This window comes from Oreochromis niloticus, linkage group LG7 (genome assembly GCF_001858045.2).
Source record: "Oreochromis niloticus isolate F11D_XX linkage group LG7, O_niloticus_UMD_NMBU, whole genome shotgun sequence".
Classification (NCBI taxonomy): Eukaryota; Metazoa; Chordata; class Actinopteri; order Cichliformes; family Cichlidae; genus Oreochromis; species Oreochromis niloticus.
This window is the reverse complement of record NC_031972.2, coordinates 40,676,161-40,748,249: the sequence shown is the minus strand read 5'-3', so window position 1 is coordinate 40,748,249 and position 72,089 is coordinate 40,676,161. Positions and strand designations below refer to the sequence as shown.

The window sequence follows — 72,089 nt, the reverse complement described above, 5'->3', positions numbered from 1 at the left end:
TAGCGACCTTGTTAACCTGTGCCAAATTCTGGATGAGGTTGCTTTTCTCCACGCAATACCAAGCAGGTACAAGTGTGTTGGATAGATCATCCCTCGATGGGGGCTGATCCCTTGGATTAAGGGCAGTGGACATCTCCCTGAATTAAAAAAACCCCAAACCAAACCAAAACAAAAAACAAATTTATAAAAAGAAAGTGTTTTTGACTTGAAATTTAATTCTTTTTTTCAGATAAAATAAATAAAACATATAAACCAGTTCCCAAAATAAACAGAAAATACATTTGAATTTTCATTAATTTTTTTCTTCCAGATAAAAAATAAAAACATATAGTTCACCTTTTATTCAAATATAATTTACTTATAATATTTAGAGAAGACTTACAAAGCTAAGCAGCTATGAACATATTAACCTTTACAGTATTATACAGTCTATTTTTTTATGTAAGAGTAATACAACATTTTTCACCTGAATGATGGTGACTCCACCGTTGAAAATGGATGGAGATCTTTGACTATAAACTTTGTCACTGCCCTATGAATTTCGTCCACTTTTTCTTTCGTCATTTTAGCCTTTTTGGCCAGGGTGAAGGGAGTATCTGCCATCAAACAAGAAGACAGCCGCATGTAACTACGACGGTGTTTGCTAGTTCACCTTACATGCATTAATTTAATAACATGGTTAGCATACTCAACTTAAATTGCACACGAACAACATTAAGATACTCACCCAGAGAAGAACGGGTGCTGCTGCCATCATCATCATCAGTCATCATTTCTGCTACACTGGCAGGGCTAGGGGCCGGACTCTCCTCTTCGGGTTCTTGGATGTTGCTAACTCCGAGAACAGGCACCACACCCGCAGTAGATGTGCTCGGTGTGATGTCTTGCTGCAAGTTATCAAATGCGGTGCATTTCTCGGCTTTTAAAAGAACGCCATGCGACGCCATGTGTTTCATTAGATTTGAGGTGTTACCTCCTTTGCACAGTATTACCTTTAAGCATTTGTTGCAGGCTGCTGAGTTTATATCTTTTGCTGTGAAGTACAGCCACACTCTCGAGCGCTTCACCTTCGCCATTTTAGCTCTGCTCTAAAAAAACCCCGTACGTACCTGGGCCCGCCTACTATCCTTGGAAAGGTAGTGATTGGCTAGATTTCTCAGGGAAAAAAAGCACCGAAATGAAGCACCGAATTGTGCGCTGCTTTTCGGTCTGGTTACTACCGTTTATGTCAGAACCTGTTCCACAATGGCACCGGACACCGGTACCCATCCCTGTTCAGGTGTCACAGTAACTCACTGCTCTCTGAGTGTCTCCCTGCTTTTCTCCACCAAAAGATCTCTCAGATCTTCAGCAGTGACATTAGGTGGAATTACATCTTCCTGCTGAAGTCGGAGAAACTCCATCATAATCACAATCTAAAAATAAAAGGAGACATTTAATCACCACCACTCTCAGGTCCTCAGAAATTACCTGATATTTTCTGTCAGCTTTGGTTTGCATGAATCTGGGTCTTGCCTGAGTCCTGTAGCCCGGAAGATACCAGCAGATCTTTACAGCTGTTTCATAAATCGGTGTGTTGAACAACACCTGTCAAAGTCAAAGGAGTTTGCAAAGAAAAAAGCGTCTGGACTTCTTTAAGTTGCTTGAAGACGTTTCACCTCTCATCCGAGAAGCTTCTTCAGTTCTAAGGTCAAATGGCCGAGAGTCCCAGATTTAAACCCAGTGGGAGTATCCCCCCAAGGAGGGACAAAGGACATTTTGGGAGGAGCACCCTTCAACTGGTACGGGAGTATGAAAGGGAATCAAGGAAACTGGCAGATTATAGAAACCACCTCCGTTTCAACCTAAGATGCAGACAAAGCAGAGTTGTTCCTAAGAGCTTGCGCCTTGGATCCACTGTCAGGGGACACAGAGCAGACTTGATTCTACAGAGAGCCCAGAATCACCTTTTAAGTGAAAGGATAAGACAGGTCCATTTCACTATAGATGCCCTCCAGATCAAGATCAGCCAGACTCTGCAGGAATTGGAAACCCTTCTACCCTCTCCAATCTTAGAAGAGGTTCACAAGTTTGTGGACAAGGCTCAGCGGGCCCAACTCTCTCAAGGAAAAGAAAGACAACGCAGGAAATTTCACACCTTGCTTTCAAAAACCCACACTCTTCAGTCTGAAACCACACAACTCAGAAAAGAAAACACACCCGAAGACAGTCGGGAGAAATGGGTAAAGAACTTTTCAGACCGGAATCTCACTGAACCTGAAAAGAGGGTTTTAGCCAAAGGACTCAATTTCGCCATTTCTCCGCAACAGTTGCCCATAGTGGACCTCATCACAGCCACAGAAACCGCCATACGGATTAATAAATTATCACAGACAGAAGCAGAGCAAATCAGGATGAAAGTCTCAGCCACCCTCTCCAGTGCGAAAGTCCCTCCGTCTAACCTCACACTACAAGAAAAGAAGGCCGTCGCTTCCCTGAGCAAAGACCACAACATCACTATATTACCAGCAGATAAGGGAAGGTGCACCGTGGTCCTAAACACAACGGATTACCACACAAAGATCACTACTCTCCTCAGTGACAACAACACCTACGAAGTTTTAAAACGAGACCCCACAAGCAGTTACAAAAAGAAAGTCATAGCTTGCCTTCAAGACCTTGAAAAGGACAAAATCATTGACCGCCTCACATATCACCGCCTTTATCCAGGGGATGCCATACCCTGCATTTATGGACTTCCTAAGATCCACAAGGAAGGGGTCCCACTCAGACCCATAGTCAGTAGCATAAACTCAGCTACTTACAACATTGCGAAACACCTTGCTACCATCCTTGCACCTCTCGTGGGGAACACCCCACACCACATCAAGAACTCCACCGACTTCACCGACAAGGTCCAGAAACTTACCCTGGATCCAGATGAAACCATGGTGTCCTTTGATGTAGTCTCTCTCTTCACTTGCATACCCACCACGGAGGCAGTGGAGACTGTCAGAAAACGACTACAAGAAGACAGCTCCTTGGAAGACAGGACCAACTTCACACCCGATCAGATCTGCACACTGTTAGACCTCTGCCTTACCACAACATACTTCAAATACAACGAAGGCTTCTACAGACAAAAACATGGCTGTGCCATGGGCTCCCCTGTGTCACCTATTGTAGCCAATCTTTACATGGAGGAAGTGGAAAGAAAGGCTCTTGGCTCTTTCAAAGGAGGAGTACCCAGCCACTGGTACAGATATGTGGACGACACCTGGGTCAAAATCAAGACACAAGAAGTGGAATCCTTCACTGCGCACATTAACGCTGTGGATAAAAACATCAAGTTCACCAGGGAAGACACAAAGGATAACTGTTTGCCTTTCCTGGACTGCGCTGTGCACATTGAAGAGAATGGCAACCTCAACATTGAAGTTTACTGGAAGCCCACACACACGGACCAGTACCTCCTCTTTGACTCCCATCACCCTCTGGAACACAGACTTGGAGTAATTAGGACCCTACACCACCGGGCAGAACATGTTCCCTCTAAGCCTGAGGGAAAAAAGAAGGAACACACACATGTAAAGGAAGCACTGAAAACATGTGGTTATCCTAACTGGGCATTCATAAAGTCAGCAAAGAGCCACAGAAAAGAAGATCAGACACCAGCGAGGGAGGATAAGAAAGACAGAAGCAACAACATTGTCATCCCCTATGTAGCCGGTGTATCAGAGAAACTCAGGAGAGTTTTCTCCAAGCACAACATCCCAGTGTACTTCAGACCCAGCAACACACTCAGACAGAAACTGGTTCACCCGAAAGACAAAACTCCAAAACACAAACTGAACAACGTGGTGTATGCTGTACAGTGCAGCGAGGAATGCCCAGACCTCTACATTGGAGAGACCAAACAGCCACTTCACAAGCGCATGGCACAACATAGAAGAGCCACCTCCACAGGACAAGACTCAGCAGTCCACCTGCATCTTAAGGATAAAGGTCACTCTTTCGAGGATGCCAATGTTCACATATTGGACAGAGAGGACAGATGGTTTGAAAGAGGAGTGAAAGAGGCCATCTATGTCCACTGTGAGCGACCATCTTTGAACAGAGGCGGTGGTTTACGACACCAACTGTCTGCCATCTATAATCCAGTTTTGAGTTCCCTCCCCAGACGCCTTAACGCCCACTCACATCCTGGGCCATCTGACCTCAGGAATTCACATGACAAGGTGGGGCCAGGTTTCACAATGAGCTCACCCGAAACCCTGGCTGATTAGGTCCCACACCCGCTTTCACACCTTGGCGCATGTGATTAGAGGATCACCAGGGGGTCCTTTGTCCCTCCTTGGGGGGATACTCCCACTGGGTTTAAATCTGGGACTCTCGGCCATTTGACCTTAGAACTGAAGAAGCTTCTCGGATGAGAGGTGAAACGTCTTCAAGCAACTTAAAGAAGTCCAGACCCTTTTCTTTGCAAACTCCTTTGACTACGATGACCTGGATGACTGAGAATCTTCACAGACAACACCTGTCAAAGAAATAGCAATTTAGTCATTGTTACTTTAAATGATTCTCAGTTTGTCAACTTTTAAAACTACATCAAATTCTTCAAATTATTGAAATGCAGTAAAAACAAAAACTGTCACGTACCCTGATAGGTTTATAGATCCCTTGACTTGATTCCATTTAGACGTTGTCAAATCACAGTCGGGAAGAATAACTTTTAAGTGCTCTCCAACGATGGCGTGCGGTGGGCTCTTGACTTGAAAATGCTCTCAACTCGGTGGTCTTGTCGAACAGATGAGCTCTTTTGACAGTCTGTTTATTTATGAATGCAGAATTTCTTGAACAGTCACCATGGAAACCTGATGCAGCTTCATGTTATTAAATTAAAAGAAAACTATGTATTTTGCACTACATTACACTAAACTTCATTTATAAGTAAAAGTGTGGGTTAGGTCACTCCTGTGAAAAGAGCCACACAAACAACAAATTGGTGCATTTACAGTAGGCATGCAGACCTAGTCATGATGACCCTCCAAAGATTTAGGCTACAGGAAACAGTTTAATTCAAATACAATTTATTGTCAAAATGTTATAGTGGTGATCAGTGACTGCCTTTTTACAACTTACCCATTATAAAGTGACTGCAAATATTGTGGAACCGATTCATAGCGTTTAATTGCTTGTGTGCTGGAATGCATTAAACACAAAAACCAGGAGCTGCAGAAACCCAGTAATGCTGAAGATGCATGCAAGGAATTTATCTGTGCATTTATGTTTACATCTGTGTGTCAGAATGTGTGTGTATGTTTTTACATTTAATTTAGGACACACACACACACACACACACACACACACACACACACACATCAGCCACCTGTGCAGAGCATCAAATTGCTCAGTTGTTACATCAGAGCAATGAATAAATGCATACAAAGTCAAAGCAGACACCACACTTGGCCCTAATCTCTTTGGGATTATTATTGACACCAGGCTGATCAGACTCATCACCATGTTCTAAAAAAAAGTTTTAGTGTAATTACCTCATTGCTGATCATTTGGAACGACCAATTTGAAGAAGCCAGAGTGCTGCTGGGTTCGAAGTCTGAATGCCTGATTAACTCATTGTGTGAGTTTTTATCCTACTCCATGTTGGTGTGTGAATTTGAATATAGCACAAAAAATGCAAAATGTAAAAAGCAAACCTGATATTTACTACTAATGTTTATAATTTTTATAGAATACATGAAATGTGTAACAGAATACAAACCACGAAATTTGGAGGCAGATCCAGATTAAATATGGGGCTTATGAAATATGGCCTTGGGACCTCCAAGAAAGAGAACTTATTTCTAACAATGTGCCTTTAAACACAGGTACTACACTCTTTTAAGTCAGAATACAACCAGACGGACTGTTTAACGTGCTAGGACCTGGCGTCCACATATGGAGACGTCACATTTTGGGTTGTCTAGACAACAATACTAAATTTTGCTCTTACAAATGAGCCATACTGCTCAAAGGGGCACAATTGTTGTTTCTCATTTTGTTTTTGTACTCAGGAAAAATGCTGCTGTGTTCAGACACCAAATAAAGAGTTTTGCACATCATTACTCAATTGGTACTTTATTCTGTTCTATCAAACTCTGTAAAGCCCAAATAGCAAAGAGAAATTAAAAATGCATGCCATGAAAGAGTTTGGTCTCAGGAGGTTATAGAAACTCCTGTACATGCCTGGCAATTCGCTGATCCCACTGGCTCAATGTCAGCTTATGGCTCAGCTGATCCTTTTCTACATACTCAGTTGGCTGTCTAATGTGTTGGCGTGCTTCATCTGTGCAAACTACCTTGCGACTCATCTCCCCGCATGCAACACTATTTGAAAATTACCTGCTATAACCTTCACTAGTGTAACCTACACAGAAAAGTAACTGAGTCTGAACATGTTGGGTCTGAAACATATTGATCTGATATTAGAGGAAACCACAGCTGACAGAAGGGAAACACTGGGTCCTCATAAAAAATTGAGTGGTACGTTGGAGATTGTGCACAATGTTCAGAAGGTTGACTTTAGAATTCTGCAGATTACCAAGAAACAGCCTGAATTTATGCATTAGCCAGGAGCTGCTCTAGCATCAGTATGTGATAAATGATGAATGACAGTGTGGTTTATTAAACAGAAAACCTCATAGAGCGAAGGAGCAAATCATATGAGCCACAGCGAGTAGAATATTGACTGCAATGTTACTGCACAAACTCTTGCTATTTTCTTATTCTGGATCATTTTAAACAAAGTCAGACTTGTATAACAACTATTTAAAAAAAAAAAACCCTGAAAAGCTGTACAAAACAAGCACAAAGAGATATAAAAATGACTCAAAAGAGTAACAAGAACAAGATTCCACAAAGACGTGAAATATTGCCAAAGAAGCAATTAAAGGATAAATAAACTGTAGCACTTTCTAGTTACTAGGGGACCCAGCACCACACACACAGGGACTGACAGGTTTGTGATTAAGTGCAATTGTTTTATTTAGTGTTCTCTCAGACTGCAGTATCCACTGCGTCTACTTTCTGCCCAGCTTGCTCCATCACTTGCTCATCGCTGATTGACTGATTGACTGATTGACAGATGCTCCTTCTCCACCATATTGTAACACGTCTCGTGCACCAACAGTTTCCGGCTGACGTAAATGACATATCGTAACTTAAAAAATATTTAAATTAAGATATGACTTGGGGTTTATCTGAGCACAGTGGTAAAGAAATGGTCGTAGAGTTACTAAAATGTAAAGCAAGAAGGATACTATTAAAGACAATCCCTTCAGGTTACACGTGGATTTATCTTACAGGTGTAAAGACCTGCTAACTGTTCACATTTCAGGAGTGTAGTTTACATTTGATAAACATTGGGCAACAACAGAGCTGTTCATGTTCTTAATCCTGTTCTTAAAATTATTTGTTTTAAAGAACTTCACAGAAATCAGTCTTACCAGGTTCTGGAAAATAATGGATCAATCAGTAAGTAGAAGCTGACAGATATAAGAGCAGATGAAGAGAAGAAGCTGCAGAGATGAACCGCGATGCCTCGTATCATATAAAAGGAATAAAAGGATAAAAGGAAAAGAAAGCATAATAAAGACTTGGAGATTACATACAATGGGATTAATCTGATGAAGGGGGATTTTTCCAAGCTTCCATTTTTTTCTTTTTTTCTTTTTTTAACCAGAGTTCTTTTCCAGTTGTGCACAGGGAAGAACACAAGTGACACAGTGCATGTGCGTCTCACAAAAACATATGCCTCAAAATAATATCCTGATATATTCTGTCTGAATAATATTAGCAATTAAAAATATTAACTGTTACTGAGATGGAAAATCTAAACTGAAAAAATGATTTTAACAAGACAGTACAAACAAGAAACAGACAAATGTTGATCTTTTTTATTCTTGTCATATTTACTTTACTTCTGCTTGGTTTTACTTGTAGGTGAACACCACTGTGTGATTTCTAAGAGAAGAAATATCATATCGTTGTTCATACAGGGTCTAAATGTTAAGGGGGATCTACAAAATAAATCCACTGGTAACTGGCATATTGATTGGATTTCTACCTGCCCTTCTTGACAAATCTGGCTCCCAACTTTTCTTCAAGTCAAGTTTAAGGGTGGAAGGAAATCCAGCAGACAATCACTCATGTGCAAGTACAAGTGGTTAAAATAGTACTATGAAAGAACAAGAGCTCCCAAAGCTCTCTTATTATTAGATTATTAGTAGTAGATTTGTTTTAAATTTCCTGATACAGCTCATGTCATTCTCACAGCTCTTCTCATTATTTTCAGCATCTTCCTGCCAGTGTAGTGTTGCCGGGGAAACCGACCTTGCCAAAAGAACTTTACTATGAAGCACAAAAGAAGAGAAGAAGGAACTTCATCTGAGATACACATGTAATGATCAAATGTATACAGAGTGTTACTGACTAGGTTAATTGAAATATCCTTATAACAATCACCAGTAATATAACAGCTAAAATGTTTTGGTTAAAATATATTGTCTGTAACTGTAAAATGGGGGGACAGAGTGGAGAGACTCAAAATCTCAGTTTCAGGATAGCATTACATTTTTAGGGAGTACCAGGTTCCAGTAATGGCATGGCAAAATGGCAATCTTGCAAAGATGAAGTACAGCCTCTTCTTTCATTTTAAAATCTGCACAGATGTATGTCAAGTTGTATTACGGAAGGCAGTAATTAAGACAGTAGAAATATAACCCCTCCTTCCATTTCAGTCTCAGCAGACTTGTGATACCACTGCACAAATTTTCTCCAGTACAAGGCCTCTTTGGATGGTTGGCACTACCAGATAGGAAAATCAGCATGGAAAAAGCCAAAGGTTAAATCTGACCTGACAGCAAAGACCAGGTGAACATGCTTTTGTACTGACAAACGTGTCAATAATGGAAGGTGAACAGCAAAACTTAGAGTGACCTCTGCTTTCTGCCAGAGTTTGGCCCCCTGGCAGATAAATGAAAGCTGTGACATCATGCCAGCTGTTTAGGAGAAACAGATAGATGTGATATATTATGAATGGACATTGTTGTTGCGTGTTCACCAGATCCATTGTCAGACATCCTCTGTGTTGTTCACTGTTAGAAAAATGTCATATGAAGCAGAAAATGCACTCTGCATGAGTAAACACACTCCATATGTTAGAGACACACGTTGTGTGTCAATGACAGGTCACATCTCAGAAATAACAAGCTGGGATAAGAGACTTGATCACACACCGTAGCACATCCACCTGCACTGGAATAGAGTTTAATGGTAGTGACACATATTTTGTACATGATTTGTTTATTGGATAAATCTGCAGATTCCAAATCACATATGAATCAACAACAGAAAAATTAAAAAAGAAACTTCTAAACCTTCCAGGCCAGCCATACTTGTTTGATGTTTTTCTAAATTTATTGTCATTAACTTTAAGATTTAACATGCTAAGAGTCTGAGATGTAGTTTGGGTTTCTTTGGCTCTTTCTCGGAGCATTGCATGATCTCACCATCAAGTGAATTTGCTGTGACATACACTATTCTGTGTAAGTCTATGCATACATTCCTGTATGGTATGTCTGATTATTGTAGAAAGTGTGATCCTCAAATTAAGTTGGCTAAGGCTCATTAAACATTTGTGCCAAGGGGTCTGTTACTTAATAATCCAAGCATGATTATGATCTATAGTCATAACATAACATTCAAAACCCAACACGTTCTCACTCCCAAAGCATAACATTTTACGCTAGGTGACAAATCGTCAACATATTACGTTTTCGGCCACCCAACGCGTTCCTACGTGAAGACATCGGAAAACTGCGGACACATGACAACCCTTTGGACTCAATCTACACATCTTCGCTTTTCCCCTTAAAATTGCTTGGGAAAAGACTATTTCACGTCATTAAAGTGCTGGTTAAGGTTAGGAATAAGGTCATGGTTAGGTTTAGGAATAAGGTTAGGTTTAGGCTTAGGGATACGGTTATGGTTAAGGTTAGGAATAAGGTTATGGTTAGGCATAAGGTTATGGTTAAGGTTACAAATAAGGTTATGGTTAGGCTTAGGGATAAGGTTAGGTTTAGGGCTGCAATACAGGGCTGGAACCCACCGCGTACCATAACAACGTGGAAGGTCACCTTTCGCGTTCCTCAGGAACGCCGCGGGACGTGACAAAACGTCAGGATGTTACGCCTCGGGAATGAGAACGGGCTCCAAAACCAGACCAGATCTTCTGGGTTTATTTTCTGAACTGACGACGGTCAACATCATTACATAGATTTAATAATCGAAGCAACCAGGAGAGATAATCTATTGACTATCTATTGACTGTTTTTTAAGGTTCAACAGAGTTTGCCACTATTGTTGTCCCATCTGTGTTTTTACAGCTGATCTAATCTGTAGTGATCAATATCCTCACAGTTCATCTGGAAAAACCAATACCATGATCAGCTTCCAGTTCCATTAACATTTGAGTTAATGAACATGTTTGACTCCATGAAGAGGTCGGAGGTCAAATGCTACAAGTGATGAAGGGTTAGAGGGGGAATTACAATGGAGAAGTGTGGAGGATAAAATATATTCAGTAACTGTCAATATATTTCTATTAGCTGGGGAAAGAAGAGAATAGGGAAAACCAGACACTAAAGATAACAGATGACCAAATAAATTGTACACAGAACCTTAAATTAAACCTTGAAGAATACCGAGAAATGTTCAGATCAAAGCAAGTTAAATTAAACTCTAAGAATAAAACACAAGAGAATATTGGTCAAACCAGAATTAAAACCACAGTATCAGAGAAAACAGAATCTAGAAAACCAGGAGATTCTGGAAAGATCATTGGATTAAAAAATGTATGTGTAAGGAAATAAAATGACATGAGAAAACTAGGAAAAAATTGAGAAATAATAAGGTTATAAGAACATGAGTAGCAAAGACTGCAGTTTTTTAATTTATCAGTTAGTGAATAAAATGTATCACCTTAGTATAAGGACTAATAAATATAGTGTGACACGGGGACTGAAATGCACACAATTAGATTCCAAACAGTTTAGAATGAATGTGAGGAAATATAGAAAGAGGGGAAAAACCTGAGGAACAATTATGTTTGCCACGAAAAATAAAAATAAATACATTTTTAAAAAAGACCACAAGGAGAGTGGGCTCAGGAGAGAAAACAGTCCCCGTCAGCCTTAATCCAATTTCCCCTCGGGATGAATAAAGTATTATCAGTGAATCAATCAGTGAATCAATCAATCAATCAAATCACCCAAGCTTTTTTTTTCTACATGCTACATATTCTTTTAAATACCTTTTTCAAACTGTTGAGATATAGTAAATCAGTGGTCTTTCAGAAAAAGAAAAAAACAAACAAAAAGGTGTTCTCCTCTGTGCTCACTGAAGTCTACTGAGTGTTTGTCTCCACACAGCAAACTGGCACAGCGTGAATCTGAGGTGTAGGAGAGAGATTCACTGATGTCTTAAAGAGATGAAAACAGCAATTTGAGAGGAGAAGCTCAATGGGAGGCAGAGGAATCGTCAGAGACAGAAAAATATCTTCACTTCAGAAAAAAAGAGAAGAAGTCAGCAAAACCCCGCTGTTTAACACAATGCTGAGACAGTGGATTCAGATGTCACTTGATCCAGAGCAGCAGGGTCGACAGAGAAAACTGAGGCTCAAAATAGAGGAGCCAATTATGACTTTTTCTGGTAAGCTTTTGGTCTCTTGGCTTCCTTCTACAAAGATTTAATGGCAGCAGTACAATGCCCTTATTTTTCAAAGATGCTCTAACTCAGTTGTCTGGACATAATAATCTGATCATTGTCAAAGTTCTTTAACATCTGCTCGTTTCTGAGCATATCTGTGGATACCTTAGATGCTAATAGTTCCATAGCTTTATTTGAATTTAGCTGATCTCTCATTCAAGTTAATCTCATATAATAATAGATGAAATGTCATGGTTCTGGGTCCGTTGGACCCAGTATTTTGAGTTCCTTATGTTTTGGTTTATTTTGCATGTTTGAATGTGTTGGGGTTGTCTGGGGTTTTGATTATTTGTGATATATTATGTTACTGTGATTCTGGTTTTGGGGTTTTGTTTGCAGGTTTTATGTTCTCATGTTTTGTGTGGGTTTAGTTCCATGGGTCTCTCAGTGTCGGGTCTGCGTCTTTGTGTAGTGATCTCTTGTTTCCCGTTTTATTGTGAAGGTCTGCGTCTCAGGTGTATGTGTTCGGTTTTACCTCTTGCCTCGTCTTGTTAATTACTCCCAGCTGTGTCCACCACCTGTGTGTAATCTCCCTGTGTTTCTCTGTGTGTATTTAAGTCGCGTCTTCTGTCTTTGTAGTTGCTGCTTCGTCTGTGTTGTTTACCTCGGCTTCCCTGCGTCTCTCCATCCGTCCTCCCTGCGTCTCTCCATCCGTCCTCCCTGCATCTACGTTTCGGGTTTGTTTTGTTAGTTTGTCCAGTTTAGGTTTTCTTAGTTTCTAGTTCACCCTCGCCACCGCTGTTTGTATTTTCTTCTGTTAAATAAACTCACCTGCACCAGAGCTGCCGCATCTTGGGTCCTCCCTACTACTCCACACGTCTGCCACACCGGACGGGACATGAAAAACTTAACTGGAGAGCTCACGTAAGATATCTTCATTCCAAAGTATCACGAAGCATTGCAGTACTAAACAAGGCAAAGCAGGTATTCGACAGAACATCACTTCATATTCTCTACTGTTCACTGGTTTCACCATACTTAAGCTATTGTGCAGAGGTCTGGGGCAATAACTATAAAACCACATTACATTCACTTTTTACTCTTCAAAAAAAAGCAATTCGAATCATCCACAATGCAGGTTATAGGGAACATACAAACTCACTATTTTTGCAGTCTGAAAAATTGAAAATTGACGATCTAGTGAAATTCCAAACAGCACAAATTCTATTCAAAGCAAAAAATAAAGAACTGCCAGGTAATATTCAGAGTATGGTGTTTTGTTTTGTTTTTTTTTTGAAAGAAGGAAGCTATAATTTAAGGGGTTTTTGTAACTTCAAAACAGGGAAGGTCCGTACTACAAGAAAGAGCTTTTGTGTTTCTGTTCATGGAGTGAAACTGTGGAACAGTCTGAATATGGAATTAAAGCAATGTCCAAACATAAAACAGTTCAAAAAGAGTTATAAAAATATGATCTTCTTGAACTATAAAGAAAAGGAAAATATTGAAATTAAGTGAATGTCTCTATTTAAAAAAGAAAAAAAATTCATGATGTTATATTATAGTATATAGTATATCAGAAACCTGTTCACTATATTTTATTACAAATTATATCAGTAAGGAAGCTGACTAAATATTAACTGATAATTTATGGCAAAGGGGTGGGATTAATTAAATAAGTGTTTACTTCTTCCCACTCCCTTTCAACATGTAAATTAATCAGAACGGCAGCTATATTGAAATGTATTGATTTTTTTGTATAGTATTTTTTCTCTCTCTCTTATTTTCTTTTCTAAATGTACCTGTATATTGTTTACATGTTTGAAATAAATTACCAATCAATCAATCAATCAATCAATCTTCTCTTGCATTTCACACTTGCACAGACACCTCAGAACCACTGGTAATTTTAGATAGAAAGAGATTTCGAGAGAACTAATCAGTAACGCTGTGCACTGTGCAATTTTAACCTTTCGTGAATGATCGTTGCAGGTGATAAAACCTGGGTCTCTGGCTAGGGGCAAACAGTTTTCAGTCCAGGCTCAAAGGTACTGAGCCAGGTTTTTTGTTTTTTCCTGTTAAGAGGAAGTTTGGATAGTTTGGTTCCTGTTATAATGCCACATGACATTATCTGAGATGACTGTGATTTGCTGGTATAAACATAAAACAGATCAGAATTTTAATTTTAATCATTTGTTTCATAGTTGTCATAGAGCTGTAGCTAATTTCGCCTCTCATAACTGTGGAGGTGGGGATAGTTCTATGGATATTAAATTAGGGGCATGGCTGCTTTGACAGATATGCCAATATAGACCACTCTATCCATCACCTCTCTGTGAAGCTTCATATTCAATAACTGAAGGAAACGTCTTAACCCTAGAACACTATCGCTGGGTGATTTACACCCGGGAAAATACATTTACATGATTTCTCTCTCCTGCAGCTGTTTGCGTGTCGAGGAGCCTGTGCCTTCACCAGGGAAGTCTCAAATTTCCCAGGAATGGGTGGACCAAAGACCAGCTTTCCAGAGTCATTATTTTGTTTTAGGAGGGTTTTTTTTTTCATTTTGTTAGACATGGCACAGTTGAAAGTAAAAGAAGACCACTCTAATTCGTCATGTGTTGTCATATTTTGATATATTTGATTACTTTTTATTGGTTATATTATATCGGGTAAAAATCACCCGGCATTAGTGATTGTGTTACTATTTATAGCGATAGTGTTCTAGGGTTAACCGAGTTTGCAGTGTCTGCCACATAAGGTATCATATGCTTATACAAGGCTCTTTAGTCATTTGTGGATGTAGCTTGCTATCCAAATAACAGCACTTCACAGTCCCAGCTCTGAAATACCAACACTAAGGCGGAGATGACAGTGGGTCATAGCATAGTGACAGCATCCATCACTTATGTAAAGTTTATTATTTGCCTGTACATCTAAGAAGAGGTCTCTGATTAACTTCACTGTCAAAATATAGAAGCAAATAGCTTGGTCTTAATGAAAAAAGAAGAAGTATCCATTGTGCCATAAGTGGGAGTAATTAAGCTAAAGAACAGTCTATACAATACAAATCTTATTGTGAGAAATGTCACAGATTTGTAATGATTATTATTAGCTATTTATTTGAGGTAACCAATATATTTTATAGGTAAACATTCTCCTCACTGCTACCATTGCTAAGCTATTTCAATGGTTGATGACCCAAATTAGATCATGATTAATTTTGGGTTATATTTAGAAAGACAAGACAACAATGTAGCCATTCGGTCACCAGTGTTTAGTTTGTTTTTTTTCCTAAACAGTGGCCTTTTACAGTCTTAGCATCAAAATACTGATTTTTATAACTGTAAAATACTAGAATCCATAGATGAAGGAGTTTAAACTAAAATCACATATTTTGTTATCTTTTCAATAAAATGTTTTATCTGTATTCTCAGTCTTTTGATCTACTGCCAAAGAAGGATTGCACATATGTATCCAGTAGCAGGGTGTTACTCTTGACCTCAAACAAAGATGAAAATGGGTTTTTTTGTTTTTTGTTTTTTTCTATCTCTCTGACCTGGAAAATTCTCTCTGAGGTGTTCACCACTGCCTGTCTACCCTTGACGATATAACCTTCCACAACCACTGCCGCCTGGAGAAAAGGCCAGCACTCACCCGCAGAGAGTGCTTAGCACTGGTGGTAATTGGATCCCAGTCTTCCTTTGCCCCCCATCCCTCCCTAACTTCTCTCTGTCCTCTCCCTGCTGGAGGTGTCATCATCAGCGCTCTAATAAGGCGAAGGCTGCAAATGCCTTCAGCAAGTCATTAGTCACAGTAATGACTTCCCACTCCGCTCTGAACACTCTCTGCTCCTGTGCAGGACAAGTTGTATCTGCATGTACAGTACAGAGCTGGATGGAAGTTTAAGGACTGAAGTCAAAAGACAGGAAAATGCAAAGTGAAAATTGTTATTTTTTTCCATCCAGCAATGAAACACAGTGACAGTTTAACTGTTTTTTAAATTTAGCAGAATTTTCCATATAGATTTTACCAAAGATTGGTCATCAAACATGATGTGACAAGTCTGTATGAAAAGCAAACCAGAGGGTTTTTGGCCTCTGTCTGGGATTACTTTCCACTTTTTCTATAGTTTTTGAATGTATTGCACTTTGTTTTATTTGTTGTTAGTTTTAGGTAGAAAAAGTCAAGTTGTGGCTTTAAATAAATCCTTTCTTAAAGGCAAACTTCTACCTTCTGCAAAAAAAAAGGAAAAAAAAGAAATGATGTTCTTAAATTCGCTTGGTTACTGCAATACTCATACTTCCTTCATTACTATTGTTACATGGTCAGCAAGCATGACATCACCAGCAAAGAAATTCTATGTATGTTTATGCCTGTAACATTTATATACTGAAGAACTCAATGTGATTTCTGTTGATCTCATTTAGATGTTAGGCAATAGGCAGTGCTTCACAATTTCAGCCCACTGTGTCCTGATCAAGTATCAGTGATCGAGGCTACCCTGTGTTTATACATGCAGACATACATGTTGGTTACAGTTATAATTATCTCTACACATTTATAAGACAGATTTTTTTGTGTTACTTGTGGACAGGAGTTAGGATTTTTTAAAGACTTGACTTCTGGATGAAGTCAAATTTTAATGCAAAGAAAAGAAGCAGAAGAAGGAGGCTCTGCTCTGTTGGATGAGTCATTGACCAGTAACCTGGAGGAACACAACTGCTTATGTGTGGTTGCTTCATCCTTTGATAATTTATACTTAGAGTCTCTTTTCTGCTCTAAGCACACACACACACACACGAGTGAAAGAGGAAAATGTTGCTTGGCATTGGATAGTAGTCTGTAAGATGACTTTCGAAATTGGAAAATAGATATAAAATGGCGGAAGTTCAAGGAGAAGGAGTGCTGCTCAGAGTTCAGGAAAGATTTGAGAAAGGCTCTGTAGGGTAGAGTTCCAGATGATTTATGACTGCAATGGTACAACTGAAGTGGTGAGGCAAACTACCAAGAAGGCATTCGGTGTATCCTCTGGACAGAGAAAAGAGGATGAGGAGACCTGGTGAGGGTGTACAGGGAAGTAGTCAAAGGAATGGATTAGCAAAGAAAATGTGGGATAGTCAGGGAGGTGAAGAAAGAAGGGAGGTGAGGCATACAGCAAAGAGAGGTAGCAAAGACAAAGGAAAAGGTTATATTGAGTTGTATGTGAGGTCAGATACTAAGGAAAGAAGAGGAATTGCATCAGTTGGCAGAGAGATCAAGCCTCTGATCAAACCTCAGAAAGACCCTTGAGGCTCAAGAAGTAAATAACAATATTTCAAATCAATTTTATTCATATAGCGCTAAATCACAACAACAGTTACCTCAAGGCACTTTATATTGTAAGGTAGACCCTACAATAATACACACAGAGAAAAACCCAACAATCGTATGACGCCCTATGAGCAAGCACTTTGGCAACAGTGGGAAGGAAAAACTCCCTTTTAAGAGGAAGAAACCTCCGAACCAGGCTCAGGGAGGGGCGGCCATCTGCCACGACCGGTTGGAGAGAGAAATAACAGTCATTTAAGATGCTTTACATGATAAAATTAAAAGCAAAAATAAAAGAATAAGAGGCAAAAAAATATACCAGGAGTAACAAGAGCACCCAGAGAGCACAACTCCCCCAAAAGGGGGGGTTAAAGTAAAGTAAAAACTTTAATGTTTTCATTACTAAATTTTGATGTTTGCCTGTTATGGCGTATGGCTGTGTTAACCTAAAAGCAATATTTCAAATACCCACACACTCACGCTAGATAACCATATAAACAGATACCAATCATGCTTCGTTACATGCTTGTGAATTCATGCCAAATAAAATGTAATTATGCTCATTCCTAAAAGCACATACAACACAGAGTACAATGACAGGAGCATCAAGTCCTGTGCTGTATAAATCAAATAAACAAATAAGAATATTGCACCTGATGTCTCCAATAGACATGAGAGAATTCAATTATGAAATAAAATATATTATAATACACATAGAGTTATGAGATTTTTTTTTTTTTTTTACACATGAATGGTGTGATGCAAATATAATAGTTAGTCCTGAGATTATGATGATGTAGATGGTGAATTTGAGTGTTTCTGGGAGTTCAGTACAGTAACAGTTCTTGGGAAAAAGCTGTTTTTCAGCCTGGAGGTGTCTGGGCTATGAATGGCCCTAGAGGTGGCAGTAAGAGGAACAAGAGGTGCTGATGAAAGCGGTGAGTTCCATCTTTCAAAGGCTTTACAGAGGCAGCATGTCCTGTGTCATTCAGTGTGGGGAGTGGGAGTCAAATGATTTTCTCATCTCTGTGGACAGATTGACTTTCTTAAGTGTCAGGAAGTAATAAAGCTGCCGTTGAGGCTTGTTTTAATCAGAGCAGTTGAGTTGCCTGTCCAAGTGAAGTCCTCCAAGACATCCATCACCAGAAATTTAAACGAGGAGGCTCTCCCCATTGTTGCTTCTTTGATAATTAGTGGAGAGAGGTCTTCTTTGTGTTTCCCCAAAGTCCATAGTGATTTCTTTTGTCTTCGATGCCTCATGTTAGGTTCTTTTCTGTGCACCAGCCCTTCAGTTTACAGATTTTGTTATTTTAAACTGCCTCATTGCTCTTAGAAATGAGACTAGCCACTGTCATCTGCAATTTAACAGTGTTTGTTTAATCACAGGGAAATTAAGTGGTGAAAATTCTGAGGTATACTTAGCGTAAAAAATACAACAAAACACTGAGACTCCCATACTGCCATGTGTAAGGTTTCCTGGTGGACTTAAAATGCCGACTCACAGATAAAGAATTCAGAGTATTTATTTACAATGAAAGATTCAATAGCAAATGACAACAGCAAGATTTTGTAGTTAGTGATAAGCTAAAACTCCTAAACAGGGAGGTCGATAACGTCCCGGTCCAGCTGTCGTGTACAGAATCTTGCAGAAGGTTAGTCAAGGTGGGGGACAATGGATGTTTTTATCCAGCTTAAGTAAGGAACAGCTGATGACACAATCAGGCACAGGTGAGGTAATCAGCCCAGGTGCTGATGGCAGGGAGCAGGAGGAAGATTTGTCTCTAAAACACAGGATGTGGTTAGCAGGCGGGCAGGCGGGCAGGCGCACATATACAGGTTAAGACAAGGCATGCATGCCCTAACATTTGGGTAGGAAAGGTGACCTAAAATTGTCATCACTCACCTTTTAGACACTCATTAGAGTGTCTGTTTTCTGTGTCTTATTAGTATACTCTGAATTGGTTTGACTGTATACAGATTGTGGTATGATTACCAGTAGCCTAACTTTACAGGAAAAACAGTAATCTTGATCCAGGTGCTGTGTCTCTGAGTAGACTTTATCAGGTCAGTAAATCGCCCTGCCTAGACTCTAATTACAGGCTACCAATGGCCCAGTTGTCATAGTCATTTAAATCCCCAAGCCCACGGAGCGATCTGGTGCAAAATAAACAACCTTGGGCTTTGTGTATAAGAGGCACAGGGGAGAAGAAGAAGACAATCCAAGAATGGTTCTGTGATTCGTGTTTATCCTGGTAAACACCTTTTAATATTTAGGAGCTTTTATTTTGACAATCTAGCTTGCAACCAAGCTAGCGGCCTAGAATTATGCAACTATTTGCTTTTTTCTTCCGCAAGTTTAAAAAATATATTTTTATGCCTGTGCCAGCTCTTCTAGGGATCTCTACACAGGATCTTCACAATTTTTTGGAGGGAAGGGAGGCCACCATTTCTATAGAGTAAAGCTATGTCAGTACACGGTTTGGTATAATGACTAATGGTAAACTTAATTGTTGGTGATTTTGTTGTGGGACTTATATGGAAACATTATATATATGTATACAAGCTTGATAGCGTTTGCTGACAACTTGGTACATCACCCTTTTTATCTTTATACATGTAACTTTTAGCTTAAAAAATAACAACAACATGGCAACCAATAATTTGTTGCCTTATTTTTTATTTATTTGTTTTTGCTTCTATTAAAATTTTAAACTGATGATCAGTGATAATTATTTTATTTCCTTCACAGCGTTCTGTTTTCACCAAAATCTTGGCCAGGAGGAAAAAGAGAAGGAGGAAGAGTGATGCTTTGGGAGCAAGCATGAAGAATCCATTTGCTTCAGTAGCAGTGCTGGTGTGAGCAACAGACAGCGGCAGGGGGATATTAGGAGCTGATATCTTGCCTCCTCATTCATCCCTGATAACACACAGCAGGATGACGGCTCTGCTATTTCTGCTGCTGCTGCTGAGATGATTGCTGTTATTATCTGGCTGCTGGAAGCTTCTGTTTAGAGCTCCTGGATTGTCACTGCAGACCAATCAGTCATTATCAGTGATAGATTTATGGAGCTCCTGCTGGGTAACATTAGTGTTTGTTCAGCTATAGTCAGCTGATGATACACAAGGACATTTATCATGTATGCATCAAATGTGTTAAGTAGAAAATAGATAATATTATGGATATGGCATTGTGTCTTTTATCCCAGCACAAATGTGATGATGGTTTCTAACAAGTTTAAATGTCAAACAGACTGATTTCAAAAGTGGCTAAACAGTGTATGGAGTATTAGTTCCTTATAGTATGGTTTAACTTTATATCAAATGGTTTTTAGGATCAAGTTTTAGTTTTAGATGCTATTATTTACCATAAAAGTATTTTGTTTCCCTGCTTTGGGTAGCAAAGCAGTGCATGAACAAACAACTCTGACTGGTTTTAGGGGTCACCAGTGTGGATCATCTACCTCCATCTCACCCTGTCTCTAGCATCTTCTTCTTTCACACCAACACTCTCCATGTCCTCCTTCACTACATCCATACATCTTTTATGCTGTCTTTCACTTATTCTCTTGCCTGGGAGATTAATCATCCTTTGTCCAGTATATCCACTAACTGCTTGTCCAACTATGTCCAAACTATCACAACTTAACCTCACTGCCTTTGTCTCCAAATTGCTCAAGTTGTCTCTGTGATGCACTTATTTATAGTTTTTTTCATCTTGGTCACTCCCAGTGAAAATCACCACATCTTCGAATCTACCACCTCCAGCTCCTCTTCTTGTCTGAGAGAGTCACCACCATCTCATCGTAAAAACCAGCACAGCGAGACTTTAAAGTGATCGCCATAGTGATTTGACTTTAGAAACATGAGGAGGTAGAAACAGAGGCTGCAGCCTGACTGCCTTTGTTACTTGTTGAAGTTCAGGGTCTGGCTGCTGGGCTGGTCACCATTCACTCAATCTTAACATCTCTCTGGATTCTTTGCTAGCCTAACTTTAGCATGTCTGTGCAGGTACTTGCAAAGAGCTTGTTAGAAGCATAATATTGCTGTCAACTGAGCCCTCAGTTATTTCTGTCCTGAATGCAAGACAGAAACAACTTTAACTTCCACTTTATTATTGCACTCTCATCTATTTGTGCAATAAAAGAAATGTTTATATCCACGTTGTGGACTGAGCCACTATTTTCCTCCTCTGGCACACAAACTGAAATCAGCTGATTGTAGTGCATGTGCATGTGAAACCGATAAGCAGGACCGATAGGCAGGCAGACTAACGATCCCAAGGAACTGAACCAGTGGGACCATTCTCGATTCCCATCCCTAATCATAGTCCATGGAAACTCCCGCCTAACCTCATCTGTCAACCTGTCCATCAGCATTGCAAGCAAAAAGGGCCTGGGCAGTCCCCCCACTCTTTCCATGATCTCTTTCACTCCTTATTCAAACCATCTGTTAGAGTTACCTGTATCCTTTAAGAGTCTTGTCCTGTCGAGGTAGGCCCTCTGTATTGTGCCATTTTTAATGGCGTGGCTGGTTGGTTTGTCCCAGGCTATTTTTGCTTGACAAGATCATTGTAAAAATGATCTTTGAAGCTGCCAATGTGAGATGTAGGACTACTGTTCTAAAGCCATGACTAAAGATATTACAGCAGATCTTTCAAGTTGGTCATTGTGTGTCTGGGACTAGCCAAAACTCCGTATTGTAAAGCCAGCTCTAAAAGATACACTGCAGACTACACATTGATGCAAATCAGTTCCACCAAAGAGATTTAAAAAAATATGCAGAACAGATACAATAGAACTCCACATTTAACTACAAAAAAACAGCTCATGTCCTTGATGGATGAATGCACAAAAGTAGCAGCTGCTCAGCTTAAGAAAAAAAAACTACATATACTATACATGTATCTGCCTTGCCATCTTTAAATGTTGCCTACAAATTCGCAAAACAGCCAGAAAGATGCAATGCAACAGGCTTGATGAAACAGAATAAATAAATAAATTTGTGAACGGTAAATTGTATATTTTCATAAATGCAGCTATGTTTATAAATATAAAAAATATAATGATTACAAATTTCAACACTTGCCCTACTGTCCATTTTGTCCATCATATTATTCTAAAGTAATAAGCAATTATAATGTGCCTCATTATAACTAGAGGTTATTATAAATAACATAGAGGTTCGATCCTCTACAGCAGTTTTATGTATGAAGGTTTGTGATAGAGTTATTAAATGCTGGAGCTATTTAAGTCTTGTGCAGCAGATGTGGACCCATCCTAATATCTGCTCATTACTGTGCTTTCACTCTATTTTTGAAATGCAACATTTTTCACTTGTTTCATATTTTATCTGTAATCTGATTCAGTCAGACTATAATGGATAAATTTGCCTATTTAAGCATGCTGTCATCTTCCTTCAACATCTTTTAACTTCAATGATTTCTGTACATTTATCTTTCCCCAAAAACTTTCCCCTTCCTCTAGTCTAAAACTCTTTAGTCATGACATGCTTTTTAAAAATGATTTTCACTTAACAAAAACCTTCTTTTTTAATTTCTCTGAATTTAGTTACTTTCTTGGGTTTTAGGCTTCAACCTCAAACTGTTGCATCTCACCTACACCTATGTAAACACTGAGAATGACTGTCTGTCGCGCCCTGGAAAGCATCAAGATTCATCACAGAAAACAGCTTGATGATTTTTCTTTCACACTTCCATGCTGACATTTGATCAGTGCACCACCTGCTGCTCGAGGCAGTTTAACCCACACTTACTGAGGTTATATACTTCAACAGAGCAGAGAACACAGATAAGCTTTGCATTTTTTCACTTCCCAAACTGAGACCAGTTAATCCACGCTGACATTTATCCTGATATCTCATTACAGCAGAAATTTGAACACTTTGACTTCAGAGTGAAACTTTTAAAGAAAGCTTTTTTTTATACTGAGTTAAATTAATCTGTCCTAGCTATACACAGTTAGGTAATGAGGAGTCTGTGAATATAAAACAAAGAAGACACTACTCCTGCTGTCATACATAATAGAATGACCACTATTGAGTTTTGTTTACTATCTGGGTTTACATAAAGATTCTATTTAACCAGGATTGTTTCCAGCTGTAGAGGATTCCCAGTTAGATTCACCATGATATGATTGCTTTCTTCTCTATAAGGCTGCGGGTGGCATTGTGAAAATATTAAACAATATTTAGAAAGGTGTCAGTGCCTGTGTTTCACATTTTGGTTTCACAAGATGGAATAACTTATTAAATATTTATAAAGCATGACTCCTTCTTAGTATGTAGTTTATAAATACAGATATAAGTATCTTAATTAATAATCTCATATATAACATGTTCATGGTATCATTTATAAACTTGAACTAAGTTATTAAGAAAGTATTTAGATGCATACACAAGTGTGTGTTTGCGAATGTGTTAATAGCAGTTTTGTAAATCATTATTCAGTAGTGTCTTTCATGGTAAATTTATGCAGTTATTAGTTGTTAGTTAAATGTTTTGTGTGGCCTCATCTAAACTGAGGGCAGTGCTTGCCTTATAAAGTATTCATACATGAAAATTAAAGTACCTTGAGACTCAAACAAGTCACAGCTCTATTCACAACAGCACAAAGCACAAAAAACAGCAAATGGCAGAGAACCATGCAAAAGATTATTATTATTTAAAGCATATGTTTATTATTAAGAAAACTTCTTTTTTTCTGGCTCTATTCTGGCCCTAATGCACTTCTGATATTCTCTCAGTGCTGCAGACTCAAAGTTTTCTATAACCACTGTCTGTGTGTCTGCTGTGGAGAATGAATTGACTGCCTTGTGATGTATTGCCTCTGTGTTTCCTTTAATTAATCCTCCTCTTGTGCAGTAAAGTGAGCATAATAATTCCACAAAAGCTTCTCTGATCTGCCTAATGTGCTGCTCTACCTCTGACTTTAAAGCCAGCCTAGAAAACCATTACCATTAGAACGTTGGGAAACCCTACCTAAGAGACCCCAGTTAATTTAATCAGTAAAATACGATTTGCGCTAAACAAAAGTTATATTTTTGGTAACATGTTTTGATCTGTTAGTCATGTCACCTACATCTTCTACTGAAAACAAGATATCCTTTAATTTAAGTACATTGATGCGCTGGCTGTGGCTTTCTGACCAACAAATACAGTCCTATTATAAAGACGGTGCTGTGAAAAAGCATCTGCTCCTCTCCTGATTTCTTTTTCTTTCTGCACATTTTTTTCCCAGTCGTATGTTTCAGATAGTCTAAGTTTTAATATTAGAAAAAGATAACATGAGTAAATACAAAGTGCATTTTTTCATTGATTATTTCATTTATTAAGATACAAAACTAATAAATGGTTGAATCACCTTTGGCTGCAAGAACTTGTCAGTCGCTTTTTCCACATAGCTATTACCAATCATTATATTTTAAATAAATGTAATAGATGTAAGTTCATTAAGAATTGCTAGGGAACCTCCTCCACAGTGGATACCATCTCTTTGGGATGCCTTCAAATAATCATGACCAAGGTGAACAAACTAAGTAATCCCAACCTTAGTGCAAATTGTTAGAGAGGAGGTGATAGTTTTGGGTTTCCTCTTCAGAGCCATATGTATGTCTGAAGAGTTGAGGAAAAATAAATTAAGGCTGGACCACAGTTTAATAGGTGATTATTAATGTAAATATCGGTATACAAGATGTGATCAATAAGTTCTGAGGACAGGTTTGTGAAAGTTAAAAATCTTACTTAAGTAAGCTGATTTCCTGTTCAAGTTCATCTTCTCAGACATGTCCAGGCAGCTTCTGGTATCTGAAGCTCTTTTAAGATTAGCCACTCAGTGAAAAAAGACCATGTAGTAAAAGGTGGAGGGCAAGGAGCAATTGATCTGTTGGCCTGCGATGACAAATTCATTGCAATAAAAACATTCAGACTATTCAGCTGAAAATAGCAAATTGGACTTGGTTGGCATCCACCAGAACCAGAAATACTTTTTAATGTTTTTTTTTTTTTTTTTTTAAAGATAAGGACTATTTGAATATGTTTGAATTTAAAGGTTAAAGCCTAGAAGGTTTTCCTTCAGTATTTTCTTTTCTTTTCATGCAGTTTTTATTTTTATTTATGTAATTCTGAGCATTTTTGGATTGTTATTAATAATAGTAGTACAGTCAGAACAGATTTTAATGATATTTAATGATAAAATGTCAATGTAAAAAATGGATTTTCAGAGATCAACCCCTTTACCCATTTTCATCCACATTTCAAAATTATAGTTACAGTTGGGCTGTAGCATTCATAAGGTGAAAGGTTTGTTTTTAAATATTGAAAAACAACCAGACCTACAATAAATTGTTCAGGCACATGTTCGGAGGTCTAAATTTGTTTGTAAATTACAAATGCCTTGACACATATATGCAGCTCCGACTGACCCCTTTCCTGTTTTCATACTTAAGTCAACACCAAAGCATGAATTACTCCATAAAATGAAGGCAGATGGTTAAAGTGAGACTTTACTTAAGTCCAGTTGTCTAATTGATGTGAATTATTCTTGAACGGTTTTCTGTTCCTGTTATTGCTTTGAACATTGCCAGATAAAATGTGAATCAATTTCTATCATTATTATTGTTTCATTATTGGTGTATCTAAGTTTCTACCCTCACCCCTGGCTACTCAGGTGCTACTGTTACTGTGATAAAAGCAGTGTTCAGTGACATTTTAAAAATTAATAAAAACAGGGTTTTTTTCAGCCATGATAGTTTTTATTTTGCTATAGAAGAAACTAGTAAAACACATGCTCAAATTGTGGCGTGCAAATTAATGCAGAGGTGCTCCAAGTGTGGAAGTGTGCACAGAGATGAAGAATGTTGAGATAATTCACAACATGAATGCTGGAACACTGGTAGGCAACACGTGACCAATGGGAGCAGTGAGGGAGGGACCAGAGAGAGAGAGGGCAGAAAGGGTGAGAACAAAATCAGAAGAGGAACTTGGTGTATATTTTGAATGAAATGTAATTTGGGTTGGGGACTTCAATGCACAAAGCACATTACTGGGTAATTGCAATGAAGGGTAAATATTATAGCAGGTGAAAAAGCAACAATTCACACTAGTCTTACATCCATTGGTTTGTGTTTGTTATGGCGGGTACTTAAAAAAAGACATGGGTAGGAAGTGACCACTGTCCTTTAAGGGCTGATAAACGGTTAAGTGTAGAGGAGAATGATGCAGCGAGTGTACAGAAGTGAGCTTTCTGTATGGAACTTCAGGAAGCAGTTCCTGGTAAATTTGAGGTGGACATCACATTTCTGACTTTTGGAGTACCATTGAATCCTGGTACCTCATTCACCCCTTTGTAGTCCTTTCTATGTTCCTAACACACATACACCAACACACATGTACAAGTCTTCCTTTACATGCTTAATATTCATTAAGCTATTTAAAGAGCACTTTCGCTCTGTTTCAGGTAAAGTGTAAATCTGCACCACTGATTTGTGTGATGAAATTTTCTCTTCATCTTTTTTCTGCTGCAGCAACCAAAGTCAACCAAAGTAAAACACAGGTATTGTCACAATTTGTTTGGTGCAGGACTCAATTGCAGGACTCCAAAACTAGTGAAAAAGTGGAGAGATACTGCCAGTTGGGGATTGGGATAATCAACACTGTGGAAATTGTTTGGATTGTTGTTGCACATCACCTTGTAAATAAATCCACTGAACGTTTATGAGTGAGCCCTGTTTGCTTGGAGGCACCTTGACACTGATGAGTGTCATCCCCATTAACATTAACTATTAACAGGCAACCCCACATTTGCCTGTTAATAGTTTAAATTTTACCGCTATGGGGTTAGCAGGCTTTGTTTATCATTTATATAGGCACTGCCACCTCCTGAGGTGCTGCACAGCTTTACATGCACTGAGAAATAATCTCACTACATCTTGTTGAGTCTGTGAAGATGAACTATTAAAACCCAGCCTTAAGTTATAAGCAGCTGTAAGCCACAGGAAATTAGGAGCAAGAAGAACAGAGCAGCAGTGATACTCCATAGATATATTTACTTTTTCGAACTGTCAGTGGTATGTTCATGTATCTTTTTACCCTCATAAGAATACAAAACATTAACATAGCCTCTCAACATGGACTTTGTATATTAATTCAAAGTTTTTAGATAGCTGCTGCAAACAGAGACAGCTTGTGGATTCATTTCTGGGTTGTGGATTTATTTTGAACCAGACTGACACGCCCACCTTGAAACGAGCTTGTGTGGCTGTTTGGTCCATACCAAACTTTGATTAGCTGGTACTATGTTTTTGAAAATTTTGGTTTTGGGTTAGTGAAATTAGCACTGAAAAATTATTTATTCCCAACACTGGACTGAATAATGGAGATTTGAAAACAGTCTTGGGCTGTTTGGACTTGTAGGTCTATATTATTTGTCTTCTACTAGTTGCATTTTCCCCCTTTTTTCCTTCTCTTACCAGCACATTCTGGAAAATCAGACTGGAGAACTGGAGCAATGAACCATGGCATTCTTTGTCACCAGGAAAGAGGATCCTTGGCTCATTACTAATTATTACCCAGAGTACAATTTCAGTTTTACATTTAGCTCATCTGTTTTAGACTCATGTTCTGCTGCCTTGCTGTTATCTCTATTTTTTTTTGCCTGTGGACACTTTTGCTCATCATCCCTGCTTTGTGGATATCGGTTTTAACTTCTCATTGTATTAAATTATTCTTTGTAGATTGGCTTCTGTCGCGCCCTCCCTGTCTTTTGCTTGAGCTCCAGCTGGTAACGAAGCTCTTATTCTGTGCTAAAGTGTTGTGATATGGAGGGCTGCTTTACCAAAACATGAGGCAGGTGGAGAACTGAAGTTTAAACCCTTCCATAGGATGGTCATTGGAGAGACACGTGATATTAATACTGCTATTTACTGTCCTATAGTACATGTAGTATGATGTATTAATATCTTTGTGAGTGTGCATCCTTTACTCCATGTACCTGAACTATAGCCTTTTTTAATCCTTTTTTGTGAGGGTGGTGGGTTGCTTAATTTTAATTTTAGTACATTAGGACCAGATTTCAATGGCTGAGTTCTGGCCCTATAGTGCTGTATCTCGCCCATGTGTGATAATGTACTGCACTGGTACATACTTTCAGGATCAGTCAATGCTGTTCTCTACACAGTTGCAGTAATGACTTCTTTTCTGAAGATCAATCTGAGAATGCAGTCAAAAAATGGTCTTTTTGGAAAATCCACACCAGATTTGTTTCCTTCAGTCAAATGAAAACTTAATTCTGCAGCTTCTAGGTTCTCTGGTGAGTAGACAGAACCTTTGCGCACAGGTTGAATTTAGACCTCTGTTTGATTTGATTGACCTCATCTCCTCAGTTCCTTTCCTGTCAGACACTTTTCATTTCCTGTGCTGTTACACACACCAGATAAGTCTTGGCAGCATTCTTGTTGATGTCTCTCTCTCTGTAGATTCATCTCATACAACACCTCTGACTGACAGTTCTGTGGAAAGCTAATCGATGGCAGGAAAACATCAGCAATAATCACTGCCGGCAGAAATCCAGAGAGCGTGACCTGATGAAGACAGATCTCCATCAGAGCAGTAGGGCAGCTCTGATGGAGTCTGTCTGACAGGATGCTGAGAGCTTTGATAAGAGTCTTTGAAAGTAACCTGGAGCCTCTGAAGCTGAGCAATCAATCAGCTGGATGGATTCATTCAGAGAGGTTGAAAAACTGATGCACTGCTGTTACTGTCTTCAAATGTTTCCATCATCAACCAACAGTTTTATTAGTCCTCATTCATCTCTAAATACTGAACACAAAGGAGAAATGTTGCTGCATGATATTTATCAGGAGACGTTTGGAAAAAAAATATTGCTGTTCAATATAAGAAAAATGATTTGATAAATAACTCCCCCCAGATAACTTCAGGCTTTACTCGGTGGAATAGAATCATTCGTTCACAAACATTCATATTTGTTTCTTTTTCTTCTTTTTTCCTCAGTTATGAAGTCAGTTTTGTGATTCATGAGCTCAGCTAAATCAACGAAATTTGGTTGTCTGCACTGTTTCCCATTATAGCTTTCACCAAGTATTTACTGTAATAGGTTTGTAGTCTAGATTTCCTGTCTTGTCTATATAGGTATATGAAAAAGTATATGTGTTTATTACAGATGTTTGATTTAATAATTTGCTGTTTTTTTTTTCTGTTTCCTGTCATTTAACTGAAACTAATCACTTAATAAAACCATGATGTAGTACTGACCTCTCCTTAAAAAGAGAAAAATGAACTTCCTTCGACTGTTAAGGCCTTTTTAGCAAGTTTTAAAATGTAATTGATCAGTAGCAACATTATTAGATCATATGACACAACATGATCAGGGGTGCAATGATGCATCGAGTTAGTTGAATAATTCAAATATAAAAAGATATTTTTTTGTCTTCTTTTAGGCTATACTTGTTATTTGTAGCTGTCCATCCGAACACAGCAGGCTAAAACTGACTCTGATCCTCAAAGGCAGGACCTCATACATTTTTCCTAGTGTGATGTCAAGTGTCTGCCGAGAAAAAAAGGTCTATCTGTATATCCCACCTACCTGTCTGTGACTCTTAGGTACATCACTGTTTGGAGAGGATCTCAAAGAGCCACCTAATCACAAAGACATTCATTTCTTGTACAGTAATGACTGAAATACTGGACTTCTAGTTATTCAAAGTTTGTCTTTAGTTCAATAAAGCTGGGATACATGTCTACATGTCTACAGACTGCTTTTGACTACTGCCCTGCCCTAAGAGGTCTCCATAGTCAGCAGCGCTTTTTTCATTTGGCAGACTTTAATGCCAAACACACCTCCTGGGACAATCCTCAAAGAGGGTTTGTGTAAATCAGATCTATTATAAGGGTTTGTGAATTTGATGATTGACTAAACAGAAAAAAACTCTCTTGCAACCAGTGACTTTAATGAGCAGAAGAAAAAAACTGACATTCTTTATTGTAATCTGGTTTTAAATAAAACTAGTTTTGATTTTATCTAGGATGTTGTTGCAGTGTATCTGACAGCTGGTACCTGGGAAACCCTACTTAAACCTACATATGCTATTTTTATATTTGTATTTAACTGATTACCTTTTAGATCTGTTTAAAGCATTTTCTTGTATCATGATTGCTGATAGATGCTAATATTTGTGAGGTCATTAATAATTAGAAGCAGCGGTATGGACAGTGATTCAGAGTTAGGAGCGTGATTCCTCCTTACTGGAGCAGATCGGCCGGGAGGAGCTGGAAGTGTTGCCAGTGACAGGTTGTCGGTTGTTGTCGCAATAAAAGTGAATAAATAAGATGAAAAATAAATTGATCAGCTGCTGAAAACGCCTTGAAAAAATACCACGAGTTGTGTGACACTGTATACTTTTAACATAGCAGTGTAACAGCTCGAGCTTGTGGTACCGGTGCACATCGCAGCGACAGCTCCGGCTGGAGCCACTGCCGAGGACCGTTAACCGGAGCGGTGGAACTGAGGGCTCGCGGAACCCTCGCAGAACATTCCAAGTATAATGTTTACCAAAACGATTCACATGAGAAGCCTTTATATTGAGACAGTCCCCCACACAGCATTACCAGTTTCTCATGTGGCCCCTGGGAAATATAATATCCCACCCCTGCTCTAAATGAATGTATAATGAATAAATAAATACACGAAAACATATTTCTGACATTTCTGCTATTTTTCACATGTTTACTGTCGTAAATATAGATATATATATATATAAAACAAAATAAGAACGGTACTGTAAACGTACTTTTGTTCTGCAATTTAAAAAATACTAACATGCCAATGTTAACTAGGCTTGCAAATAGTTTTGCTTGAAATGGAGATTCCTCTTAATTTCCCTGAACACGTGAGATTTTTTATTTCAATGAAAATCAAAAAATTAAAATAGATGATGAATAAAAAATGTTCTGTTTATTATCAAATGAATCCATCATTATAACAAGTTGAAGCCCTAAGAGGACGCTTTCAGTTGCCAGGTTGTGTTTGGGTCCTGTGGAAACTGGTTTATCTTGGTAATAAAAGAGATTGTTAATAAATACCAATAATGGAATAATAGTAATAATTTAAAATAATCTTTTACAAGTGATGAGACTTTTTATTGATGAATCTGAATTTGTAGACCGATAAATTGATTTTAATCCCACCCCACACAAACGTCAGGTTCTTCCCCGGAGGTCAGGGACGCTCTGATTCCGTTCCTGTCCATCATGAAGTAGACTCACTCACCGCACTCAGTCTGGTTGTCTTAAATACTGTGCATGCTTTTTCTCCGACACATGGGTCTTTGTAACTGGTGTGACGTCAGCTCGTATTTGACTGAGAGAGTGAGAGAGAGAGAATGTGTGTGTGCGCGCGCGTGTGTGTGCGTGTGTGTGTGTGGGGGGGGGGGTGTTAATACTCAGACCTGCACACAGTACCTGCTCTTCATCCTTTTCCATGCTCATCACTTATCGCCAGGCAAGCACCGAGGCACCAACCAGGATCACAAACCCCGCGGAGAAGCGTAAAGTATGCCTCCCGAGGCGCTTCCGTTTGGATTCGGTGTCGGTTGTTTAATCTTTGGCGGATTTTACGCGGACGAGTGGATGAATGGATCCAAAGGACTCCGAGTCGTAAGTTGCAGGTTAAAGCTGGAAAACTTCTAGTTTGAAGCTTATTGGATTGTTGACTCTGCAGCGGAGGACTTCCCGCATCAAAAGCTGCTGCTGCCCGCGGGGACCGCCGGGGAGCTCTGTGAGGACCCTGTGATTTCTCGTGTCCAAGAGGAAAAGAAGATCATCTTTGCTGCCCCAGATCTCCTCCACTGAGGATCTGTCACTTCAGGCCTGTTTGTGACTACATACGCGGAAGATGAGAGCTGTCTCCTCTCTCCGTCCTCCTCTGGGTCGAATAGGAATGTATGTGGCGTCGTGAGGAGGCACTAGCCTGAGGACAGTTTGGAGTTTTTTTGCCCACACATTCTTCACCTCATGCAGTTCCTTCGGCCGGCCTGGGCTTTGACTGCCGCCGCGGTCTGCTTCCTGCTCCTATTGCTCCTCCACAGCCAAATCCTGAGAGAAGGTAGTGTTTCTGTTTTCTGGTTACATAGTTACATACATATGTGCCTGTGTCTGTTTGTGGTCAAACTTAGGAGCCAGAGTGCCTCAACAGGTCAGACACAATACGGAAAAAAATATATTGAAAGGTTTCTGTCTCTGTGGTTTCAGTACCCGCAGACACTGACAGGGATAGAACACCTTGTGCATGAGTGCGTACAGTCCCGCGGTTTTAGCCGTCTGTGTAGCGCTTGTGCAGCAGTGATATGGTGACGGTATGATGATGATATGGTGATTTAAGGCCAGAGATGGAAAACAAATGAAGCAACAGCAGCAGAAACACGGACCCTGGTCCGGACGTCCGGGCGGGATAAGGCGCTGAGGAAGCAGTCTGAGCTCCAGCAGAGCTTCGATGTTTTTCGCTGTAGGAAACCGAAGCAATCAGAAACAACCTCAGAGAGATGAAACACTCTACCTGTTTGTCCATCGTGCCACACACACACAGACTGTACGGTTCTGTACACAGACCGCGCAAGGAAATCTAATGAATGTCATGGCAAGTTATTAAACTTACTTTTATTTATTTATTTTGTTGGGATCTGGTCGCTCTACTATTGCAGTGTTTCGTTTCTAGACTGATGCGCAGATTTTATCAGTAACAGACACAATCATACAAAGTGTTTATTTTACTAATGTTTTGGACTATTTTTAATCCTTGTTAAAAAGTAGTTTTGATGTTTGTATGTTGATCTCTGCTGTGTTAAGAAAATATGACATAATGTGGCCCGACCGGTACACAGGATTTAGGCTTGTGCAAAGCTCCACGCTCTCAATGCAGGGGCATTACACTTTTATTACAATTATGAATAGAAATTAAAATCTGATTAGATTCAAGCAGGAGCTAGAAAAGTCTCTTTGGAACTCTAGAAGACAACAATCGGGAAAACAAATGTTTTTCTGATACTTTGTATTATTTGCAATGAAAAGAATGAAGTTATTAATGATTTTTGAAGGGAGTGCTACTCACACAATGAGGGTAGAGTTAATTTGTTCTTCCGGAGGACTCAGTAACCTCCTACTCTGTTTCACTGTGTGCTGTCAGTCTTTCTCCTGTTAACTTCATCTTGTATTCATCTGCTCTGTGACTGCATTTAACCTCTAACCATCATATTTACCATCATCTATGTATTTTTTTAGTTTACTTGAAGCATTTGATCTTGTTTCCCCACCTATGGGAATTAGTAACGCAGTTACATGGTAGTAAAGGAGGACTTTAAGCAGCTGGTTCAAAAGCCGAACTCAACATACAATGTCTTATGTAAAAAGAGACATTAAAGAGTTAAAAGGTTAAGTTACTTTAGTTATTATTACTCAAAATTACAGCGCTCTTTCTTTATTCCATATGTAGTGGCGACAAGAGCAAAATTCTGTCACGGATATCATGACATTACGTGCAGGTGATGTCTGTTGAATGTGACCTGTGGAAAAAATTACAAACAGAGAACATAACATCGCATTTGCAGGGGGATGATTTATACAAGTGTAATATTATAATAAATCTTTTATTTAAAAAATGGATAGATTTGAATAATTGCTGTATGTGTGACAATATTCACAAAAGGTTTTGTGGAGATTGGCCGACACATTAAGGAAGAAATAGGGATGATCCTTATAGTAAGAAGATCTATATATAAAATTTTATATTTCTATATATCTATCTATTTCTCTTTCTCTCATTGCATTATTTACATCTTTAGCTGAGTGATTCTTGCCAAAACAAGCATTACTACAGTGGTAGAGAACTTCTTTTTGAGTATGTAAACACTAGCACATTAGATAGTGTGGTTCAAAAATTGTAACTTTCTTCCGGACTCATCTGGCTGAAATGTCAACAACAGTGTGAAAATGTCAGTATTCAGGTTTGTTCTGTGGTGGACAGTAAAGAAAAGTAGGAAGTGCAGTGCACTTTTACAAAGCCTTGTCCCTGAAGCACCACACACACAATATTGCAGCTCAGTGTTGGAGTCCCACTCGTGCTTTGCATTCACTAAAAACACTGATGTAAAATTGCTCAGTGATCCAAGGGGAAAAACCCCACAGCTTTTACTTTAAAGAGAACAAAAAAAATCAAACCTGTTCTGCTTCCATCTCTAGCAGCACTGATTTTTCTGTGAGAATTTTGTGGTTGTCAGTACTAGTTTGCAAAAAGCACCTCATCAGAGGGTTCTGCGGTGTTGAATGTGCCCCTCATTGGGATACCAAGAGAGCAGTGACATTAATAAGCTCAAACATTTCCAATGAAAAGTGAAAATGAGTTAATAAGTTGTGATCAGCAAGGGCCAGTAAAAATTAAACAATGTATTTTGCCTCTGTGGTGTAAGCTGGATCTTGTCCAGTAAGTTCAGCAATTTAAATTTTGGAAAAGTGGACAAAGTTCCAAGGAGCCAGATCTAGTGAACAGGTCAGCCGATGAGCAAACATTTTGTCGATGTAGCCTAAAAAAATGCATCTTTACTACAGTTTGTGCCAGCACAGTGTCTTTGCTACAGCCTAGTGCAGCCTCCATGTTGTTGTAGGCTTTCCATAAATATGATTGCAAAAGTCTTCACCAGCAGCGTCTGCAGAGGAAAATCTGGAGAAGAAAGTTTATACTCTAACATACTAACAGTCATGCTGCATCGTGTTCACCTGCAGAAAAACAGAGCAAAACATCTGGATGTATTATAATCAGTGTTTTGATCAGCCGTGCTAGCACTCGACAACATCATCAGCTGTAATATTGAAAAACTGGAATTGATATTATAGCAATTTGTGTCAGCCAAGAATACAGTGAGAACATTTTCAGTCCTCTCAATGGTCAATACTGCACATAAAATCTGCAGTTATTGAAGTGAACCTTTTTTTTTTTTTTTTTTTTTTTTTACTTTTGAAGAGAACTGAAAAAGTGAGGGTAGCATTAGTAAGTGTCTGGGTAGGCCTAATGACTTTTCTTAGGGCCTCATCTTCAGTTACTGCAGGTCTTAACATCCTTCAGGTCAATTTTCCAGCACAGCTAGCCAGTGTTGAAGAACCTGGCTAGCTGTGCCACTTTCAAACTTGCCATTTTCGAGGCAAGGAGTGAAAGCTTACAGTCTTTCCTTGTTTTTTTTAATTGCTATAGCCAGGACAAAACAAAACTGAACCCACAGCTTTTTAGACCATACAGTGTGAAAACTGTAATACATTTATGTTTTTTAATTATGGATAGTACATATAGCATTTCATGCTCACTTTGAGCTCAAGGCCCTTATCCTGGACACACACTCTTTCTACTTTTATGACTTTCCCTTCCAGAGTGTTGTTTTGAGCTGTTGCTGGAATATTTTGTCATTGGCGGGGATAGTGCCGGGATTAGGCTCACAGCTTTTCTTGTTATTATTGTCGGCTCAAGTTACTGGGCGACTTTCCACTTCCCCCTTTTGTGCTACTATTGCACACCATTAAATTTGATCTACTCTTGCTTATAATTTGTGTTTTGTCCTGTTTGTTATTGTGTTTACTCTATGCAATCCTCTGGTGTTCTCTTCCTCTTAAAAGGGAGTTCTTTCTTACCACCATCACCAAGTGCCTGTTCATAGGAGATTGTTAATTTAATCTTGTCTTTGTTTAATATTGTTTTTCTATCACAAAGTGCGTTGAGATAACTACTGTTGCTAACTGTTCTCTGCAAAATGATGCCCACCCCACGGACATGCCAGATTAAAACAGACATGCCTCCAACTCTAAGCTACAAAAAACAGCAGATTATAGTGGCAGGTTGTGGTTTTTGCTCAGGGAGCAGTCTGAGGGAGGGCTGATCGGCACAGGTGTTGTACATTTACTAATCCCACCACTCTCTTGTTATGCAGTAGCCTGCTGGGACCTTGAGGCTCTCTTGCACACAGACAGAGAGGTTACAGCCAGCTTAATAAAGAAGAGTTCAGTTATGATTTGTGTGCAGTTTGGTGTGCTGGGCAGTTATAGCTGAGCACACAGTCTTTATGGTGTGAGTGAGGAAATTAACACTGTCGTGTACATCTGAGTGTGTGCTGAGGAGGCCTTATGGTTTGTGGGATGACTGTTACATGGCAAATTTCCCAAGAGAGGAGGGAAACTGAGCACTGTTTTATTGAGTGTAATGAGAGGCCTGTGACTGTAAGAGATTTGGCTTTTGTTTTGAATTCACACACCAGTAAAGACAAAAACTTGAAGAGGGGAAAGAAATGCAAAGAGACTTTATTTTTGAGAAGGGGAAAAGTTTACCAAGGTTTTCATGTTTTCTTGGAACTAATTTCACACCAGAAGTCTAGTCTGTGTGGTATGTAAAAACCACATAAGATTTCAAAATTTAAGGGTGAAGTTAGCTTGTTTTGATTAAAGGTTTTTCTTTTAGTTGTGTGTGGTTCAGGGATTTAGGCAGACCTGAGTACACTACTATGAAGCAGGATTTTTCCTTATCAAGTTAAGTTCAAGCTTAACCCTGTGTTTTCAGTATTTCTTTTTACAGGGGTCCATTGCCATGGTAACCTTAACCTGCTGCAAACCTGTTCCAGATTAGAAATCAGCTGATCAGTTCTCTAGAAACCTGTGCCTCTATTTCTGGAAGAACCCTGAGAGTTGGAAGGTTTACATTTTTTAATAGAGTCTAAAGTCTATTTCCCCTTCTGTGTGATGTATTGATTATATATTTCTATATGCAACCCCTCACCCCCCACACTGAGCCAGAGTCATGTGATCGCTGATGTTCACTTAACAGAAAGCTGGCCTCGGTATGTTGAGCTCGATTCATAGTACAGGCCTCAAATTCTATATGAGAAAAGAAACTGTCCTTGATTTGACAATTCCACTCTGGCTCTTTGTGAAAGTGATTTTTGACATTTCTGATCTGATACCAGACTTCATTCGCACTGTGGGTGATACCTGGAATTAGTCGTGTTTCATAGATGTGACTGTTTTTATTTCAGGTAGAATGTGGCACTTCTGAGGCAGCCAGATGCAACATAACACTGGCACATTTAAAGCTCTCCTCAGTCTCTGGTGTATGACAAAAAAACAACAAAATCCCTTCTGCTCTCCGTGAAGCAGAAACTCGCTTTTTTGTTTTTATTCAGCAGCTGCTTCTGAGTTTCTTCATCATATGCAGATGTTTCAGATAATCAGTGCTGCTGCGAAAAGAGGAAAATCATAAAGTCCAGCAGCTGCTCATTGAAATTCATCAGTCATAGCTCAAACAGAGTCAACTGAGCAGCTGCACGTTTGCAATGATTCTGCAGAGAGTCTTTTTTGTAAAAGGGTCTGCCAGTTTACATGACATCAAAACACAAGGTAAAAAAGCCCAATATAAAAGATCAGTTGTAGAACGTTGTTTTGGTTGTCTCTTCTTCATTGATCATCACAGTGTGAAACACTTTAATGAAGACAAACTGCAGATCAAGTTTAATTTCCTTATGCTCTCTGTTTACTTTGTTTTTGCTTCCTTTTATCTGCCTGCTCATAAAGCTCGTTTGGATCCTGGAAACAAACCTGTTATGCAGCAGACACGCTGTTGTGCCTGCAGTGTTGAAAGCTTAACTAAGGAACCTTCGGAGCCCAAATTAATTTTCAACGCTCCATTAAGTTGAGCGTATATTCATGGGAATTATGAACACAGCAACTGAATGAAAGGGGGAATCATCAGCTGAGGAAAAAAAAAACACACAAACAAAAATTAAGAAAGCGAAAAGCTCCAGAGAGTGTAATTGGATTTGAATAAATGGGTCTGGAGGAGGAACATCAGCGAGTGATTCAGCGGTAAGCGTGGAAGTGTGACAAAAAAAAGCCCAAACCCCCTTGGCTCAGCTAGACAAGATAGGATCTGTTGCCGTGCACAAACACTGACAAACTTTGATTTCCAAAATAAAAGTTTCTTCAGCGGAAAACACGAGCTCAAGTGCTCAACTGAAAACGTTACTTTTAAAAAAGTTAAACTATATATTCCTGTGGAAAATAGAGGAGTTGGACTCTGGGATTTAAGAAAGGGTAATATACAATTAAAATCAGTAGAAAAAAAGTCATATTTGGTAGCTGGTAACACTGAATGTGACTGATGATACCAGCTTCTTTTGAAGGGTGGATGGTTTAAGTCTCATCACTCAACCAAAACGAGAGGTTTATTTCTGAAATACCAATGTCCACGATGCCAACTGTTAAAAGAAAATTGTGTATATGTGATCAACTACATGAAATGTATTCTTTTATTTATCACTAAGCAAATGTCTACGTGACTTTTGACATGGATTCTTGTGTGATAAACAACTAACAGCTTCCTCTTTCTGTAAGAACATGCAGACTTAGAAAAGAGGAACCTCAGTTCTGAGTTCTTAGAATAACTCTGTTATCTTTGTACACACACACACACACACACACACACACAGACACAAGAAAAGTATAAATAAAGCACGCAGACAGTGATGAGACGCAGGTCGTGCGTCCATGACTGCCCTCGCGAGTGAAAGACAGCTGCAGTGTTTGTGTTTTCTAACTCAGGTGTCTTAGCTGAAGAACTGCGGGGTGATTTTTAGAAATCCCCTGTCACCAACACTGTGTGGTACATCGTTGTTTTGCACATGCAACACTCTGTCATGTTCTTGCAGGTCATATAGCTTCTCTGCAGCTGGCTCGTTGTATCTCACATGTGTGCAACATATGCTAACATGCTCTCTGTGATTGTTGTTACAGCAGACAATGTCACTATCAATGGGCTTCTATATTAAAAAAGCAAATAATAATATTTAATAATAATATAATGCTGAATATTATATAATAATATAATAATAATATTATATAATATTATTTTTTGTATTTTAATTATGTAATTATTTCAGTTATGCATTTCAATTTATCTTTTTACATTTCATATTTATAAATCAAAGTTTTCCCGATATTTAACGTTGCACTTTAATAATATACTTAAATGGTCTACTTAATAGAGGTAATCAATTAAATGTGTCATTAATTAAAATTGGAAATAATAACAATAATAACAGACATTCCTTCTGTTACCTTGAACACATAAGCAGATTTCTTTGTCTGTGCATTGTTCTGTACAGTTTATGAATGCATTTTGCTAGCAGTCTTTATTAGCTTGTATAGGCTTAATGGATAGTTGATGCCACAGTGGCTACATCCATTTTTTTACATACAATCTGCAGGAAAAGCCACAGTAAACACACAGAGAGCTCAATGAGTGATAGAACACAGGTGAAACTAATATGGGCAGTGAAGGCAATCACAAAATCTAGGAAATACAAAAAAAATATATATACAAACATACTTCCTCTTCAAAAGTTGCTCTACGTCATGTTTAACACACCGGTACAACTTTCGACTTCTTTGATAGTTTTGCTAGTTTGCTGTCTGAGAACAAGCTGCTTCAGAGACTTCCATCTCACCCATTGCTGGATTCTGAATTCGTTTCCTGGTGCACAATAATAGACTCATTAACTGTCATCAGAAGGCCGGCAGACAGCTGCTTTATCACGTCAAAATCAGTTTCACCCTCATCATTATTCTTCTTTCTTCCCTCTTACGGTAAACAATTCAATTTGCAGGGAAATTGAAAAAAAGACTGTAGATAATAAAAGGTCATATCCACTGGGTGTCAGTTTATCTTTTGTCATCTCCATGAACAGATTGTGTGTCAGCTCCCACTGGTAAGGAAACAGCAACACAAGTGGAAAAAACAATGTCCTGTAGCTGTTATTATTTTTCTGTAACCTGAGCTTATGTTCTGCTACAGCCGAGTTTAAAGCGATTCGTCTGGCCAAACAGTGGAGTAAAAATCATACAAGAGTTTCACTGCAGAGAGAAACAGCAGAGATCAGAGGAAGGACCCACAGGCAGGTGGGCTGCACAGAAAGTGTACTGCTGTAAAACAAAGGATGATGCAGATTAGAAATGAGGTACACAAAGATTGTTTTTAGGGTTCATTGAATTTGGAGCATACATCTTTATTTGGCCAAACTCAGGTTAAGGGTTACCTGCCACCTGCACCTCTGTAGTTACTGTCAGCTTCAGTCCTGTTAAGTTCAGCTACAACTGTGCCTCTCACAGTGAAATTTCTTGACAAAAAGGTTATTTTTCTTGTCCACTTCTAAAGTAAAACTTCAACTTGGGCAGAGTTTTTCCACTACAATGGAGAAATTAACAAACAGGAACTAAAATTCAAAATCACAATCAAAATTCAACCAAAACTAATAATTAGAATGATAATTAAATGAGCAGGATTTTTTTAATCAGACCTGAAGTTTAACATGACTAGAATAATATCAAAATTAAAATAACAAATTCAAAAACCAGAGAAATCCCTGAGACCAAGAAAACATACTGAATTAAGTTGATGGAAAAAATTCCTGAGGTTAGAAAGAAAGTCTAGACAGTCTAGACAGCAGCTTTTCTTACTTTCTAACTGTATTAGTGTCATTTGTTGGAAGCAAAGCTAAATTAAGATCCTGCCCTGTCTGGTTTGGTGTGATTTTATGATCTTTGATTTGTATCAGGTATGAGAGCAAACAAAGGGATGGAGAAATGTCATCTCCCGAGGTTGATCTTTGGCCTTTTGGAACCTGAAAGTAAATCAGTGATTTGACAAATTTTACAGACCTGATTTATCCAGAGAGGAGAAAGAGGGAGACGTGTCATAACTACTATCATGGTAACTCTAAGGCAGTGATCAGCTTCCATGCTGCCTTGAGGTTAACAGAAGCAGGAGGTCACATCAGACAGATAGCTAGAGTGCTATTAATGCAGGCTGTCATATGTAATTATGAACTTCATTTTTTCCTCTGGCCTGTCCGCCAGTGTAGCAATCAGAATTGTTGTCTGAAGGCCAAAAAATGCCAAACAGATTTACTTTCACAAGTGGAGCATAGCGGCATTCACTATAATGGTCCACTTGATGGTCATATTTTATTAGAACTTTATTAGGAGTTTTTGTTTTGGATTATTACAACCCAGGAAACAGAAAAGGAAAAAACAAGAAAGAAAGTGAAGTTGGGGGAGAAAGTTAAGAGAAAGATAGGGAGAGAAAAATAGAGGAGAAGAGAAAAAACACTGAGAAACAGGTTTTTTTTGTCTCAACACCTGTTGAGGAAAAAGACCAGCAGAGAAACCACGGCAACAACCAGCATGTGCATAAATAACAATGACAGTACTAATAATACAAGATATTTTTAGAGGCAACAGCAGCCCAATATAGTGTGTGTGTGAGTACCTGTGTGCACACCTGTGTGAACACTTGTGTGTACACCTGTGTACACACCTGAACTTCATCAAAAGTGTAGAGTCTCAGCACAAAGTTGTGTGCAGTGTTAGTGTTAGGAAAGATCATGTTATTGTTAGACTCACTTTTATGAAACTGTTTTCTTTGTATGTGTTTCATCAGCACAGAGCTCAATTTTAGCATCGTATCTTTTGATTAGTGTCTGTCCTCAAATAATAACCAGCAGAAAGTCACGACTTCATGTAAAGGCAGGCTTGTATTAGAGACACACTGTGTTTTTTCTAATTTCCTATTTTATTAGTATATACTGTTGCAGCTTCACTCTTAATGTCAGCAGTATTGTATGTGGTGACTCACTCTTGAGAGTGACAATAGGGCGAGAGGTGAGCTCACTAATTGGTTGCTACACAGACAGAGACATACAACCATTCACACTCACACCTATGGGCAATTAGAATCTCCATATGCCTACCTGATGATGCTGCATGGTTCCTAGAACCTTCCAGAGCTGTGTGTTACCGTTATTACAGTTTATGTGATTCAGTTTCTGCTGTGAGTAATAAATAAGCAGCACTGACCGTGACTAAAACTAAAACTAACTAACCCCAACTAAAAAGTGAGTTTCAGAGTAATGCTGTACGTTTGCACTCTGGTAATGTACCATACATTTGGTAAAAAACAAAACAAAACAAAACAAAAACAAGTGGACTTGTGACTTAAATGTTAACTGAGGGGTGAGCTCCTGCCATAAAAAGAGTTTAGGAGAAATCATGTTGGGTTTTTTGTTGTTGTTTTTTGTCTAACAAAGCTCCTCTGGAGCCACTAGCTTGTGTACATAAATCTAATGTCCAAAGTTGAAGTAATACAGCAAGGCTTCTCCACACTAGAGAGGTAATTTGTTTGCATACTGACACTTTTTTGCTGCTCATTTAATGTTTTCATCTATTGTTTCGATAATGCCATTTTCCTGCACTTAAAGGATCCTGTGTGTTTTGAAGAGGAGAAAGTATGCCTTGTCACAAAGACATTAATCCTCCTGAGTGATTACTTCCGTGACGGACAGCAGCAATGACTCCGAGCTGATAGAAACAACAGCACTGCGCATTTATTCATGTTTCATCGAGGCGTTGCTGACAGCAAACACTGCATGCTGCTTCAGATCCTCTGAGCTCCCAAGCACTTCTGACACTGTGCCATGTTTCAGTCTGACAGGCTTTTCACCCCAGCAGCCAGTATTTCAAACAGCCCCAACTACAGAATGACAGAATGAATACAAAAGCAGCTGAAGGACGGAGTGGCCTCAGAGAGAGGCTGTGAAGCTGCTCTCGAATTATTTAAACGCAATAAAAAATTGCATTAAAACTGCATAGACCGCTTACAGAAAAGTGATCACCAAAATCTTAAATTGATCACTAATTTATAGAGGGTGAATGTAAAGAAGGCCTTTTAGAGGGCCTTGTGAGAAGGCTTGCAGCAGCATTTGGGATCATTTTTAGTTGATCCAGGGATTTGGTGGTGCAAAGGAATAGCCATTTATAACAACTGAGCTGTGATGAGGGAAAAAAAGCATGTACAATTATGTCCACGTCAGACTGAGGCACAGTGCATTTAAAATGGCCACTCTTCAGCAGTTGATAAAAACCGGATGGTAAAAAACAACCAACAAAAAACTGAACATCTGATCAGAAAGAACACTAATTCCAGGTGGCTGAGATGTGGTGGATCTAAGATCCTCAGTCACCATTCAGAGGAAATTATTAGCGGCACACACACAAAAAACCCTTTGGTTTTTTGCATATTTAATGCGTGATAATTGGCTGCCATCAAGTTAATCAGATCTAAAGGGCAGATCATGTAAATTCAAATATACAAAATGACAAGTACAACTGAATATCATCTGCATATCAACTGTATGACTGATCAAAGACAACAGAAATCACTTTCACATTTGAAAGCACTTCATCAACTGTACATCCACTAAATAAACAATTAGTACATGTGATTTGTGAAATATGTTTGTGTTTCTTTTTGATAACATGGGTATATCTGATGATTGTAATCCATCCATCTATTCTCTTCCGCTTATCCTTATCAGGGTCGCGGGGGAGGGCTGGAGCCGATCCCTGATAGGTCGCCAACCTGATGCAGGGCTAACACAGAGAGACAGACAACCATTGTACTCACATTCAAACCTATGGGCAATTTAGAATGACCAATTAACCTAACCCCACAAACTGCATTTCTTTGGGAGGAAGCCAGAGGACCCAGAGAGGACCCAGGCAAACACAGGGAGAACATGCAAACCTCACACACAGAGGCCCTCTCCAGATGGTAGAATCAAACTCAAGACCTTGCTTTGAGGCAACAGTGCTAACTACTGTGCTACCATTCTGTCCACGATGAATATAATGAGTGTATGGATTAAATAAATAAATCACAAAAGAACCGTAAAGAAAATGTATAAATGAAGAAGTACACAAATCAATTATCACGTTTCAGAAGGTCCCTCAAAGATCTCCATCTGGCGTGGATATCTGACCTCCCAACCTCCCAGCTGTTAAAACCTCAAAGGGCAGGACAAACACCTCCTTCTCTGTTTTTCTCTTTTGTCCTGCTGGAAGAATTTGTGTCCAGAAAGGTGTTTTCCAGACATTCCTGTTGACAGAAATGGCCAGCTGCCCAGGGAGTAATGCCTTTGGTCTCTGTGCACTTCTGAAAATGCCTCATCTTTAATGAACTTCTCCCCTTGTTGTTGTGGCTGTTGCTGTGAGCACTGCTGCTTTTCTGTTGTCGTTGCTGTTTTTCATATTGTGACCCCGCTGACCCCTCTCTGAACGGGGCCTCTTGTTTTCTCTTCTCTGAGCTCCTGGCTGTTGTGAGTCAGGACCTCTCTGGAGAGGCGATGGTCCATCCATAGCCCTATTGATGACAGTTCATCAGCATGCAGGGGGCACTGCTGCAGTCACCACAGAAACCAAATACACCCAACCTCTTCAAATCCCAAGGCTTTAATCTTCTACTGTGATTCGATTCCACTGCCCTCTATTTTTTCCTTTCCTGAGAAAAATTATTTAAATAACAAACTGACAGACTGTGTTATCGTAATAAAGGAATTTTTTTTTTCTGAGGATTAATTATACATCTGCATAGATGGAGGGGTTTAAGGTGTTCTCTGAGAGGTTGAATAGGTCCCTGCAAATTTTTTCCAGGGCCTTCATGTTAACATAGGAGCTTCTAAGCTCATTTCTCACATGAAAATCATGATATGATAGGATTATACAGTCACCGGTCACTTTCTTTAGGTACACTTGCTCGTACTAGACTCCTTTTACCTTCAGAACTGCCTTAATTCTTTGTGGCATAGATGAAGCACGGTGCACATTCATTAACTGTACATCCAAATCTTCTATTCCAGCACATCCCAAACATGCTTTCTTGGACTGTGCAGATCATTTAAGTACACTGATGTCACTGTCATGTTCAAGAAACAAGTTTAGAGATGTTCTGACCTTTGTGACTGGAAGCTGGAAGCTGAGTGTATTCAGTGAAAATAAACTGTTAATGATGTACAATTATCATTAAAATAAACAGAATGTAAAACATTGTCATCAAAGTTAAATTGACCGATGAAGTTTATGGGATTTTCCTGCTCGTCTCCCTCAGGCCAGCTGGTAGCAGGGACCTGTGAGATTGTGACTCTGGACCGTGACAGCAGCCAGCCCAGGAGGACCATCGCACGGCAGACAGCTCGCTGCGCCTGCAAGAAGGGACAGATCGCTGGTACGACGAGAGCCAGACCAGCCTGTGTGGATGGTAAGATCCTCACTGTCCTCAGACGGCTGCTGCTGACTGGTGAATACGATGAATAATATATAAAGATATATTATGTTAAATAAGACAAGCAGTGAATCAGAAAAAAAGCTTTGATTTTGAATATCAAACTGTAAAAAGAGGTAGAAAATGCCAGGTTTCATTTAACACCTTTTTGGCTACCACAAATGCACTAAGGAAATCAGCGTTTTCAGTGTCTTCTTCAGTCTCAGCTGACTGCAGGTTTTCCAACCCTATAATCAGCACATTTACATGATGGCCAAAACTATCTCCATGACTAACAATGCGCTGTGAGGTCAGTTTAGTGATTATGAATATGCAAATTTGTATGCCCAGTGATCAGTGGCAATGAGAACCATTCACAGAGTTGGGGAATGGGTCCAATCATAGCATTGTAAGTAAGTAAAAGATGTACCCTTAAGTGTAATTTGTGTACACAAATGTGTCCATCTGTGTAGACATTTTTGCGCAGATGGGGGGAAAGGGATTTTTACCTACTCCAATCGCACTAACTCCGTGTCACTGGAACTGGGTGTGTTGGGTCTGTGCTTCCACAAGCCCCGCTGGTTTAGAGACTTATTCATCATGAAGAAAACAAGACAGTCAGCGATCGATCGATTTACTTGCAAGGGAGGCCTCGTCGGTGTCTACCACGAAAATGACCGGCCTCCTCTCGCTGCCTTTTATTGGGAAAACAGTTCACACAATACACATCGCAGCAAAACAACACGCACATGGTTCTAAGACAAGGCATTGTATGTATATGTGTGAACATCTGTATGCTTTGTGAGAATGTGTGTGTGTGTGTGTGTATGACCTCCTGCTGACCAAAGGGTCATAAAAGCAGGGAGAAACATCACAAGAAACAGATCTTCCAGTTTCTGCAATAAAACACTACATCCCCCCCAGAACCTCGAGAGGCTGGGGAGGGGGACAAAAGAATCCTTTCATCACAGAGTTAAAACAATGTAGAGATGGTAAGCATAAAAATGACAACATTTAACAGTTCACTCTAACAGGGTGACATATGCATTTTTCAGATTGTGGGAACAGAGCTCCGGCAGGAAGACCGACTTTTCTTCTTCTGCCAGCAGACTCTGAACATGCTCTCCTTGCTGAACCATAAGGCCTAGGCCTCTGCTCCGAGATGGATGTTACCTTTTCACATAAATGGCTTCCATAACTCTTTGCTCAATCAAGCTATGGAGTTTGAAAGCCGCAGAGACTCATTGCTATTGATCAATGGTTACACCAATTTATATGTCAATGATCGTGAAACTGACCTCATGTTAGTCAGTCGCATTTGTTTTGGTCATAATACAAATGAATCAGAAAAAAGCTTTGAGGCTAAATAGCAAACTGTAAAACAAACAGAAATGTTGGCCTGGTTTAATTTGACAACTTTTTGAATATGACAAATGAACTTTAAAAAAACTGTTCTCCTGTGTAGCAGTAACATTAAATAACAGTACGTTATACAAAAGTACTGCTTGCTGAAGTCACTTGGATGAGCGATGAAACATGTCTCCCACTGAACACGCCACGTCCAGATGAACAGAATCAGCTTTCTAGGATTAGCTCATGGGAATAACATGTTTCTGTGTTTGGATACAAATGTCTGTTCTAAATTGACAGCTATTAAATATGAACGGTTAGCTGGATCACAAGATGAGCGTGCTTTTATAGAAAAGCTCTGACAGTATTGGTGATCTCACTTTTATTTGCTTATCTATAATCTTTGATTTGACTTTTCTATATTTTTTATTATGTTACGTTTGTTTCTTTTATCATTTCCTCTTTTTTGTTTGTTTGTTTGTTTTTTATTGTATTTGTATGATTTATTTATAGAACATGCTGTGGTAAATCTGTTTGCTAAGGCTGGCTGTATCTGTCTAATAGAATACTACATAATAAAAATACAGCTGCGGTCAGAAGTTTACATAAACTCATTATGGTTATTTGAGACTTGTATTTCTTTGAACTGTTTTTTTTTCCCAGGATGGAATGATCTTACAGCACACATGTTTGGGTTTATTTTGGATTTTCTCTACACAGGGTCAAAAGTATACATGCACGTTTAAATTCTGTATATATGCATTCAGTTAAGCCTTTTAATAAGTGGTCTTGAAGATTCCACAATGATTTTTAACTTGACGATGATTGCTATTGACTACAACTGGTAGTTTGTCAACATAAAACGGATTTGTTTGAAAATATTCACTAGATTAAGAACTTCAGATACAGGGCATAATTTAATTTCAAATTTGTTGGAATAGGTCTCCATTAGATATTTACTAAAGTAATATAATATACTGTAAATAATTGTTTTTCTAGGAATATACAAAAAAAACTACAGGTACTCTAAGACATTGTGGTTTCACAGACTGCAGAATCTTCTAACACAACAGATCAGTTCAAAGCCCAGCACTTCTGTTTTATGAGGTACATAACTGAAGCTTTCTCTCAGTCTTCCAGTTCAGAAAGTTGCTGCCTAGATGGAAAAAGCCCAAAGTTTCATTGCATTTCATCAGTAGCTGTCTCCTCTTTTGTCACGGCGCTGGGTTTGTGACCCAGTGTTTTGTATCTGTTTAATTTGTATTCCTTGATTATTGTTATTCATGGTTTTGAGTTTGCTTGATGGTTTTCTGTTCATATTAAATTTGTTGTGTCTTTTAGCTTCTAGTTTCGGTCTCTGTGTCGTACCCTCACAATGCTGTGTTTTTTCCTCCGTGTTCCTTGCTGTTTCTGAGTTTATGGTCCCCCCCACATTCAAGTAAATGTGAAAAACTACAGGCTGTTCTCCAAATAGGAAAGTAAAATGCATCTCTTTGAAGGACTTTTCTACCAGAGCTATTATATAAGGTTCAGCTAGATTTCTTAGCAGATAATTAATTTTATTAATTTTACCTGCCAGTGACTTAAATGTTGTTGCTAAGTAGGAATATATGTGAAGCATTAATCTCATAATATTTGTAGCTTTTTTGCATCTGTTTGTATATTTGAATTATATTTTAGTGTTAGTGCTCCAACTTTGTCTTCTATTAGAATAAACTCTATTGCCCTAAAAGCTGATATGGCCAATACGGTTTATTAAATTCAAAATTATTTGAGTCTGACTGTAAACTGCAAATTGATGGAATGAACAACAGCGATGTGTTGATTCTAGTTATGCAACAAAATCCTGGCAGACATTTCAATATTTCCCATTTTACTAAGTTATGGTCTCATTTTTATTTTCATTGTTATTTTATTGTTATTGTTATTGGGGGTTTTTTTAGCACTGTTTTGTATGTACATTTTTTCACTATTTCACAGTATAAGGCCCTCATTATACACCTGTGGCACTTTAATTTAATCTCTCTCTCAGCTAGCAAAGACTAATGGGTCGCTCCAGTGATAGCAACTAAACTGGGGAGTAAATTTAAATAGCTTAAAAATGTTATAATATGATTATAATGGATGTGCTCTAATAAGCATAAGCTTGCTAAGTGGTGTTACCATCGTTTTTTCCCCTAAATTTTAATCACTGTTAAATCCAGTGACTGCAGCCCAACCGCTAGGCTTTTTTTATTATCTTAAACGAGACCATTTGCATCAGATTACATCACAGCCATTTCTATTTGCTAAGCTAACAATGAATAAATAAAAGGAAAACAAAAATACTTTTATGCTGGAACATTTAATATTCACACAAATAATACGTTGTAGTTAATATTCTTTTTCTTGTTTAGTGACTGTTAGAAACAATTTGTGTAGCTGTTCTTGTAACATTCATTTACTGCTGTTTGTTTGGATGCAAACAGCTTTACGTTTGTGTTTTTCAAGATGAATGAGTTCAAATGTGTGTCTGTTATCAGAGCTGGTTTGAACACTCTCTCCTGCTTTGGGAGGATGTTTTCGGTAGTTTATCATCATCATCATCAACGAACACTCATTAGTGTATAGCGTAACTTAAACTAGTACAAGTATTACTTCTAAATTACTGTAAATGGCATTTAGAATAACTTTACTAAAGTACTCAAATCACACTCAGTAGTATCTCAGCCTCTCTTTAACCCATGCATGAATCTAATTTGATATTTATGCAAGTTTGTATTTTCTCTTGTAATCTTAGGTAAAAAAATTTTTTAAAAAAAGTATCTGCAGATCTTGAGGGGAAAAAAACTTTATTTAAAATGTATTTATCTCATTATTTACTGGTTAACAGGAATAAAACTACAAGTTAAAAATGAAAATGACATCTTTGAGAGCACTAACAAAGATTCTTTGCAATGTTCACACAAAACAACCTCTGAGCACTATGTTTTTCAACACCAGACACTGTCCATCACCTGCTAATAGCATCCCTGTAATGAATAGTGGAATACTTCAAGAAAACCTGCTCTAGAGGACAAAGACTGGGGTGATGATATACCTTTCACCACCACAGTATCCTATTCAAACTGGTGTCTGTGTCCACTTAAAAGTTTAGCACAGATTTTTAAATTTCTACCAAATAAAAAAAAAAAAAAACTTTCTCAGTGTACTGTCGATGTGAGTAAAATAGAAAAAAAATGCCTATTTTAACCTTTTGAAATAAAATCAGCAGCGCAGTACAAGCAACTTGATTAACATTTGATTATCCTTTCTGTTAGCCTTAAAGTATAAAAATGAAATAAATAGTTCAGGAGTTTGTTTGCTCAGAAAATATAGAAAGTAGTAGCTGCACCTGCTTTAAGTCACCTTCATTCTGCTGGTGCATGTTGAATGTTATCAGTTTGTATCTCAAGCAACATTTGTCTTTAATTTTTATTGTTTACTGCTGCTGAAATACACCAGCAGAGCACAGGGGGAAAATCATACCACAGTCTGTTTTTATCTGTCCCTTCATAGCTCTGCTCACACTGTTTCAAACAGACTTATATAAACTATTTATAGATAGACAAAGTCTATCAGAATGGAAAAATTGAAATTTAAACTCTGGATGAGTTTGATTAAAACTCTCTGTGTGTTTAATTTTATAAGGATTTCCTGTTCACAGAAATGAATAAAAAGTAAGCAGTCAACACATTTTTTTATTCCTCTGCTGTTCTTCCATGATCTAAGTAGTGAAATAAAAAAAAAATGTTACAGTTTTGAGAATACCACCTACTCCTGGTAATGAATAAAAAAAGGCTGTGTGGTTCTGAGCCCATCCACCCATTTTCTTCCACTTACCCCAGCTACCACAGGGTGAGAGGCGGTTACACCCTGGACAGATCGCTAATCGGTTGCAAGGCTAACGCAGAGAGACAGACAACCATTCACACTCACACCTATTGGTTTGATGTGCCTATTACCTATCGACAGTTTAGAATCACCAATTAACCTAACCCGACTAACTGCATGTCTTTGGACTGTTGATGCAAACCAGAGTACCCGTACAGAACCCACGAAAACACGGGAGAACCTGCAAACTCAGTGTACAGTGCTGACCACCGCAGCTTTGAGCCCAAACAGATGAGTGAAAGAAACCTTTTTCTTTCTCATCAGGTAGAGACGAACTGAAAGAACAAAGAGCCAGTGTATTCAGAGACTGTAAAACAGGTCCTGGACTCAGATGTTAAAACATTCACTGACAGCACTGGCATCAGACCTGATGACGGAGGACATCGTAGAGAAGAATAAGCGAGAAACATTTAGCTGGAATTTAAAGGGCATTTACAACCGGAGAAAAAAAGAACATGTAAAACAGGTGTCTGTGTCCACTTTAAAGTTTAGCACAGATTTTTTGTTTGCCTCATTTGCACTTCAGTCCTAACGTGTTCTTTCCTGTAGGATTGTCTCATTCTCTAGAGACAAAGGAGCAACCCTCCTTCAGGTCACCCTCTTTGATGAATGAAGCCATTACAAAATGGCCTCCTCTCTTTCTGGATAAATGAACTGTGCTTGGCGGTGGTGGATGGATCTGCATTGCAGTCATTAATTTGTCAGAGTAGTGATGCAGCGCTCACAGGTGTTCGGGTACTTACCGATACATGCTATTAATCCACTGATTCTCCATTTCACACTATTGATTCAAAGTCTCTTTCCTGTTTTCTACACTCTGCAACGTGATTCGCCTTGAAATGCATTCATCCATCCTGTGTTGTTATTGGACAGACATTAGGAGACTTTCAGGTGAATGGGGTATACATGAGGAAATAAAAACTACTCATTTAAACAAAAATTTATTAAGCAATTCAGTCATTCTTTTGATCTAAAAGTCTAAAGTTTTGAAACACCTATTTTAAAACAATACAGACATAATAATAGTAAGCAGATATTTAGAAAGTAATTCATGCTTTAGATTTAAAACAGTAGGCTCTAATACAGCGTCTGATTATTATCAAATTACTGAACTAACAAAAAGCAAAACTCTGAAGCATTCCTGTTATGTTTAAATGTTATGTTGATCACTTTCTGTAAGTCCAGTTCTGGAAACCTTCACATACGATTTCATTTTGGACCTTAAACTTGTGCAGAGGTCAACTTTGATATCGAACTGACCCAAATTTCATGTCAAAGACAGATGCTAGTGCTGACAGCTTAGTCTCTGCCCATGATCCTGAGACCAAAAAAGCTTTTTTTTCAAGAGTAAGAGTCAAAATCCAAAGATGCTGCATTAGGTCAGGAGCACGACTGAGCTCACACTTATTTTTTCAAAATTCATGGGGCTATGGACCATGAAAATGTCCTCCTGGATCCGACTATCAGCATGGATTTCTAAGATTATAAAAGATCTAAAGTAGAACAGTTTAAGGAAATGACCTCAATCATTGCATCGTTCACAGCTCGTTGGTCACACCAACACAATCACTGCTCATGACCAGCCCCATGGCTTCCTTACTACTTTTGTCTCTTCTTAAGTTTGTGTTAACAGCGTTCCAAGGAGTAAAGACATGAGTAAATATCTCAAAGCAATTCTTGCTGCCCATCAGTCTGGGAAGGGTTATAAGGCCGTTTCCAGAGAATTTTGAAGTCTACGGTGAGAAAGATTACTCAAAAGTGAAAGACATAGTTCAATACAATTGCCAGTTTTCTCAGGAGAGGGCATCCCAGCAAATTCACACCAAGGTCTGTCCATACATAAAAACTGCTCATAAAAACTGCAGAAATACCCAACTCACACTCTTCATTCCTATGAAAGCAGTAATGCTCCACTTAGTTTTTTACAAACTGCTTCTGCATCTTGACTTCAGTTTTGTTGATTAAATAACCGCATGGTGTAATTAGTCATGTGGTGTTGAGGTTATATTTACCCAATTTAAAGACCAACTGTTGGACTGGATGATTTTTTACTTACCTCCAAATTCCAGACATCGCCATACCTGCACAGGTATATCATCTAGATTACTATTTCTCTGCTCCTCATCTTTATAGTTGCCCCGCATTTACTACTTACTGTCCTCCATCCATCCTCTTCTGATTTTCTTCATTCATCAGCTCCTCAAGGTACTCCTTCCATCTCTTTAACACAGTCTTCTCACTGCTCATGTCAATATCCACATCGTTAATCACCCTAATCTTCTGCACATCTTTTCCAGTTTGATACAATTCCTTTTCTCCTCAACATCACATACAACTCACTATAAGTCTTTTCCATTGTCTTTGCTACCTCCCTCTTTCCCATACGCCTAAACTCCCAGTGCCCTTGTCTACTTTTTTCATCTCTTTGGCTATCCGATTTTTTCTTTGCCAATCTCTTCCTTCAGATCCTTTCCTTTGTTTTGTCATACCACTACCAAGTCTGCTTGTCTTTGTTTTCCAGAGGATACATCAAATACCTTGTTTCCCTCAGCACTTCATGGGTACTTTCTCAGTCATCTGGTAACTTACAACCACTCAGAGCCCATCTCAACTCCTCAATGAACTCTGTGCAACATTTTTCCTTCAGCTTCCACCAATTTATCCTTAACTTTGGAAATCAAGAAGAGGAAACATGTGAAGGCAAAGTCATCCTACACACACAAATGATATTGCTATTATACATTCAATATGATAACAAATGATTTTTCATTTATTCCTATTAATGATACCAGGAACAAGAAAATATACTCCATTTCCAACAAAGGCCAGAAATCTTAGAATTGACATATAGAGAGATTTATATCTTAAATTACAACCATACTAATCTTTGTAATTTTATATTGTGTTCTAAACCTAAATTCTAATAATAACATTTTCAATAAAAATGAGCTGCTGCAGCTGAACTGTTTCCTCCTCCTGTAGGATCTCTCCATCTGGATAGAGGTGTGAGGCGATGTAAGAATTTAATTAAATATTATGGCTGAGCAATACTACTGTTGTTCAGTAGGAAATTGGTTTGATAATTGGGGGCTCACAGGCTATCACAATCACACCACTGCTCCAATGGGCGAACTGATTACCAGGTTATGTATTACAGGCCTCTACAGTCTTTCATTTTCTTTGTGTTTCCCCAGACATGGCTCAGAGTGTGTAATTTAGTGCCAGGAATGAGAGCAAGAACTGAAAGATTGGGTCAGTAAAGAATCACTTCAAACAGCAGGAGTATCCCTGCAAGTGAAGAATTTACTTTTAAATGAAACCATGAAAAAGAGAGAAGACAGAGGATCAATTGACTGATAGACACTGTACTGTGTGTGTGTGCGTGTGTGTGTGTGTGTGTGTGTGTGTGTGTGTGTGTGCGTGTGTGTGTGTGTGTGTGTTTTCCACTTAGTACTGATAACTCAGGTCATTCTATTTTACAGAATATATTAGAATATATTATATGGCATGTCATAAGCTTTGTTCATGGTATGTCATGCTACATTAAACCCACTTGCCTGGTAAGTCACCCTCATGCTCCCACAGCTGCTTTCACTTGTCCAGATATGCACTCTGCAAGATCTCTTAAAGATCTACTGTAATAGTAGTATCAGCAGCACATCCTTTAAGAGCTTTAGGATATTTAATAAGATCGTAATGGCAGGAATTTTGAGGTTAAACCTCTTATGTTCTTTGTTATGTTTTTGGAGGAGATTTTTGTTGTTGTTGTTGTTGTTGTTGTATGCCCAACCCTCACAATAAAATCTAGAAAAGAATGTCTACAAAAAGAAAAGAACCAAAGTGTTCAAATGGCCCAGACGATGTGCAGACCTCAACCCAATTGAAGTATTGGTCGTTTCCAAATTCATGGGCTGCATCCTCCTGAGGACCCGGCCTTCGCGGTCTATGTGGGCGGTCCTCAGAAGGTCGGGTAGGCCGGAAGTAAACGGCTGTGGAATTGGACGGTCTAGCCTTCTGATTAGCATCACCGCTGTCTCGGTGGAGTTTAATAAACTCGGCCATCTGTTCCTTGCTATCTAAAATATAACAGGACACTGGCGTATAATTCTCGACCATCTCACACTTCTGTTTAATCAGTTTCCTGTTTGACGTTTATTCAGCTGTGTGAAAACCAAGGAGAAACCCACCTGATGGATTAATAAAGTTTTATTTTATCTAATTTCATCTAATAACTTTAATCTCAGCCAAACCGATTTACCGAACAAATAAAACACCGAAAAAAAACCAAACAATAACATTTTTAGGTTGTCTAAGTGACTTATATATAACATTTAACCTGAGTAGCGAAAGTCCGCGGTGATCTGAAAATGATGTGCTGGGAGTTGTGTCGTTCTCGGCGGCTTCAGTAACCCTCGAGCTCTCGGCTAGCTATCGAGCTGGTGGGTAACAGATGTCTCCGAAAACGTCGAAGCACTTTTGCAAATATGCGATATTTTGATAAACCGAGCAGATATTTGAAGTTTACACACCCACATTCTCGCCTGAAAATATGTTAAAAGTTTATTTTGTGACCCAGAAAGATTAATAACAGTAATTTTAAAACTTATTAGCAGCCGCCATTGCCAGAAACTGCAGTTTGGCTGGGCCGCGCTATGAATTCTGGGATATGGTGGGCTACGAAGGACACACCCGACCCATCCTTCAAATTCGGGGAAAAGGAGGACGCATTTGTCGGCTGCATTCGGAGGAGTCTACGAATTTGGACAGCCTTCGGCGCGTTGCTGTGATGTAATCGGCCTAAAAATGCGGCCTCAGGAGGATGCAGCCCATGAATTTGGACACGACCATTGTTGCATTTAAACAGATGAGGCAAACCTCAATGAACTGAAGCAATGTTGTAAAAGAGGACTGGAGCAAAATTCCTCTACAATGTCGTCATTGAGTGATAAAGAAAATGATTACTTTGAGTTATTGCTGCTAAAAATGGTTTTACGAGCTGTTGAATCATGGGTATAGTTTTAAACTGGACTCCAGTTTCTTTGAAAACTTTCACATGTCATCACCTGTAGAGTGTAGAGTGACTGCTTTTGCCAAACATTCTGATCATCTGAGAAGACCAAAGAAGAATCCAGGCATTTTCCATCAGGTTATACCTCAACCAAGAAACGATTAAATTTAAATAATCTCTATCGATTTTGTCAACAGGAGTTGTCAGAAAGCAGCCAGAATTATGCCAGAAATTTGTTAATGCTGACCAAATGCATCTGACCATGGTACAACTTGCTGGGGGTCGTTTAACCAAATATTAGTGGGGCTGTATCTGGGTCTCTATAGTTTTGATGCTGTGTGGAGAAAATCAAAAATACATTCAAACTTGTGCACCCAGTTCTTGTTTTTTAAATTCATTAAAGATGTATGCTGTGCAATCATTTCACACTGGAACAATAACAATTCATAGAAATCATTGGAAGGCCCAAATTACCATGATGTTTATGTAGATGATGAGTGCATGTAAATGTCTGACTAATGTTCATCTTTATTTATTTTTACCACTGACACATTTTCCTCATATCTTTCCTCTGCATAATGAGGAACATTAAATTATTTTGTGTTGTCCCCTTACAGTGTTTAATTGAAAGCACATACAGCTGTTAATGACAGACAGATGTTTGATGGTCTTCTTTCGACATGATCCAGAGTCACATCTGACTGAAAATGCTGGACAGAGGTTAACTATCACAGAATCTTTGTTACTCTACATCTGCTGCAACATTGTTTTAAAGGGCTATTTCACCAATGTTTACCATAAAGCCCTTGGTATTTCTTGGTATATTTTGTACATGTATCTTTAAAAAAATTGTCAGTGTTCTGTAAAGACTGTGTATGAGTAGCTTGGTATCTTCAACAATTATTTACCTGACACTGTGCAGCAGCATGTGTGTAAACTCTATGCAAACACTGCAAACTCGGAGTGCCATTGCAGAATATAGATTACAGATTATGCAGAATTTTTAAATACAGTTGTGTATCTGCACTTATTTCTTCATTGTTAACAATCTAGGAGTAAAAGGAGGAACATCAACAAGAATAAGACCATCATTCATGATAAAGGAGACTTGGGGGGAGGGAGAGGGGGTTGTTCAGCCATAAGATGCTGATGAAAAAACACAAATAACGTAAAACCTTAAAACTGAAGCTGAAGCACACTTACCTCTTCTTCCTCTTGTCGTCCTCCTCAGTTCGTATCATCACGAGTCGACAGTGGTGTGAGATGACTCCGTGCTTAGAGGATGAAGGCTGTAATCTCCTGGTCAATCAGTCAGGCTGGACCTGCACTCAACCAGGAGGCAGAGTGAAAACCACCACGGTGAGAAAACAAGCTTAGCTGCCAAATACAAACACGCTTCCACTGACCAAATGTTGATTTGAACATATTGGCAAACATACTGGAAATTGAATTGACCGGTTTAGCTGCATGTAGTAACAGAAAGTATAGAAGCAAAACCTGCTATATTTAAGGAGTCATCCTATTTTTACAGAACTGTGAATCACAGCGTTTTGGTAAGCTCCAAACATGGTAACTTAAATTGTAAGAATGAAGAAAGCTGCACACCCTACCTCAGGTGAGCAGTCTTTATTACTCCAAGTTTACTGTGAAGGAGGAGCTATTTTTCCACCCAGCTGTCAACATCCTTCCAACAGATGTGATTTGGAATAATAATTTTATATTTTTTTCTCTTTTAAATGCCAGAGGAAAAACAAATTGCCAGATTTTATACAAAGTTCAGTTTTGTTGTCCATGAAAAATATAATGTCAGGTTCACAGTGAGTCTTGTCAAAAGGTAATTTTGAGAATTATATTAACAATCCTTAAGCAGAAACTGAAGGGAAAAAAAAGAACAATAATGAGTTAAAACAGGAAACCTTTTTGTATTAATATAACTTCATTCTTTAACATCTGAATGTTCATTGGTCTAATTAAGATCTAAATGTATGTGTTGTTCAGACTTTTTGTTTAATTCATTACAATCTTCAGCTACTTTTATCCATGTTTTTGTAACAGAATGAAATTAACCTGGTTCAACTAACTAAGTTTCAGTTTTTATCAAGGCTGGTTAAGTAGCAGGAGTAAGACTCAAATGCATGATTCAGAAACACAAAGGGTAAACTAAGGTAGCTTCATTAAACTAAAAAGTCCAAAACAAGGAAAATCCAAACTTCACAGCAGAGAGCACAAACTGCAAGGGAGGACACAATCATGAGGCACTACATTACAAATATATACACACCAGGCAGATGGGAAACACCAGGGAACACAGCTGAATCTGATTAACGAGACAAGGGGACCCAAAACTAAACGCAACCCACACGAGATGAGGGGCTATCAAAATAAAACAGGAAGTAACAAAGACTGAGACAGGGCTAAAACATGTGAGCGTGATACAGTGACAGGCAATAAACAAACATGAAGACATGACTGACTGACGAGACAGAAAGGGAATGACGATGATAACAAAAGGCTACATAACCTTATGAGAAATACAGACTAGAAACAAAGGGAAACAAACATAATCCATGAACCAGAAATAAAGATGCATCCACAATAAATTTCAAATCAATGGATCAAAGATCCAGCACGCTGATAGTTTTTTGTTATATGGCTGTTGAGTTCATTCAACTTTTCCTGAGGTAATGTCATTCAGTACCATGGAGACAAAATAATTTAAGACCAAAGCCTTCTTGTTTTTGATGCCCTGTAGCTCCTAATTGTAGCTCTTATAATTATTTCCATTTTTAACAGTAATTTCAACAAATGCTGTTCAGTCTTTGTTTTTTTTCTTTTCAGACAATTGCAGGCAAAATATTTCAGCTTTCAGTACTCACGTGTAATTTTTGCCAGAAAATTCATTCAACACTGATTTTAATTTATGTCCCTCTTCTTACTCTTTACACCGATGCTGTTAATTTTTTCCAGTGAACCTTTTACGCCTTTAAAATTGTTTAAAAAACACCACAAAAGAATCCTTAAAATTCCTTCTCCATACAAGTAAATGAGAAGGCCACAGTAAAGAAAAGTAAAGTAAAGAAAAGTTGAAAAAACCTCCTTTTTTGTTTTGCTCCCCTGACCACATTTTTAATGCTAAGCACACAACACAATTATTCAGATGTGCACATCTTTTAAAGAATAGATACAATAGAATTTGTGGCAAATGTAGATGAACGTGAACATGTTGTACAGTTTTATAGAATATGGAACTTTTAATGCTATGAACCTTTGAAAAATTAAAGCCCCTTCTTAATTTTAGAAAAATAAAAGTATGCTCAGAATATCTCTTGTTTAAAGAATGTTAAATGTTGCCAGTTAGCTATAGGAGTACATGACCATGCTAAGATAAGCCTCAAATTAAATTTGCTTTTCCATCTTTTACAATAGAAATGTCAATTTCTGTTTCTCTCCAGATGTTTTAAACCAGCCTCAGTTTAAAGAAGAAACCTCACAGTTTAAAATATTTAACACAGGAACCAAGACGGAGGTCATTTTGAGGTCATTTTAAAAATAGTGTAACTCTCTGCAATTAAACTCTTTGATCTCATGTTTCATTACTTTTTCAAAAATTGAATTATTCATTATATAGTGAATTTTGGGGTATGTGGGATAGAAAGATGACAATGTCATTTTGACCACATAGAAATTGGTATAAAAGGGTACTTTTGCCTAGCCAGACTGGCTAGGCAGTCCTAGGTTGCTGGTTGCGCAGAGCAGCAGGGGAATCATAGCTGAAGTGAGCAGACTCCAGAGCGTGGAGAACTAAACCAAATAAATAAATGCGGAAATCCTCAGCAGCCGAGTCGGACAGGTTTCAGTCCTGAACAGGAGAAAAGCTGAGAGGCTCAATGGCTGCCGACTGAGGTGCAGCACTGTGGATGTTTAATGAAAGAGAAAGACTGCATATCCAATGAAGCACAGGCAGTTGTAGATGGTGTGAAAAACTTTTACTGTTGTAATTTTACTGTTGAAATTTTTATTGTAATTTTACAATAATTAATGTATTAAAATGTGTATCCTAATTTTGAGGTCAGTTTTAAAATGCAGACGGTGACCTGTTCAATCCATTTCACAGTGAGAGCTCTGATTGTCTTTCTTCATTTGTTGTTGTAGTGAGTGAGGGGGAAACTACCTAATATATGTTTATTATATTATATTATATTATATCTTTATCATGGACTTTTGGAGAAAGACGGAAAGCTTTTTTATCTAATTTATCTCACACATGCTTACAAAAAACAAACATACCTAGAGAAACTTCTTGGGATCTTCCAAATTTGTAAAACAGACTGATATGACTTACAATTTGGATTTTATAAGCCATTTTGTGAAATCATAGCCAAGCCTATTTCAGAGAAATTTGTCAGTTGATTACAAGTCACTGACAGGAGAGTTGTGTCATCTGTCTTCACTCCAGTGAACCCATTTTCTTTACAGCAATGGCAGATCATGGAGCCTCATGATAGTTCCCTGAAGTTAGCAACAGACACTTCCCATAGACATATAGCAACACAGACATGTTAGTGGATTATTCACCAATGAATTAGTGGATGCTGATATTTTGACAGACTAACAAACATAATATTAATAACCTTATATGAAATATTGGTATTGGTATTAAATATTATGAAATGTGAGCAAAAGGCATCAAAACGTAACTTTTCTGCTGGATTGAGCCACTGAAATACTAGCTAAATATAACATTGTGATATGTAGCTGTCTGGTCTGTTTAAACTTATTTAGCCACTGGGATGTATGGCCTGGTATGATAAAACTGTAACTGCACAACAATCCGGGAAACGGCTAGCTATTTTTGTGATGACTGGGTATAAATAAAGAGTCATAGAGGACATCTGAGACATTTTGTAAACAGACTTTGTGGTCCTGTTGACTGTGTCTTTGTTGTGTTACTCCTCAGCTGATTGCAGAAGCAGAGGGAAAGTGGAGGACTCAAATGAGACTAAATACTTTTATAAAACTGTAATATGTATGTTAACACACTAATCATGTAATACAGTATCAGTATATGTTCATTATGCAAACTCATAGTAACTGATCACACTTGTAATGCTTTAACATCAGCAACTAATTAATGTACATAATTTAAATTACCTGCACAAGCCTCCACAAATGTGTCCAACATTTTCTTTTTCTCCTAACTTTGTCAACACAGGAACTACCTGCAAGTTAAAAGATAAAACATACATGAACTGTGTTTGAAAAAGATGTCTGAAATATCTACAATAACAAGCGTGCCTGGTGACACATAATAAACAGCAATTAGTGTTTTGATGCAACATGCATTAGCTGCGTTTAGCCCAGTGGGTGAGCAGGCGACCACATGCGGCCATGAAAGAGGCAAAACCGTGTGCCATAGTCAGGGGTTAAAGTGGGCTGGTGGTTTTTTTGTTTGTTTGTTTGTTTTATGACCCAACACCTGAAGAAGTCAAGTTGCAGTTGCAGAACTTTAGCATCTAGCAACTCCTAATAATAGAAGAGCAAAAATAAGTAAGTAACGTTTTTTTAGTGGCAGGTAGTTTCAAATACAATGTTTCTGTCAGCTTAACACACAGCTTAAGGTCCAGCTGTGTGTTTCACAGGGAGAGAAAAGAAAGACAGCTGACTTCACTCAGAGATGGAGAAAGATAAGAAAGACAGAACAGGAGAGGAGCAAGAGAGCTTAGATTTAAAGGTAAGGACTGCTTATTTATATTTGATGTTTCAAACCAGTTACCAGTTGTATGTCACAAGTTTGAGCTAAAAACAAAACCTCCCATAGTCACTTACGCTTGGTATTCTGAGTGCAGAAAGGCACTATGGGTATGCCAAAGTCTGTATGGCGTAGCAATTAACTGTGATATGAACAGAAATTTTCTGTGTTCTCCAATAATCCAGAACACAGGACCTTCTTTCTGTATTTACGTTTGTTGCATCAGCCCCAGACATCTAAGATGACAACATCATGGTCCATTTTAAAAGCACATATTCACACAGGTACCTGGGGTCACTTTAACTTTAAAACATGACTATGGGTTAACAAACAGGTCACATGACAGAACTGCTAAACCATTTAAACCCATACAATAAAGCTCTTTGGAAAGAGTTGCTCTGTTCATGTTAATGCCAGATGAGTCTACAACTATTGAGTCAGCAGAATGTGGGCGACTTTTATGCACTTTGGGTCTCAGCACTCTGTGATCCTATTTTGTAAATTTAAATGGTCTGTCACTTCATGGCTGAGATGGTCCCAACAGACATCCACTTTGCAATAATACCACTTATAGGTGATTTTGGAATATGTAGGAGGAAGGAAACTGACTTGTTGCAAGGATGGCATTTTATGAGCCAATAGGACTAAAACGAGCAGAAGTCAAAGACTGAGAGGTGTAGCCCAATACCTTTGTTCATATAGGGTAGCTGGACTGATGTACCTCAGCAGGATTTAAACATATGTAGGTTAGGTGAATTAAGATGCTACAGTTATGCAATATTAATGGGATAATTTGTGATATGTTTTTGCTTTAGAGGTGAAATAAATAGAAACAGAGCTCATTATTTGTCATCACCAGCCACAATTCATCATAAAGCAATTATGTTGGAAAAAAGCTGTCTGCTTTCCAGTTTACTCACAGCTGTGGTGTTTATCATGGAAATGGCAGATAAAACACACAGACACTACTGACGGGAGCCAGTATATGATATTGTAGAGCAGTAATATATTTTAAACTAATGTGTAACTAATAACACAGTTAAGCTCATATCTGTCATCTCTGTCACTTATAGGTGCAAGCTGCAGATGACACTGTTATGTTATTAACACATGCAGATTGGTAGATTTAATCTTATTTTATTGCATCTTGTAATAAAACAGATTTAAATCGCAGGGGCATACACAAGATACAATATACAGATTTCACATTAAAGTCTGAGCGTTTCAATGGAAGCATGTGGTTACAGTTTGCTGAAGTAATGCATGATAGATGACCGCTGTAAGTCAATAACGAATGAAGTATAACTAACCTGCAAGTCTGTTAAACAATACAAGATTGTTTTAATGATTATTTTTAGAGTTGGCTAAAGTTTTATATTTCTGAGAACTCTGCTTTCTAAAATTTGTCTATATTTGCTTCATTGGATCTAAGAAGTGTAGTAAAGGGCTCCATCTCAGCTTGTACTTACATTATGTCAACTGCTTGGTTCACTGTGTTCTCAGTGAATAGCTGATTTTTTTTCCACCTCTGTTAATTGTGAATTAAAACCACTCTTCCACTGGGAGGGGCAAAAAGTGTGACACATGTGATGATTTGATCTTAGTTCTGTAATTGATTCCATTGGTCATGCTTTGGTGGAAGTCAGCTATCGCTTGAATTGAAGCTGTGTCAACAGCGAGAGACAGGGAGTCTCTAAAGATTATCAAAATATATACAATTTATTAGTTTCATTCGGGGTTTGGGGACTCACTTGCAATCAGCTACACTGCCACTGTCTGATGTTACCTCTCAGTTTTTATTTACCTTTATGTTTCCTTAAGTGTTGTATTGAAGGCACCCATGTGGTGGCAACCTGCAGAGAGATTTTGGATCTATTTTCATTCACACAGGGAGAAAATGACAGGAGTAAATCACAGTCTGCTCACTCAGAGAAAAATCCAATTCTCCTTGGAGAGAAGGGAATCTATTTACTTAGGATGTGAAAGTGACACAATGCAATTTAGAAACTGAATATTCTGGGGTTTTTCTCCCCTTTTCTTTTTCAAACATAAAAGAATGCAGCTGCTTGTTTTTAGCTTATCAGCAGTAGACACTTTCAGGGATTAACTTTCAAAGATAGTTTCTAAGAAAGAAGTGAAGGGGAAGTCACATTACCATATTAACCTGATTATATGCTGGAGATCTGGGTCATAGCCACAGACGTAGTACTTACCATCCACAACATGAAATTTGGGTCATTTACAAAGATATATTGATTGCTCTCTGCACAAGTTGGTGATCCACGATAAATTGGCTGATATACAAGTGGTCAAAAAGTCCAACTCTAGTGTTTATCCGATGAAGTCTATTTAGTGCCCGGCTGCACACTCACATTGTGAAGGCCTCTACTTTATATGGCTTGTTTATTAGCATTATTCTGGTGTTAACTTGTGAAATTTTTTAAACATCACTGTAAGGTTTGGTTAAGGGTTAAAGATGGACTGTTGTTTCTCTTTACGTGGCTGATTGGTTTTTGCAATACAGTGGTCCCTCGCTATAACGTGGTTAACCTTTCGCAGCATCGCTGTTTCGCTGATTGTTTTGTGCAATTTTGCTTCTTTTTTTTTTTTACAGTGCATTGTGTTCTGCATCCTGACCGGCTGTAGACCGTTGTCAATTGATCTCTTCTGTGCCGTGTCTCCTGTCCAGTACAGAATGCGTTCAGCTTCTCAAATTTACATAAATCTTCGATCGCTAGCTGTGTGACTCTGTGCTGTATTGTATGTTTGTAAGTTTTCTCCCCAACAAACAACAACAATGTCGACGAAACGTTTTGCAGCGTCAAAGGCACTGATGGTAGCACCCAGAAGGCAGAGGAAGATACTAACCATCTCACAAAAAATTGGACTTCTGGACATGCTAAAGGAAGGTAGAAGTTACTGTATTTTTCGGATTATAAGGCGCATTAATAGCGCCTTATAATAATAGCATGGGCTATTCCCATGTTCTGGACCTAGAAACAGGGTTTAATCTTTGGCTTTATTCTATAATACTGGACTTATTTTTCTATGAAGGTTGGAACCTTAAGTGTTTAAACAAGAGAGAAAAGTGTGAAAATGTTCATGCCTGTCTGAGAAAAGTGCATAAAATGTGTAGTGAGGGGTTTTACAGCCTTAAAACATCTATAATAATTGTAAAAAATAAAGCTGGCTACTTTGCGGATTTCACCTATCACGGGACCACTGTAGCATGAATTCTAAGTTGTCAAATAGGGTTTGCAGCGCTGTCAACAAAGCAAAGGGTGGCTGCTTTAAGGACTCTAAAATATAAAACATATTTAGAGTTATTTATCAGTTTTTCTTTGCTACATAAGTCTATATATCTCGCTTCATATATTTGATGTCAGTTTGTATCTACAATGTAGAAAGTAGTAAAAATAAAGAAAAACCATTACATGAGAAAGTGTGTCCAAACTTTTCACTAGTAGTGTACATATCTTAATCTGGCTCAAACTTATTGCGTTTGATAAGGATCAGCCCCTGAACAGATTGATACGGAAACATTTAACGATAATCATACCACCACGTTTTCCATGCTTGAGGTGCTAGTTTCACATAGTTGACCTGATCTCAATTTATCTAACATTTCAGATACCTCAGTTTTCAAAGGGGCATGACTCAGCATGGTGAATTACAGTGGATTACCTTGAAGCAAGAAATTGATAAGAAAATTGTGAGTTGTGATTCAACAGTGCTCCCTGGTGGCATGGTAATTTGCCTCAAAACACAAAGTTGTTGAGAGACTTAGAAAGCAGAAGCTAGCACACATCCTTCAACAGCTTTCATGGTTTATGGGTCTTATCTGTAACTGACTCCACAGTGCCACCTACAAAAACAACAAAACAGCCCTGGCATGTTTCATCAGTGTGTCTGAAATGCACCAGATAAACATGATATTTGGTGAGTTCAATTTAAAGATCTAAAAAAACAATAAGGTTATATTTGTGGCAGCATGCCAACCACAGGATAGAAAATTCTATATCTCAAGTGCACATTATCCAGCCTGTCCCTAACTTAACATGCTTGATTGATGTCCAAGTCTGGAGATGTCTATGTGCCAATAATAGGTAACACTTATGGCACCACGTAGTGGTAACAGGAAATCAGCAGTAGGCGATAATCATCCCGTGTACATCAAATTTTCATTGGTGGTTCCACAGATGATATACTGTGACATGGCATATAATTAGTAGATATTCTAGAGCAACACCTAGTGTGCATAGGATGTTTACAATAACTAACTTACACAACACCAAATTTGTATCCTGTGCTTAAAACATTCACATGTCTACATGAAACTCCTCACCTGCAACACAACCAACCTGTAATGTGGATCGAGTGCAGCATGAGTGGATGTGCACAGAGAAGCGAGGGCCTGATAAATGCTGTTTGCAGCTTTAATTTGAAATTATTATTTTTATGTGAAGTATATTGAGGTTTATTATCATCATTATGCAAACAAGATGACTGAGATAAAATGATAATTGTGCCACACTCAATTTTACAGTGATGTTTTTGTATTGTGCATTATAACACCCTTTAGATTTAATTATTACTTTTGCAATAATCCAGTAGCCCTGTTTGGTTTCAGACAGTGATAAAGAGACACCATTTAAAGTTTTTACTGCAGCTTTTTTCTCATTGACCATCAGAAATGATGGATTTAATGGAAAGAGTTGGTTGTAATAAGGGTATTGTGTCAGCAAGGTAATTTGGCCTAACACAAGACAATCTGGTTGTATGATCACCTAAGTGCACAAGGGCGACTTTCTGAGCTCAGTTGCCTCCTTCCTCCTCCTCCTACAAGAAATCTGTCATGCTTACTCTAAATGCTCTAAATGCACCTTCACTTGATGTTAATCAACTGTGAGCAGAGGATTTTAAGTGCAGTTTGAATGTTGACGTCATTTCAAAGTTATGCATCATTCTCAGTGTAATCTGATTCCTCCAGCTCTTTTAGAATTCCAGCTGCAGTCAAACAGGATGGGCATGAATAATTCAGAGCTGAGCTGTTCAGAGGTAGTGCCGCTGCTCCTTCATCGTCACTTCGTTGTGAGGCTTCAGCTAGAAGCAATTACAAAAGGGCTTCTTCTCCAAAGTAAAGACAGTACTGAATATCCCCTTTCACTAAGTTTCATGTTCTCCTTTCTTTTGGGGAGGCATGCCTGCTGTTTGAGGTTTACTCAATACGTAGGGTGGAGATAATGTTCAGCATGATAAGCAGTTCATAATTAATTCTAGTGATGATGCTTTCCTTACTGTCAGAAAATCTACTAAAAAGGCAAAAAGTATCAATGAAATGATCTTAAATCTCAGGAGCTCTTTCTAAACTTGGCACTCACACGTACATGTGGAAGTATGACTATATTGATTCTAAAGTTTATTCAATATTTATTCAATATTCAGTATTGTCAGGTCTGTAAGAGCAATTTCCACTCTGTACACCACCACAGTATTGTTTAAATCAAACAATCAGTAACTTATTGAACTGCAGATTTCCAGCTGTAATTCAAGAGATCTAACAAAAGTAGTGAATTGCATTGAATGTTTAGGAATTACAGTGATTCTTATACAGGCAATAAGGAATTCAATTGCTGACTTCATGCTGTATTTGGTTTTATTTTCATTGACTGTTTTGTTAGGTTTAAACACAGGTTTAAACATAACTGCTTGGTAATGGTTAGGTAAGGGTAAGGAAAAGATTGTGATCTGGTTCTCAGTAGGCTCTTTCAGTCTAGACATTGAAGAGTTATGATAAAAGCTACCTCAAAATTTGGCATTATAGATTACAAAAAGAACGTAATGTAATAAAGGTAATAAAACAGTTAACTACATAACTTTTTCATTCTGTCGTCAACAAAACAAATGAATTTTCTTTTTGAATAATGGTAAACACATAAAATGTCTATTAGTGTAGAGCCTCATGCATATTGGTGTACTCTGGGTGTGTATGTTTTTGGCTACATTTTAGCCTTCTGTCAGTTCTAATAAATGGCCCTGTTCTTAGCCGGGTCAAAAGCAGTGTCTGATGTTCTGGAGAAATAGTTCTTGGAATTCCACCCTCACAGTTCAGTCTTGGGTTCATCAGATCAGATAATGTCTTCCTCATGTGCCCACAGTTTCTTTAAAAAGGCAATTTGACAAGCTGCCATATCGTTTTACTCACAAGTCCTCTCTCTGTGATGGCTAGAATTGCTGTTGAGATCCTTTAATCAGGTTCCCCCATCTCTTCAGAGAACTTCTGAATGTCTGTTGACTTGGTGACTTGGAGTCTCTTTCTTGATCAAGGGCCCTTCTTTATGTCTCCTGAGAGAAATAATGTTGCTTAAATCTGTCCTCTAGGTCTCCTGACAGTGACAACTACAACTACAGCTCACCAGAAAGACAGGTTCCCGTCATCCATTACCCATCATCAGCTAGCGGATCATCCTCTCCAGCTGCAGTTGCTGAAGACCAATCACAGAACACCGCAGCCTTCAGAGTCGCAGGTCAAAGCACCAGCACTTCCTGTTTGATGCATGGGTGAACTATGGAAATTGAAGCTTAAACTTTTTGGGGGGAAAAACAGTGACTGTGTTTGTTTTCCGTGAGATTTTAGTGCACTGGATGGTTACCTTTTTGTGGCACAAAACTCTGTTTCATTTTTACATACCAAAGATGAACAGAGCCCATGAAGACATGTTTTTGGAGGGGATAAGACATTCAGAATGCCACTCTACCACATACCCTACTATATCTTTGTATAGAAATGAACATATTGTATAATTATCTACTACATGGCTTAACTAAGAAAAGTAAAAATAATATGAGTTATTTAAAAAAAAAAATGTGTATCTGAATGAAGAGAGATGAAGCTGTTGTTTCTGTTGGGACACTCTGGGTATGTGCTGGACATCAGTCTGGTAGAGAAGGTAGAGGGAAAAAAATCATATCAGACATTTTTATGATAGAAACATCAAGACTTGCACTTTATGTAGACACTTGAAATGTTGTTTTACAGATAAAAATTTCCATCAACCAGGCAGGAACTTTGAGTGTGGTAACAAGTGGAAGAATATACAGCAACTGTTCATACTGATGCGCATACTTAAAACAATGGAACTAAATAAACCTCAGACACTTATATTATAGTACTTGATTTTGAGCCTCTTTGGGTTCACTTTTAAGTTATATCAGACATTAAAATTGTCAAAGTTTTCAGTTTTATTGTGCAGGTAATAACTGAGACAGTGATGCTGATAAATGCATGGAACTTCAGCAATATGAACTCACCTCCTAATTTGATTTAGACATAAATAACATCAGATATTTCAGGAATATTATATTGTCTCTTCTAATAAAATAATGCAGTGTAGTAGCTCCCGATGGTTACATGTCACTATCCCTCATTAAAAAAAACAAACAAGAAACTAGAGATTTATAGAGGATTCCTGGCCACTCCACCAGACTACATTGTATATTCTTTTACATTTTTCTATATTTGGCTAACATCCAATTTGCAATGAAGATTTCAGTTAATCAAGGAATTTCATACCACACGCTATTTCTGTTTGGGAGCAGAATACATAAGAACACAATACATTTTCAAGTAGAAAGTTCCAAACTTAACAGTTTTATACATTGTATGTTTGTAGAAAACCATGCTTGACACATGTTTGAAACCTGTTGTTATTCAAAGCTTGGTCTGACAGTTATATTGTTTTTAAGCAGGGACTGAGAAGGTGTTTTTCATTTTGACCACCTTCTGTTGGATTACCTTTCAAATACTTAGAAATCATAAGTAATACTTAAAGTAATAACTGATCATTTGTTTACATCAGTTATGAAATATTACCTATGTTTTTTCCTCATACTGTCATTAAAAATCAAGTTGTGCATTAAGCCAACAGCAGAAGACAAAAATGATGTGTTATGTGAAAGAAACATTTAAAACCCAAGCAAGCTAAATTATAGGAACTAAAATGGATTATTATACAACTATATAACTAAGTTTTTAAAAAAAGTGACATTGATTTCTTTTCCCTCTTCAACAGGTAAATGTATACCAACTCTAATAATTCCATGTTTCTGTAGGTCATCGCATTATCTCACTCTTACTCAGCCATAGGAAATTAACTCACTGCCTCTGGTTTGATGTTGTTCCCCTGTTCTGTCATTATGGAACCATTTTTTTCACTAAATAGAAAATGCAGTTTAATTACCTATGTTCCCAAATTTTTTCTTCTGATAACAAATTAAATACTTTTATATGGAAAATAACAAGTGCAGGGAACAAATCCACAACTATCTCAATATTCACTATTTTTAGGGTCTTGACATAAGGTGGGAATAATGTTAGCTACAGGTTTATAATTTTAAACTTTAATTGCAGATGAAAGAACAAGGCAACATTCAGTCTTCGCCTTTCAGTGTGTAAATTGTAATAACACAGCCGCAGCCCGGGATAATTGTCACGGGCTGCGGCTGCAGACCTTGTATTTGCAGAGGGGACCCAAAAGCAGACAAGACAGGACAGAGCCTCACTAAAGGCAAGCAGTTTATTAAAGGCTACACAAAATAAAAACACACACACACAAACAGGGGCAAAAGGAGGCCAAGACACTAAACTGAACAGAAAGCTAAACACATGAGGCATAAAACACCAAACAAAAGGCATGGAAAACCTGGAAGATGGGAGGAAGATGAACAGACAATCCAACCACGGAAAAAAGATACCTGGCAAGATATATATACACACGAGGGTGATTAGGGAAAGGCTGTTCATCTCAGCATGGGAACATAGCTGAGGTGAACAGATATGATAGAGACAGGAAGAAACAGAACCACTGAGACTGAGACAGTCAGGCTTGGCACTGGGGCCAGGGAAGAAACAGACATGGGAACAAGGCGGGCACAGGAGACAAAACAGCAACACGACTAACACGCACAGAGGGCGAATACTCAGCAAAAGAATCATGAATACAAAATAAACAAAAATGCTGGGTCAGCGACCCAGCACCCTGACGATAATACCTCTGTGGAACAACAAACCAGCGTGCAAAGATGAATGTGGGAAGCTTATGACTATCCTTTGTTTTCTTTGGGTCAAAATAAAAAAATGTGTTTTTCTTTTCAGAGATGAGCTTCTGTTTTTCAGTATATACTGTCCAACTCATTTCTCCAAAGAGTTAGAAAAAAAGGAAACTCCTGGCTGAAATAGAATTTAACAGAGTTTACTTGAATTCTCAGGATGATGGTATTGTTTCTAATTGTTTCCAGCATAAGCTCTTGCATTTTTATCTATGTATGTAAGTATTTATTTATTTAATATACAGAAAAACAACAACCAATAAGTTTGCTATTATGTTATTACTGTTTCCATTTTCAAACATATAAAACAGCTGATAAAGATCCACTTATGTCCATTAATTAAGGCTTGCTAAATTATTGTATGTATATGAATGAGGTCAGCTGTTATTCAGTTCTCTGGTTTATGTTGTTTTCTCTTCATGCTGGAAGTGGGATATAATCTCTCTGTCTCCCTCCTCTCTTCTTCTGTATGGAGAGCTGCACATTACTAGCACTAATGTTCACAATTAGCAACTAGAATTGTAGTGGGTGTATAATACTGCATGAATCAAATACAATACTAAATCTGATATTCACATCAAATTTCTACTGCGGTTTACCAGGTGCTTGGAGGTAAGACAGGAGTTTCTTTCCAGGTCTTTTTATTCATTTGTTTACTCTGTGTCTCGGCATTTTTATGTTACACTATGACAATATTTCCTCGAGTGTCTTTCTGAAAATGGGAGCCATTATCACCATTTTAAACCTTTAATTGCAACTGGCTTTCTACTTTGCATTCAAACATATTGTCTTCAGATGTGAAAATACTTCCAGTGAGTCAACTAGCATCCCTTAACCTCCTAGGACCCGAACTCTTTCATGGCATGCATTTTTAATTTCTCTTCGCTATTTGGGCTGATTTCGACCTGATGAATGTAAAAACAAAGAATTGCCTGATTTTTTTTTTTACCTGATTTTTTTTTTACCTGATTTTTTTTTTCTGAGAAAAATGAGATCCACATATGAGGACATTCATTTTAAATTTTGATAAAACACTGACAGTATAATGTCCTCGTAAGTGGATATCAGGCCCTTGAAGAGCAAAATTTAGTATTTCGGTCTAGACAACCCAAAATGTGATGTCCACATCTGTGGACGCCAGGTCCTAGGAGGTTTAGAACTAGCTCTAAGAAACGATAACCTTTGTGTAAGTGAAAATCTGAACAATTACATTGGTTACTGTAGAAATAGTAGAAGTGGAAAAAACAACCTGAACTTTGCTGGAGAGTGAAGAAATAGGAAAAAAAAAAGTTTATTTCTATAGCACGTTATCGTAAGAGAGAAAAGAATGTTTCTTCAGCTATAAAAGCCCAATTTGGAGAGTCCCAGGTAGTTGACCCCTAGTGGGGGTGTTGTCCCCTTTGGAGGTGATCATTGATCATGTGCTTCATCACATTAGCCAAGTTGTGAAAAGGGGGAGGGGTAAGAGTCATTACTGTCATTGGGGGTTAAACCAATGTGAGACTTTGCCCGAGAAGCTTTTGCCAGTTAGATGCTTGCCCAGCCCTATTCAGGTCAGCTGAGGTAACATGTGACTGCTGGTTGAAGTATGTGGGAACGGATCTCAGACTGCATTGTAGGTGACTGATGGCTGGTGTTATAATGTCGTAATACCTGGGACTTTCCACATTTTTCTTTTGGAACTGAAGAAGCCTCTTGGATGAGAGGTA

The 72,089-nt window shown here is 38.4% G+C and overlaps 2 protein-coding genes and 2 long non-coding RNA genes across 5 annotated transcripts in view; 2 read left to right on the top strand and 2 right to left on the bottom strand.

Annotated features, from left to right (window-relative positions):
• LOC102077717 (zinc finger BED domain-containing protein 1) overlaps positions 1 to 1,101 on the bottom strand; it is a 3,503-nt gene extending 2,402 nt beyond the window's left edge. The window contains exons 1-3 of the mRNA XM_019345472.2: positions 728 to 1,101; positions 467 to 596; positions 1 to 137 (exon numbers count right to left, since the gene is read on the bottom strand). The exon at positions 1 to 137 is cut by the window's left edge and continues 411 nt beyond it. Coding sequence (XP_019201017.2) covers positions 1 to 137; positions 467 to 596; positions 728 to 1,076 — 616 coding nt within the window. The 5' untranslated portion in view covers positions 1,077 to 1,101. The remainder of the gene's footprint in view (positions 138 to 466; positions 597 to 727) is intronic.
• Positions 1,102 to 18,003: 16,902 nt separating this feature from the next.
• Positions 18,004 to 21,253, top strand: LOC102080517 (uncharacterized). Its single transcript, XR_001224767.3, has 3 exons — positions 18,004 to 19,304; positions 19,439 to 19,518; positions 19,802 to 21,253. It is a non-coding gene; the product is annotated as an uncharacterized LOC102080517 (long non-coding RNA).
• A 10,105-nt stretch (positions 21,254 to 31,358) lies between these two features.
• On the top strand, positions 31,359 to 68,665 carry LOC100699937 (protein FAM19A5). 2 transcript variants are annotated; one of them, XM_025909473.1, is made up of 4 exons: positions 31,359 to 32,185; positions 45,101 to 45,289; positions 56,755 to 56,882; positions 67,654 to 68,665. In XM_025909473.1, the coding sequence occupies exons 1-4, from the start codon at positions 32,095 to 32,097 to the stop codon at positions 67,660 to 67,662; spliced, it is 417 nt and encodes a 138-aa protein (XP_025765258.1). In that variant the 5' UTR covers positions 31,359 to 32,094; the 3' UTR covers positions 67,663 to 68,665. The 2 variants fall into 2 exon arrangements, with proteins under 2 accessions (XP_025765258.1, XP_019201029.1); XM_019345484.2 differs by lacking the exon at positions 67,654 to 68,665 and adding an exon at positions 57,055 to 57,116 and having other exon boundaries at positions 31,362 to 32,185; positions 45,101 to 45,250.
• Positions 45,213 to 57,862, bottom strand: LOC109194732 (uncharacterized). The gene is made up of 3 exons (XR_002056492.1): positions 57,805 to 57,862; positions 56,727 to 56,845; positions 45,213 to 45,286 (listed from the first exon to the last, which is right to left on the bottom strand). It is a non-coding gene; the product is annotated as an uncharacterized LOC109194732 (long non-coding RNA).
• Positions 68,666 to 72,089: the final 3,424 nt, after the last annotated feature.

Excerpts from the sequence above, each read along its gene's own strand:
- LOC100699937 (XM_025909473.1), top strand. The coding sequence starts at position 32,095 with ATGCAGTTCCTTCGGCCGGCCTGGGCTTTGACTGCCGCCGCGGTCTGC. Across the intron at positions 32,186-45,100 it reads CAGCCAAATCCTGAGAGAAG|GCCAGCTGGTAGCAGGGACC; the intron begins GTAGTGTTTCTG and ends CGTCTCCCTCAG. Across the intron at positions 45,290-56,754 it reads CAGACGGCTGCTGCTGACTG|TTCGTATCATCACGAGTCGA; the intron begins GTGAATACGATG and ends CGTCCTCCTCAG.